Source organism: Nicotiana attenuata, chromosome 1, assembly GCF_001879085.1.
Source record: "Nicotiana attenuata strain UT chromosome 1, NIATTr2, whole genome shotgun sequence".
Taxonomy (NCBI): Eukaryota; Viridiplantae; Streptophyta; class Magnoliopsida; order Solanales; family Solanaceae; genus Nicotiana; species Nicotiana attenuata.
Window position 1 is genome coordinate 72,459,959 of NC_031989.1, and position 72,089 is coordinate 72,532,047.

The 72,089-nt window shown below is 38.7% G+C and overlaps 1 protein-coding gene across 3 annotated transcripts; it reads left to right on the plus strand.

Annotated features, from left to right (window-relative positions):
* Positions 25,211-33,164, plus strand: LOC109228613 (ABC transporter G family member 22-like). 3 transcript variants are annotated; one of them, XM_019393770.1, is made up of 11 exons: positions 25,211-25,313; positions 25,998-26,377; positions 28,819-28,889; positions 29,481-29,713; positions 30,223-30,378; positions 30,595-30,778; positions 30,913-31,221; positions 31,398-31,685; positions 32,030-32,314; positions 32,403-32,510; positions 32,590-33,164. In XM_019393770.1, the coding sequence occupies exons 2-11, from the start codon at positions 26,002-26,004 to the stop codon at positions 32,809-32,811; spliced, it is 2,232 nt and encodes a 743-aa protein (XP_019249315.1). In that variant the 5' UTR covers positions 25,211-25,313; positions 25,998-26,001; the 3' UTR covers positions 32,812-33,164. The 3 variants fall into 3 exon arrangements, with proteins under 3 accessions (XP_019249315.1, XP_019249323.1, XP_019249331.1); XM_019393778.1 differs by lacking the exons at positions 25,211-25,313; positions 25,998-26,377 and adding an exon at positions 28,238-28,459; XM_019393786.1 differs by lacking the exons at positions 25,211-25,313; positions 25,998-26,377 and adding an exon at positions 29,040-29,104.

The following is a 72,089-nucleotide window of genomic DNA, read 5'->3' on the forward strand; positions in this document are numbered from 1 at the left end:
ATAAACGGGCATCATCTCCCCCATTTATATGACTTCCCTCCAGTTACAACAACCACTAAACAGCCCAAACAACATCAGCAATAAAATTAAGCCTCCCAAACGGTTTAACAATTGTTACGAGCGGTAAGTTTGGATAAGATTAACAAACTATAGTTTAAATCCCTTTCTTCTCCTGTGAATATGTTTGCAGCACAACAACATTATACTTATGTTATTATGCCAACAACAACAATACAATATAAATAACCAATCACCACCCATTCAGCCCCTTAAAAATGCAAGAGCAACTCCCACAATCTAATGAAACTATATCCAATTCTAGTCCACCATTTCTAGTTACTACTCCATATGGTTTCATCATACTAACAATTCCAACACTTATACAAGCTCATACACATAAAGAAAGAGGATTTATTACCTTAGATGTATAAGAACAACTCTTATTCCCACATTAATTCAACTAGTACTTGCTTGTGCATAGGGTTTATTTGAGCAAAGTGAAGCTTCAAGATGCTAGAAGTTTTCCTTCTCTTCCTTGATTCAAAAGGAGCACTTTGGAAACGTTTTTCTTGTTCAAGGGAACATCAAAAATAGTGTATGAACCCTTTTGAGGTCAACTAAGTTTCTACACATGTTCAAGAGAAACATTCCAAGCCAAATGAAGCTCTAAAGAGCTGAAACGTTTTTTGTTAAGAAGAAAACCAGCAACCTAATAACATATTGTATAATTACCTTATGTACCATGCGGCCCACAAGTAGATATATATGCTTTGTCTCATACACTTTCTCATCAAGGTGATGAGAAGCAAGTAGGTCATTAAATGTGGTGGTGAAGCAAGCACCTCATTTTCCATTCCTTTGTTGATTAGTAATTGTTGTATATATATATATATATATATGGTAAAGTGTAGTAATATAAAATGTGTGCTTGAAATAATATTTGCACCCTACTTATTGTGCATTGTCGAAACTCATTTCTTCCATTCGCTTAACCTCTATCCTCCCGGGCACATACGTGACATTGTTCTTAACTCTTAATATCCTTAACTTTGGTCCCTCTAATGAAATAAGTTTTCTTCTATTCGTTTAACTTCTAATACGTATTAACCACTCTTATATACCCTTGTAACACCTAAAATCAATAGGACTAAATTCTTATCATCTCAAAGATAATCTCTTTTCGGATTTACGTCGACTAACTTACGGCGTGAACTAACGTATGCGAATATGGGTTGTAACACCCTCCCCCCTAGGAACATTTGTCCTTGAATGTAAAGGTTTTTGGGGAGTCTAACTCATAGAGGATTCCGACGGAAAACTCCGACCGAGTTTCCCCTATAAAATTGACACTAGCCGAACTTTCAAGCAGTTAAACACAACTTATGGCCTCACAAGGCTATACAAAGCATTATGGATATATACATTATCTATATATTACCATTTTGTATTAAGGAAGTGTATTCTCGATCTATTGCTTACCTCATAGAGTAATCTTCTAATGCATCCTGCGTTCCCCCGGCATCCTCGTTATCTTCAATCTAGAATAGGTAAGGGTATTTAGACTTCATCTCCTCTTCTGCTTCCCATGTCATTTCTTCCATATTCTTGTTCCTCCACAATACTTTGACGGAAGCTATATCCTTTGTTCTCAGCTTGCGGACTTGTCTATCTAATATAGCCACGGGAACTTCTTCATATGATAGATTCTCTATAACTTGTACATCTTTGATAGGGACGACCCGAGAAGGGTCTCCAATACATTTCCCCAACATAGATACATGGAATAGCGGATGGACAAATTCCAATTTGGAAGGCAATTCTAACTTATAAGCAACATGTCCAATTTGTCGAAGAATTTTGTACGGCCCGATATACCGTGGACTCAACTTACCCTCCTTCCTAAAACGCATAACACCCTTCATCAGTGGAACCCTCAGGAAAACCAATCACCAACTTCAAACACTAGATCACGACATCAGATGTTGGAATAAGACCTTTTCCTGCATTGCGCCGTCCTCATTCGCTCTTGTATCACTCTCACCTTCTCAATGGCATGGTGAACCAAACCGGCCCATATAATTATGTTTCACCGACTTCAAACCATCCAACTGGTGATCTACATATCCTCTCGTACAGTGCCTTATACGGAGCCATTTTAATGCTAGAATGGTAGCTATTATTTTAGGAAAATTCTATGAGTGGCAGTTGGTCATCCCAATTCCCCTTGAAATCTAGAGCACATGCTCGTAGCATATCTTCAAGTGTCTGAATGGTACGTTCAACCTGTCCGTCAGTCTGCAGATGGAATGCAGTGCTGAGATTCACTTGTGTTCCTAAACCCTTCTGAAAAGACCTCCAAAAGTTAGCCGTAAATTGAGCCCCTCGATCTAATATAACAGATACATGCACACCATGAAGCCTAACAACCTCCTTGATATACAACCTCGCATAATCTTCAGCAGTGTAAGTTGTCTTAACTGGCAGAAAATGGGCAGATTTTGTAAGTCGATCAACTATCACCAGATGGAGTCAAACTTATGATAAGAGCGAGGCAATCCAATAATGAAGTCCATATTGATCACCTCCCATTTCTAGGTCGGAATCTCTATATTCTGAATCAATCCACCGGGTTTCTGATGCTCGATTTTTACTTGTTGACAATTAGGACTTTGGGCTACCAATTCTACAATAGATTTCTTCATGTTATCCCACAAATATTGCTCCTTAACCTCATGATACATCTTTGTCGAGCCGGGATGGATGGAATATCAGGATTGATGAATCTCATTCATAATCTTCTCTCGCAACCCTGCCACATTAGGCACACATTATCGGCCCCGGTATCTCAGTGCCCCATCTCCTCCGATCTTGAAGGCCATAATTTTACACTGCTGAATGCTCTCACTCAATCGTACTAAGGTAGGATCTTCATATTGGCGTGTTTTTACCTCATCTACCAAAGATGATTCTGATGTATTCTGTACAGTAACACCTCCGTCATTAGAGTCTAACAATCTAATTCCAGTATTGGCCAGCTGATGAAGCTCTTTAGTCAACCCCTGTCTACCTGCCTCAATTTGTACTAAGCTTCCCATTGACTTACGACTGAGAGCATCTGCCACAACATTGGCAGTATTGGGATGGTACAATATCTCGACATCGTAGTCTTTCAGTAATTCAAGCCACCTACGTTGCCTCAAATTCAACTCCTTCTGCTTGAAGATGTATTGTAAACTCTTGTGATCTGTGTAAATGTCAACATGGACGCCATATAAGTAGTGTCGCCATATTTTGAAAGAATATATTACTGTAGCCAATTCAAAATCATGAGTTGGGTAATTCTTTTCATGTTTTTTCAATTGTCTCGATGCATAAGAAATCACCTTTCCACGTTGCATCAATACGCACCCCTTATACCTAAGGCATCACAACATACCACATATGTTCCTTCTGGGAGAGTGAGCACTAGCACGGATGTCAATCGATTCTTTAGCTCTTGAAAACTACGTTCACAAGTGTCAGACCACTGAAACTTGGTAGCTTTCTATGTTAACTTAGTTAATGGTACTGATATAGAGAAAAACCCTTCTACAAACCGCCTATAATATCCTGCCAGCCCCAGGAAGCTGCAAACATCTTACGGCGTTGTAGGTCTCGGCCAATTCTTCACTGCATCGATCTTCTGAGTGTCGACACTAATACCCTCGTCAGATATCACATGGCCAAGGAATGCTACTGAGTTTAGCTAGAATTCATATTTGGAGAGCTTAGCATATAACTTACGATCCTTAAGGGTGTGTAATACTATCCTCAAGTGGCCCGCATATTCCGCCTCTGAACGAGAATACACCAGATATCATCAATGAATACGATCACGAACATGTCAAGAAGGGTCTTAATATACTATTCATGAGATCCATAAAAGCTGTTGGGGCATTTGTTAGCCCGAACGACATCACCAAGAACTCAAGTGCCCACATCTTGTCCGGAAGGCCATCTTTGGAATATCCTTCTCCTTAACGCTCACTTGATGATACCCTGAACGTATGTCAATCTTAGAGAAATACTTGGCACCCTAGAGTTGGTCAAAAAGGTCGTCAATCCTTGGAAGTGGATACTTGTTCTTTATCGTAAACTTATTCGACTGTCGATAACCGATACACATCCTTAACGACCCATCTTTCTTCTACACGAACAAGACTGCCACACTCCAAGGTGAAGTTCTAGGCCTAATGAAGCCCTTATCCAGCAATTCCTTCAACTACGTCTTCAACTCTCGCAACTCTGACGGGGCCATCCTGTATGGAGGCATAGAGATCGAGGTGAGTGTCAGATAACACATCAATGTTAAACTCAATTTCCCTTTCAGGACGAAGGCCTGGAGTTCATCTTGGAAAACATCTTGAAATTCATTGACCACGGGGATTGATTGTAGAGTAGGTGGCTTCGCCTCCACATCCCTAATGCGAACGAGATGATAAATGTAACCTTTTGAGATCATCTTCCTTGCCTTAAGATAAGAAATAAACCTACCTTTCAGCATAGCAATGTTCCCCTTCCATTCAATGACAGGTTCACAAGGAAATTGAAACCTAACTATCTTCGTATGACAATCAACATTTGCAAAGCATGAGGCCAACTAGTCCATTCCCATTATCACATCAAAATCAACCATTTCTAACTCAAATAAATTCGCCGAGGTTTGACGACTACAAATCATCATTGTGCAACCTCTATATACCCTTTTAGCAATCAAAAAATCTCCTACCGGAGTAGATACCGCAAGTGATTTACTTATCAATTCAGGTTCAATGCCAAACTTATTAGCCCCAAAGAGTGTAACATATGATAATGTAGATCCTGGATCAATCAGCGCATATAAATCATAAGTAAACACAGACAATATACCTATAACAACATCTGGAGACGACTCGAGATCATGTCGGCCTACTAGAGCATAGGTTCGATTTTGAGTACCACTCAAACTCGGAACAACACCTCTACTTCTACCATGACCTGCCGATTGTTGAAAACCACGTGTTGGAGGTCAAACTAAGGAGGAAGAACCAGAGATAGATCTAGTTGGCTAAGGCATACACCCACCTCCTCTATGAGGACAATCCCGCATCATATGACCAGGCTATCCACAAGAATAGCACGCATCAGAACCTCAATGGCACAGTCCAAAGTGGGCCTTGCCGCACTGATCACAATAGGGTGTTGGGGGTCTCGTCTGATTAGTATCCTTATGATATTATGAGCCTGATGCCCGCGAACTCTGACTTGGACCAGAATAGGTAAATCGATCATACCGAGGCCTCTAAAACTGTGGAGGATCACTAGCTACAGGTGGCACAAAACTCCTCGAAAACTTCGGCCTAATACTACTTCTGAAGTCATCAGAATACCCTATAGCCCTCTTATGCTGGCCCCTATCTTGTTGCCTATCTGCCCTTTGCTGGCGCTTACGATCCTCTAGTGTCTGGGCATAAGCCTGAATACGGGAAATATCCATGCCCTCCACTAAGGAGGCTATCGTGCACTCATTTATCAGATGTGGTCCCAACCCGTTCAAAACCAGGTGCACCCTATTGCTTATCTCAGCCACCATATGGGGAGCATACCTTGCTAAAGAATCAAACTGCATACTATACTCTCGCACACTCATATTACCTTGTCGAAGGTTCAAGAACATATCAGCTCTAGCTCGTCGTATCTCAACTGGCAAGTAGTGATGAAGAAAGGCCTCAAAAAATTCTTTCCACATAGTTGGAGAAGCGTTCCGACCCCTGGATCTCTCCCAACTATCATACAAGAAAACCGCTAAATCCCTTAACCGATAAGAAGCCAACTCTACTGCCTCAGTATCACTAGCATACATAACCTGCAATGTACGATGAACCTAATCAATAAAAGTCTGCGGGTCCTCCTTGGGTATGATCTGGTAAACATTGGAGGGTCAAGATTAATAAAATCATGAACTCTCACACTAACCGATTTATCAGTAGTACCGGTATTCTGCCACTGAGCCTAAGCAGCTACCAATCTAGTCAACAACTGCACCGCACTGCGCATGTCATGGTCTGTATTTCCAGATGGAGGAACTGGAGGTGCTAGGTCCCTCCTAATATCCTCTGGAAGAGATGGAGTAGATGAGGTACGAGACGACATTTCTCTCTAAGCCTCACTTTGGCCTGCTCTGGGTGGAGGCACTTGGTTGGTACCCTGTCCCGCAGCTATGTCAAGCCGTCTACTAACCGCTTGCTTCCTAGTCGAAGACATCAGTGAAAGAAAACAAGGTGAATATTAGAGATGAACAATTACGACTCAACTCTACGCACAATCTAGATTCAATAAGGATGTAAATACCCTAGATGTTATGTAGCCTCCTAATTATAAATGTGGCGCGCTACACACCCATAATCAAGACTCTACCAGACACGGCTCATAGAAAACCCCTAGGACAGACTTGCTCTGATACCAAGTTTGTCACGACCCAAACTGGAGGACCATGACTGGCACCCGGGCCAAACCAATCGAGCACCAACATACATTTTATCTAACTTTCCTTATTATCTATAAGGGCCGAGGAGACCAATATAAATGGTAGGCATGAATCCTAGACAATCAACAATGACAGATAACGACATGAACACATATAATATGGGATGAAAAGGTTGTCGTGAAGCAATATACAAGAAAAACTAGCCGACAGGGCCATCAAAATTTATACATGAGACGACACCAGTCTATGAGCCTCTAAAGGAAAATAAGTGCTACAACATTGTCGGAACAGGGCCCCGACATATCCATAATGTCCCTAACAAAAGTGCGTACCAAGACAACGTCAGGTCCGTAGAAGGGATCTCGCCAGTAACCGCTGAACTGGGCAGCCTTACTGTGGTGGGGGAGCTGCGTCTACCTATCTATCTGGACCTGCAGCACGACATGCAGCATCCACAAATAAAAGGGGCGTCAGTATGAATAAAGTACTAAGTATATAAGGCACAAAAGCATAAATAAGACTACCAATGTAAACAACACTAGAAAATATATAACCCGTAACATCTGAGTACCTTGAGAGTTACTGACATGAAATGCATGGTATATATATATATACACACACACACACACACACACAAAAATACCTATACTATTAAAACATATGCCTCTGTGGGTATCATCATCATCATATCGTACCCCGCAATCATAAGGCTCGGTAGAATCGTACCCGGCCACGTGGAGCTCGGTAAGACCCAACAGATCAGTGGTTGCACAATAGGTACCATACCCAGTCGATTATAGTATAGAGGTAGGGTAAAATAGGACTAACGTATATATAATGCATGCAAGACTCATTAGAATAACATTCTGAACCTTTTGGAGTGAAGTAAGGGCGGTAACCTCCGTACACGTTATTAGGACTAACTCTTTATCAAGAATCTTATAAGAATCAGGAAGTACCAACAACATTAATAACATGAGAAAAAGAGAAGTAAAATGAACATCAATCGTTCCATAAGAAGGGAAACAATGTAAGCACTACTAGTTTCCAAGATCTTTGGATGCTCGTTCATCATATTATGTACAATCGGAGTCGTGCAAAAGAAGCGGAGGGATGGCCTCACATACCTTGTATGTACTGCCCAACCTCAATTTGTGCAAAGGTCACTGCTCTGTTGTCTACAATAAGAGAAACGATACTATTGTCATCGTTTAAGCGTCGTAACTATTATATGTCGACCACGACCTATTTTATAATAAAACGGGCAACATCTTCCCTATTTATATGACTTCCCACCAGTTACAACAACCACCAAACAGCCAAAACAACAACAACAATAATCATATTAAGCCTCCCAAATAGTTTAAAAATTTTTACGAGCGGTAAGTTTGGTTAAGATTTAACAAACTATCGTTTAAATCCTTTTCTTCTCCTGTGAATATGTATGCAGCCACAACAACGTTATACTTATGTTATTACACCAACGACAACAATACAATATCAATAACCAATCACCACCTATTTAGCCCCTTAAAAATGCAAGAGTAACTCCCACAATCTAATTAAACTATATCCAATTCTAGTCCACCATTTCTAGTTACTACTCCATATGGTTTCATGATAATAATAATTCCAACGCTTATACAAGCTCACACACATAAATAAAGATGGATTTCTTACCTTAGATGTACATGAACAACTCTTATTCCCATATTAATTGAACTAGTACATGCTTGTGCATAGGGTTTAATTGAGCAAAGTGAAGTTTCAAGATGCTAGAAGTTTTTCTTCTCTTCCTTGATCCAAAAGGAACACCTTGGAAACGTTTTTCTTGTTCAAGGGAACATCCACAATAGTGTATGAACCCTTCTAAGGCCAACCAAGTTTCTAGACATGTTCAAGAGAAACTTTCCAAGCCAAATGAAGCTCTAAAGTGCTGGAACGTTTTTTTGTTGTGAAGAAAATAAGCAACCTAATAAGTCTCATGTTGTGAAGAAAATAAGCAACCTAATAAGTCTCATGTTGTATAATTACCTTATGTACTATGGGGCCACAAGTAGATATATATGCTTTTTATGACTCAAAACACTTTCTCATCAAGGTGATGAGAAGCAAGTAGGTCATTAAATGTGGTGGTGAAGCAAGTACCTCATTTTTCATTCCTTTGCTGAAAGATAATTGTTATCTATATGATATATGGTAATGTGTAGTAATATAAAATATGTGTGCTTGAAATAATATCTGCACCCTACTTATCGTACATTGTCGAAACTCATTTTCTTCCATTCGCTTAATCTCTATCCTCGTGAACACATACGTGACATTGTTCTTAACTCTTAGTATCCTTAACTTTGGTCCCTCCGACGAAACACGTTTTCTTCGATTCGTTTAACTTCTAACTTCTAATACGTATTAACCACTCTTATATACACTTGTAACACCTAAGACCAATAGGATTAACTTCTTATCATCTCAAAGATAATCTGTTCATGAATTTTTGTCAACTAACTTACCGCGTGAACTAACGTATGCGAAATTGGGTTGTAACAATAGGCTGGGTACCTGGAGCCAAGTCAATACAGAAATCGATATCACGATCTGGAAGCATGCCTGGAAAGTGAGAAGGAAACACATTGGTGAATTCCCGGACTACTGGTACTAAATCAATTGCCAGAGTCTCTGCGGTAGTATCCCGATCATAAGCTAGATAAGACAAACAACCCTTCTCGGTCATATGTCGAGCCTTCTGAAAGGAGATAACCTGACTAGATGTACTGGCAGATGAACCCTTCCACTCCAATCTAGGTAACTCTGGCATTGCTAAGGTAACAGTCTTTGCATAGCAATCAAAGATGGCGTGATATGGGGATAGCCAGTCCATGCCCCGGATGACCTCAAAGTCGGTCATATCCAGCAATAGAAGATTTACTCTAGTCTCGTAACCACACAATGTGACCACATAGGTTTGATAGATCCGATCTAGAACAACAGAATCGCCCATAGGAGTGGACACATAAACAGGAGTACCCAAGGACTCACGAGGAATATCTAGGAAATGAGCAAACAGAGATGATACATATGAATAGGTAGACCCTGGATCAAATAATATCGATGCATCTCTACCGCTGACAGAAATAATACATGTGATCACGGCATTTGAGGCCACTGCATCTGGTCTGGACGGAGAAGTATAAAACCTAGCTGGAGCGCCGACTGGCTGACCTCCTCTGACTGTAAACCAGCTGGCTGACCTCCCCCTGCCTGGCCTCCACCTCTAGGACGACCCCTACCCGCTTGCCCTCCGCCACTGGGAGGCCGGACAGCTGCTGCTGTAGTCGTGGTCTGCGGGCCCTACTACACTGCCTTGCCCTGAAGCCTGGGGCAGAATTTCACACATGAATGAGATCTACACACTCGAAACAACCTCTTGGTGCGGTGATCTTCTGCCCTAAAGTCTGACCCTGATGGCCTGAATAGCTGGTGGGCGGTATGAACACTCTAGCATGGTGCTGAAGTAGGCGCTGGAAGGACCCTGATTGCGTGAGTACCCACTGGAAGAACGCTAAATGGCTGGTGGGCAGTAAGAACTCTCTAGCATGGCGCTGAAATAGGGTGATGCCGGAGCACCCCGCGAAGGTGTGGTGCTGGATATGTGGGCTGCTAGGCTGACCCTTCCCAAACTGACCTCGGCCCCCAGCCAGGGCACCTCTAAACTCCCCAGAATAACGGACCCTTTTTTCCCTCTGTATCTACTCTCTACCTCTCTGACGATAGCCCTCAATCCTCCGAGCAATCTCCATTACTAGCTGATAAGAAGTCCCCATCTCAACCTCAAGGGCCATAGTGCCCTGAATACCTCAGTGCAACCTGAAACAAACCTCTGCACTAGCTCCATCTCAGTAGGAAGTATCATAAGTGCATGGTGAGACAACTCAGAGAATCTCGCCTCATAATCGGTCACAGACAGCTGACTCTACTCAAACTGAAATCGCAACTCTACCCTTTGAGAGGGTGGAATATACCTGTCCAAGAATAGCTGGTCCCAGGTCATGGGAGGAGAACCAAGTTGCCTGCCGAGAAGATAAGACTGCCACCACCTACGGGCCCTTCCCTCTAACTGGAAAGTAGTGAAATCCACCCCATGGGACTCCAATATCCTCATGTTGTGCAGTCTGTCCCTGCACTGATCAATGAAGTCCTGGTGATCCTCATGTCGCTCACCCCCGAAGACATGAGGGTATAGCCTAGTCCATCTATCCAATAGCTTATGCGGCTCACCGGCCGCAGCTGGTCTAGGCTCAGGTGCAGCTACTGCAACTAGCTGGGATCCGCCCACGGGTAGTGAACCCGGGGTCTGATATATGGCAGTTGCATGCCCTGAAGCCTGGGCAGTAGGGTTCTGTGCTCCCCTCCCGCCTGAGATGTGGCTAGGTCCATTATAAATAAACCAGTCTGAGTCATAGTATCCATGAACTGCAGCATACGGCCCATGGCCTCCTGAAAGCCCGGTGCTGACATGAAATCTACCGGGTCTGGATCTACTCTAGGCACCTCGCCCTGCTCCTCAATTATGGGATCCTCTACTGGATCCACTGGTGGTACAACTGGGGAAACTCTGGGACATCCTCTTCCCCTACCTCGAGCTGGTGCCCTCCCCGGGCCTCTGCCTCGGCCTCTAGCAACAGGGGGAGTAGCCCCTCCCGGGTCTGGAACGTCTGTCGTGCGCGTTCTCACCATATGTGAGAGAATAAGAGAAGAAACTTAGTACACCATCAACTGCACGATAGGAGATGAATAACGAGTAGTTTCTAACACCCTATAGCCTCTCAAAGAAAAGTACGGACGTCTCCGCACCAATCCGCAAGACTCTATTAGGTCTGCCCTTAACTTGTGAGACCTATGTGAACCTAGTGATCCGATACCATGTTGTCACGACCCATTTCTATAATAGGCCGTGATGGCGCCTAACACTACCGCTAGGCAAGCCAACTATGAGCTAGCCACATGATTTCCTCTTTTTAAATAGATTCTTCCAAGTGATTAAACTTTTCTCAAATTTAAAAGATTTGAAAAATAATAGATTTGAAATAAAAAATTCGAAAGCAAATGAGTGAAATCATAATCATGAAATAAAAATCCAAATCCACGAGTCTACTAGTGTGTGTGCCAAGACCTGGTGTCACAAGAGTATGGGCTACTAGTAGAATATACAAAAGATCACTACTCTACTGTCAGAAATAAAGTAGAAAGAACAATAACAACAGAGAGACTTCGGCTGCTGCAGAACGGCTCGCAAGGGCAGCTCACCGTGTAGTCTCGTACCAGGAGTCAAGCGTGCGCGCCGGACAGATAACTAGATGTACATGTCTTAGGTCCTGCATATTTAAGTGCAGAAGTGTAGCGCTAGTACATAAACAACATGTACCCAGTAAGTATCCAGTCTAACCTCGAGGATGTAGTGACAAGGGGTCGACTTTGACACTTACTATGGGCTAACAATGATATTTCAAAATTATATACCAGGCATGGATTACAGGAATAATATTGAAAACTCAATAACAGGAAATAATAATTATTCCTTTCACAAATATTAAGTCCCAAGTTTATTTTCATCATTTAACAGTTTGTACCTCAAGGCATTTAAGTAGTATCAATTATGAATAGTTCCAAAGATTTATCATGCGCAAATTATGCCGAGGTCGTTGGCCTGATCCAACATAATATTTAAACGATGCACTGCCGAGGGTCGAACGACATGAACTATAGATGTATTTATTTGCTGCCGAGGCATTCGGCCCGCTCCACAAACAGTAAACATTTTAAAGAAAACACAAATTCTCTTTAACGGTCAAGTGTTCCATTCACAACTTCAAGTAAGTGAATTTAACCTTTTACAATTCTTTTATCAATTTTCAATATGACTTAAGCAATTAAATTAACAAATAGGAGTGTGAACATTTCAAGTATAGCATGGTACGGGTCCTAGACTACCCGGACAATAGCATAATTAGTAGCTACGTACGGACTCTCATCACCTCATACGTACGTAGCCCCACAAATAGGTACACATATTTATTTATTTCACCTATGGGGTAAATTTCCTCTTACAAGGTTAGAAAAGAGATTTACCTCGTCTCTAAGCCACTTCCCGGTCCAAGATCTGCTCAAACCCCAAATTTGGTTCCAAACGAATCGAAACTGGTCAAATAGTATATAAAGTAATCAATACATGCTCAAAAGTTCATATTCTATCTATCAAAGTGATTTCCCAAGCTTATTTGAAGAATCCCTAAAATTTACCCCCGGGCTCACATGTCCGAATTCCGGAAATTTTCGAAGAAAGTTGTTACCCATAACCCCTTGAACTCAAATATATGATTTTCACTAAATTCCATAACCAATTTTGTGGTTAAATCTCATTTTTATCAAAAACCTAGGTTTTCATCTAACCCTTGATTTCACCAATTTTTACAAGTTAATCTACCTATAATCTATGTATTTAACTCATGTTGTGTAGAATTTACTTACCTCAAAGTGATAGGTGAAACCCCTCTTACAAAAGATCAAAAAATCGCCCAAGAGATGAAAGGAAATGAGCTAAATGCTCTAAGTCTCGCAATTAATAAGTTGTGCATAGGTCTCAGATGTTCTATTTGCGACACCTGGTTTACAAATGCGACAAACGTATCGCAAATGCAAACCTGGGCTAAGGCTGCCAAGGTCGCAAATGCGACCAAGGAGTCGCAAATGCGGACTCTGTTGAGATCGCAAATGCGACCGAAGTGTCGCAAATGCAAACACTGCCCTGGTCGGGCTTCTTTGCAATTGCGAAGCCCTTCTCGCAAATGTGAGGTTTGCAAATGCGAACAAATTCTCGCATTTGCAAGACCTGCAACTGCTGCCAAGAAACACCAGAAAAACTGAAGTGTTTTCATCCTTCTAAATGTCTGAAACTCACCCGAGCCCTTGGGCTCCACACCAAATATCCACACAATTCTAACAACATCATACAAACTTACTAGCATGATCAGAACACTGAAATAACATCAAAAACCACGAATCTGACGCAAAAACGCATGTATTAACTCAAAAACTTCTAAAAACACCTCCGCGCGTTCGATTCCTAAAATCATCTCGGAATGACGCCAAATTTTGCATGCAAGTATTAGATGAAATTACGGACCTACTCCAACTTGCAGAACTGGAATCCGAATCCGATATCAAAATGTCCACCCTCGGTCAAACTTTCCAAAAATATCAAATTTCTAACTTTCGCCAAATGACCCCGAAACGACCTACGGACCTCCGAATCCACTTCTGCACGCGCTCCTAAGTCCAGAATCACCATACATAGCTATTCCCAGGCTCATAATCCCAAACAGACGTCTAAAATGTAAAATCCACTTCAACCCAAACCTATGAAATTCACTCAAAATGCCAACTTTCACTATTAGGCGCCGAAACGGTCTCGGATCATCCTAAACCCGATCCGAACATATGCCCAAGTTTGAAATCATCATACGAACCTATTGAACCGTCAAATCTCGATTCTGAGGTTGTTTACTCAAAATGTTAACCGAAGTAAAACTTAGCCTTTCAAGCCAACCTTAAGGAACCAAGTGTTCCGATTTCAACCTGAACCCTTCCAACTCCTGAACTAACCATTCCCGCAAGTCATAAAATAGTGAAAGCACGTACGGGAAGTCTTATTAATGGGAACGGGATTCTAGAAAGCAAAATAATCGGTCGGGTCGTTATAGGTATATCATCAACTGCCCCAGGTATAATTGGTTCTATACCCACCTCGAGTTGTCTTTGTTGCAACTAGTAGTCATACTAACAGTCTGAACATTCAGTGTATTAACTCCCATATAATCGACGTGCTCAAGCCCTTGTGATTGTATATCATAAGTAGAACTGAGGTTAGGCTTTACTGCTACTAGAAAAATAATATTCACTATTTCATTGGCCCCAAGCAGTAAACCTTTATTTGGAATCCTATCAACCCTCCCTTGATAAACAAGAACCCCTCTTAGATCATTACTAGTATCACCAGTACCATCAGGCCTAGATGGACTAGCTAAAGCCACCACGGGCAAGCTAGGGTTTACTGTTACATTGAGGGCATCTATTTTGGTTTAGTAAGCATGCACTACTATAAGCTCCACCTGCCTCTAGTTCTTCTTCATCTACGCCAACCAAGTCCATAATTTGTTGTACATCATCAACACCACCACCCTCAACCCTAACTTGAGTAGCTGAGAAATCAATATTTGGGTTTATTGTAGTAGTAGTAGTACCTAGAGTTTCAATTTGCTTCTCCTATTTGTCTTCACCTTCCACCTTGTTATTTTCAGTATTTTTGTACCATTATCCTCCTCCATGGTCTCGACTTCATTACTCCATAGAGTACTAACATTGTCAGTAGCACTAGTCAAGTTTGATCCCCTTTCAGGAACATCTAAAATTTGAGAGGGAACCTCTTGGCATGACTGGTTTATAGTCACATTAAGAACCTCTTTTGACGTGTCAAAGGTCATATGTACCGATTCTGCAGTCTACTCTTTATTAGCCACCTCTCAAATCCTAATACATTTAGGATTAGGGTTTGTCACAGTTGCTGCAACTTGAATCCCAATTTCCTTCGTGTTAGGGCTTGGTTTCCCAGTTTCTTTAGGATTTGGATTAACTTTTTCGTGTGCAGCTTCCTTATCATGTCCGTCATAAACCACCAATGCAGTAAGATCTGTTGTTGCTACTGTGTTAAAACACAAAATTAGAAAAACTGTTAGAATAATAAAAGAAATTGGAAAAAAAACAGTAAAGATTAAGAAATATTCCGAGTCCACAATTTGCTTGTGCGTCCTTAAGGAATTTTAACCCCCTCATACGTTGCCAAGGTAATGGATTAAATCCTCCCAGGATAAAACGGAATAAACCTTCCTGCAACAGTGGCAATACAAACTGTAGGATACCAACGAACTTAAAGAACGGAGCAAAATCACACTTACGAATTTGAGAGGGAGAGACTGCGAATTAGAATGCAGTATTTTTAGAAAGAAGGAAGTTCTGTAATGTTTTTTGGTGTTTTAAAAACGAAGCCATGCCTCAGAATTTATTGGCAATTATTGGAAGAAGTGTGATATTTGTTCTGGAAAAGGTGCCTTTTCAGAAGTTTACGCGGCCTGCCGCGGTCCTACCGCGGTTACGCCAGGACCGCGGCCAGAGTGGCCCTCTGAATCTGCAGCGGGGTTCTGGCGCAGTCCTACCGCGGTTACGCCAGGACCGCGGCCAGACTATCCTTCTGAATCTTCAGCAGTGATCTCGCATTTAATTAATTATTAAATAATTAATTAAATAAATTTTGTCCAAAAAATAATCTTATCGATCATTTGACAAATCCAAATCCAAATCCAAATCCAAATCCAAATCCAAAGCCAAAGCCAAAGCCGAGCCGAGTGAGCGACGACGACGGCGCGAGGGTTCATTCTCTTCAACTCCTTTTAAGAGCTTTAAGAAGTGATTCTATATATAAGCACACAAATGTAGTTGTACCTCATCAATGAGGGACAAAGTGCAAGTCAAAAGCTCACTTCATTCAAATTTTCATTTCCCTCCATTTTATTTCCCACCATTTCCAATTCACACTACTTTAAAGCCCAATGCTTAAAGTCTTTGAAGCTCAATGCCTTTAAAGTCCAACAATCCCCCACATGAATGGGAATGGATATAACAAGAATGATCATAGATGAAAGCTGTGTGATTTGCAGGTAAGGATTAATTGCATCTGGATAAGTAGGTTTCCCTTTGAACTTTCCGTAGTGAACATATGTCGGATATACTCGGTCAATCGGTAGATTTGATATCTTTGAACCGTCGAACTTTAGTGTATACCTAGACAACCATATGTCACACAACCAACCCTTAACCGTCTTTTGGTTCTCATTTGTGTTCGTTTCAGCCCTGAACACCGCATGGTTTCATAAGTGCGTAGAGAATTGGCCTTACAGAATTCTCATTGAAGCGGCTTCCACTTCACACTTACATAGGTGATTCCTAAACGTGTAATCCTTTAGATTGACACTATTTGATAAATACCACATCAAACTTAGGTAATCATTAAAGAACATGTAAAGTTCTATCCTTGTTACTGAACATTGTCTTCATCACGAGAAGGGACCAAAGATTTTACTTTGACAATGTTGAACCGGTCAATCACAACTTTGTTTGAGCTCCTTGAACCTAGATCTCGGAACATCCAAAATTCTAGGTAGAGTTACCGCCATGTTGACTTGTCCTCGGCCATAGTTCCATTCCCTTAGATGATTTCTCAACTCCCTCTCTAGTTAAGCCTTTTGTAAGCGGATCCGCCACATTATCCTTTGATCTTACATAATCAATAGTGATAATTCCACTAGAAAGTAGTTGTCTAACGGTGTTATGTCTTCGTCGTATATGTACGAGACTTCCGTTATCTAATACGACTCCTGCCCGTCCTATTGCAGCCTCACTATCGCAATGTATGCAAATAGGAGCCAAACGTTTTGGCCAGAACGGAATGTCTTCTAAGAAATTTCGAAGCCATTCAGCTTCTTCACCGGCTTTATCCAAAGCTATAAACTCTGATTCCATTGTAGAGCGAGCGATGCACGTTTGTTTGGAAGACTTCCAAGATACTGCTCCTCCACCAACAGTAAAAACATATCCACTTGTGGACTTTGTTTCTGTTGAGCCGGTTATCCAATTTGCATCACTATATCCTTCGATAACCGCAGGATATTTATTGTAGTGCAAAGCGTAGTCTTGGGTATATTCCAAATATCCCAGAACTCGTTTCATTGCTACCCAGTGATGTTTGTTGGGATTACTTGTGAATCGACTAAGTTTACTTATCGCACAAGCTATATCAGGTCGTGTACAGTTCATGATGTACATTAAGCTTCCCAACACACGAGCATACTCCAATTGAGACGTACTTTCACCTTTATTCTTTATAAGATGATGATTTAAGTCAATTGGAGTTCTTGCACTTCTAAATTCCAAGTGTTTGAATTTTTCAAGTACCATTTTCACGTAATGTGATTGAGACAAAGCTAGACCCTGAGGAGTCCTCTGGATTTTAATTCCTAGAATTACATCGGCAACTCCTAAGTCTTTCATATCAAACTTACTAGCAAGCATACGCTTAGTAGCTTGAATGTCGGCAATGTCTTTGCTCATTATTAGCATATCATCAACATATAAGCAAACAATGACTATATGATTTGGAACGTTCTTAATGTAAACACATTTATCACATTCATTAATCTTAAAGCCATTTGACAACATTGTTTGGTCAAATTTCGCATGCCATTGCTTGGGTGCTTGTTTTAGTCCATAAAGAGACTTAACAAGTCGACACACCTTCTTTTCTTTTCCCGGAACCACAAACCCTTCAGGTTGGTCCATGTAAATTTCTTCCTCTAAATCACCATTTAAGAAGGCTGTTTTTACATCCATTTGATGGATTTGAAGATCATACAAGGCGGCTAACGCTATTAGCATCCGAATGGATGTAATTCTTGTTACCGGCGAGTATGTGTCAAAATAGTCAAGACCTTCTCGCTGTCTAAATCCTTTGACAACAAGTCTTGCCTTGTATTTGTCAATAGTACCATCGTCTTTCATTTTCTTCTTGAAAATCCATTTAGAACCCAATGTTTTGTTACCTGGAGGAAGATCAACCAATTCCCAGGTATGGTTGCTCAATATGGATTCTATTTCACTATTGACAGCTTCTTTCCAATATTGTGCTTCTGAGGAAGACATTGCTTCCTTGAAGGTACGAGGCTCATTTTCTAGCAGGAAAGTCAGAAAATCTGGACCGAATGAAGTAGATGTCCGTTGACGTTTACTTCTTCTCGGATTTTCCTCATTAGGCATACCATCTGTTATTTCCTCCCGAGGTCGTTTTGACTTTTGGTAGGTCACTTCACTTTCCTTTTTATACGGATAAATAGTTTCAAAGAATTCAGCATTATCTGATTCTATTATCGTATTAACGTGAATCTCAGGATTTTCTGACTTATGAACCAGAAAACGATATGCCTTGCTATTGGTTACATATCCAATAAATACACAATCAACCGTTTTTGGACCTATCTTAACCCTTTTAGGTTTAGGAACTTGTACCTTAGCTAAACACCCCCACACTTTGAAGTATTTCAAGCTGGGCTTCCTTCCTTTCCATTTTTCATAGGGAATGGACTGTGTTTTACTATGAGGTACACGGTTGATTATTCGGTTAGCTGTAAGTATAGCTTCCCCCCACAAGTTCTGTGGTAAACCAGAACTTATCAACAACGCATTCATCATCTCTTTCAACGTTCGATTCTTTCTCTCCGCAATTCCATTAGATTGTGGAGAGTAAGGGGCAGTTGTTTGGTGAATAATGCCATTTTCCAAACATATTTCTTCAAAAGGAGATTCATATTCTCCACCCCTATCACTTCTTATCATTTTGATCTTTTTGTTTAGTTGTGTTTCAACTTCACTCTTGTATTGCTTGAAAGCATCAATTGCCTCATCTTTACTATTAAGTAAATAAACATAGCAGTATCTCGTGCTATCGTCAATAAAAGTAATAAAATACTTTTTTCCACCGCGAGATGGTGTTGACTTTATGTCGCAAATATATGTGTGAATTAAGTCTAAAGGACTTGAATTCCTTTCAGCGGACTTATAAGGATGCTTAGCATACTTTGATTCCACACATATTTGACATTTGGAATTAATGCAATCAAATTTTGGCAATACTTCTAAATTTATCATTTTTCGCAATGTTTTGAAGTTGACGTGACCTAAGTGTGAATGCCATAAAGTATTTGACTCAAGTAAGTAAGAAGAAGCATTAACTTTATTGATAGGAACTGCTATTACATTTAGCTTAAAAAGGCCCTCATTCAGGTAACCTTTTCCTACATACACATCATTCTTACTTAGTACGACACTATTAGAAACAAAAATACATTTGAATTCATTTTTGACAAGAAGTGCGGTTGACACAAGATTCTTGCGAATTTCTGGAACATGGAGAACTTGGTTTAGAGTCACAATCTTTCCCGACGTCATCTTCAACGCAATCTTGCCAACTTCTTCAATTTTGGCTGTAGACGAATTTCCCATGAAAATTGTCTCGTCGGGTCCTGCGGGGGCATAAAAAGAAAATAACTCCTTGTTAGCACAAACATGGCGGGTGGCTCCAGAATCTATCCACCATTCTTAGGATTTCCTACCAAGTTGCATTCAGACAGCATGGCACACAAGTCCTCCATTTCTTCAGCATTTTCAACCATGTTAGCTTGATTCTTTTTCTTCTTATCATTCTTTAGTGCACAGTCCACGGCCTTATGCCCAGACTTTCCACAATTGTGGCAATTACCCTTGAACTTTTTCTTGCTTGGATAATTCTTTGGTCCAGAAGCCTTCTTTCTCTTCTTATTTTGTGGCGCCTCCTCAACAATGTTAGCCCTTATTATTGTCGAGTTGCCACGTGACTTCTTTTCAGCATTTTTGTTGTCTTCTTCTATCCTCAAACGAACAATCAAGTATTCAAGCGTCATTTCCTTACGCTTGTGTTTTAGATAGTTCTTAAAGTTCTTTCACAGCGGAGGTAACTTCTCAATGAAAGCAGCGACTTGAAAGGCCTCATTTATGACCATACCTTCAATAAAAAATTCATAGTTAATAATAAGATAAATCTTATTAATAAAATTATTGATTCGGGTCATACCTTCAGCAAGGAGGTCATGCACAATGACTTGTAATTCTTGGACTTGAGTTATGACCGACCTAGTGTCAACCAACTTGAAATCCAAAAACCTTGCAGCTACGAACTTCTTAAGTCCGGCATCCTCAGTCTTGTACTTCTTCTCAAGCGCATTCCATAACGCTTTTGAAGTTTCCATGACACTATTGACATTGTACAAGCTATCTTCCAAACAACTCAAAATGTAGGTTTTGCACAAGAAATCAGAATGTTTCCATGCTTCAGTTACAACAAGTCGTTCATCATCCGGAGTGCTTTCAGCCATGATCGGAGGATCCTCCTTGATGAATGCTGCAAACTCAACGTAGTAAGATAGAAGAGCATCTTCATTTGCCAACGTTTGAAGTCAATACCGGAAAACTTTCCGGGTTTTTCTGCTGGTGCCATAGCATGAGCAGGATTTGAACGGCTTGACGAGGCAGCAACACTCGTAACAGTAGCACCCGTTCCCGCAACATTTCCATTAGTTTGGTTTTCATTCGTCATTTTTCTGTAGAGTTGGAAACAAAATAGAACTTTGTTAAATCAGTGAAGTTTTAATATCTTCAAACTGAATATCAAACCAAACATACAACACGTAACAATGGTGAAGTTTTTATATTCTTCAAAGTCGTACGTTTATTATTCCGGTAAAGTTTTGATATACTTTAAACCGGACAGAACAATTATTGGAGTAGAAAGCACGAAGGCTTTAGTCTCCAAACCAGTATACAAAATATAGATAACAGTTTAATATATATTTCAACACAGAAACGTTAGATATAAAATTCCTTAAGCTTGTTGTTGCTACTGTGTTAAAACACAAAATCAGAAAAATGTTAGAAGAATAAAAGAAATTGGAAAAAAAACAGTAAAGATTAAGAAATATTCCGAGTCCACAATTTGCTTGTGCGTCCTTAAGGAATTTTAACCCCCTCATACGTTACCAAGGTAATGGATTAAATCCTCCCAGGATAAAACGGAATAAACCTTCCTGCAACAGTGGCAATACAAACTGCAGGATACCAATGAACTTAAAGAACGGAGCAAATCACACTTACGAATTTGAGAGAGAGAGACTGCGAATTAGAATGCAGTATTTTCAGAAAGAAGGAAGTTCTGCAATGTTTTTTGGTGTTTTAAAAACGAAGCCATGCCTCAGAATTTGTAGGCAATTATTGAAAGAGGTGTGATGTTTGTTCTGGAAAAGGTGCCTTTTCAGAAGTTTACGCGGCCTGCCGCGGTTACGCCAGGACCGCGGCCAGAGTGGCCCTTTGAATCTGCAGCAGGGTTCTGGCGCGGTCCTACCGCGGTTACGCCAGGACCGCAGCCAGACTATCCTTCTGAATCTTCAACAGTGATCTGGCATTTAATTAATCATTAAATAATTAATTAAATAAATTTTGTCCAAAAAAAAATCTTATCGATCGTTTGCCAAATCCAAAGCCGACGACGGCGCGAGGGTTCATTCTCTTCAACTCCTTTTAAGAGCTTTAAGAAGTGATTCTATATATAAGCACACAAATGTAGTTGTCCCTCACCAATGAGGGACAAAGTGCAAGTCAAAAGCTCACTTCATTCAAATTTTCATTTCCCTCCATTTTATTTCTCACCATTTCCAATTCACACTCTTATACTTTAAAGCCCAATGCTTAAAGTCTTTGAAGCTCAATGCCTTTAAAGTCCAACAAGATCTTCACCATTATTAGCCAAAGGATCAAAGGCATTACTAGTTACAACCACATTGCTATGCGCTTCCTTGTCACATTAGTCATCTCCTTGCCATTTGCATTGTCGACAATATGTCCCCTCTTATCTCTTTAATATCTATAATGCCGTCTTTGCATCCATTCTTGTTTCGCAGGATTAGAAATAGGCTTCCTAACCACCTTACCACTAGATAATACCTTAGTTGAAGCTGCTTACCTTTATCAAGAATTGGTTCATCAAGCTTTTTTTGCACCTCATGATGAATAATCCAACATTCAATCTCATTATGTCCCTGCTTCTTACATGTCTTACAGTACTTAGGCATATAGTCAAACTTAATTTTGATCCTCCGAGGAAAATCAGCTAGTAAATTCACCTCAACCTTCACTTTAATACATTAGGTCTTGTCCCATTATGTGTGGCCATATCAACATGTAAATGTCTACTAACTGCATTAGCTAAATAATATACATACTCCTCACTAAAGAATTCGGTGGTAGTTCCGCAACGGAGATCCAAGCAATGGCAATTGGTGTATCTTCCTCAGGTTTCCAGCATGGACTCAACTTCGTACATCTCATGTGTCACATATCTCCTTGTGCTTTCAAGTGAAAAGCTGACTTAAACAATAGATGAACATAATCATCCATTAATGTAAGCTTGATAAGGACATAATTATCCTCAATCAATACAATCAAGCATGAACCATTTAACTCACACTGAACAGGAATAAATTTATGCAATTCATACACACGTTTGCCATACAAATATTTGCCAAGAAATGCAAGTTGTAATCCTTGTTGTGTTATAGATTAACGTACTTCAGGCTTCTACCATCTCAAAATCGTCTCTCTATGAAGGCATTCAATAGGTTTTATGGTTACTCGGAGTAGTGGCTGCATGGGAGCATTTAATGCTTTTGGTTGTAGGAATTGCACGTAGTTTTAGATTGGATTAAGGTTTGTGGATGTTTGCAGGGGGCTGTATGGATGAAGAAGTCGACTCATGACCAACCTCGATTTGATGTTGCCTAGTGACCACAATGGCCATAGAAGCATGGTTTAGGCGTCAAGTTTAGGGTTTTTTCATGAGAGAGAAGAAAGCGTTGTATAGTTTTTGGTTTCAGGGTTTTTCGATGTTGCTGAAGTTGTATTCTTTCGTTTCTATTATTTTTGAACCTCATAGGGCTCGATCGGATACCATGTGAAAACCCTTGCTCGATATATCAATTTGTGTTATACATGTTGATATATACAAAGCATACCCGAGGGTCCTAGAGCTCTACATACAATAACAAAACTTGCTCAATCTAGGAAGTGAGCTTCCAAAACTTAGTTTAACTCTACAAGCTAATTAATGTTATCCTTCTTCAGTAGAAAGGTAACGGTGAGAAAGTCACATCTTCTTAATTAGTTACCTATTAATTGTACGATGGAAAAAAAAAACATAAAGAACAATTTCTAAGGATAAGATAGCTGAAGAAAGAATAAACTAAACCAATCGATTCCAAGGAAAAAAGAACTAATAAAGGCTGAATGATGGAAAAACTACTTAAGAAAACAAAACAAATTAAAATGAGCAAAATAATTCAAAAAAGTATTTAACATTAAATAATTTGCTACTGCAAGTAATAGCATATAATTGGCATATCATAGTTGGGGGAGATTTTTCATGCAGGAACTTATTTAGGCGATAAATGACAAAAATAGTGACGATAATCATGATGAAATCTTGATGAAACAAGAAAAGAAAATGAGGAACTTGCACTTCAATATATTCTTTTGAGAAGAATCGTCTTTGATAGGCATGGCATAAACAAAAATGACCAAGTGATTTTCATAAAAAATACCCCAATACAATAAGAAATTGTGCACATGAATCGTGGTAATGCTCCAAAACTCTTGTGCCCTAGAAGCCAGGTAACATGAGGATGGGACAATAGCCTTTGGGTTATGTATTGACAAGAACTTCACCCTCCAATCTTGCAATTTCGATTCATTTTCCTCTGTCGCCTTCTACCGTTCGATTAAAAGGCGGCATTGTGCATACCCTAATAAGGTTAAATATCATCAATGCAAAAAGGCTTCATAAATTGACCCAAATTCAAAATTCAAGAAAAAATTTAACACCGTCAATTTTGAAAATAGTAAGTCGGGTGTTTCTACTCATGTCATAGTCTGTAACACATTCGATAAGGATAAGTCAGTGGCGGATCAAAAATTTTAAAATTATGGGTGCACAATTATTTTTAATCTGAAAATTACTATTGAGACTGAGTGCTTAATTAATATAGTTGTATAATTTACTAGTTTATTCTATATAACTATAAAGTTTGGCTCCAAAAGCAATGGGTGCTCAAGCACCCATAATCCATAATGTACATCTGCCACTGGGATAAGTTCTCCCTATAAAAAAAAATGATATCATGTTACAGGTGAAAATGAAGAGATCCTAATAGGATAGAGTATTTGTCACAAATGGGATAAACACGTCTGAAAAAATGCACATAATAGGCCGTAGGTGCAACATTCACATGTATAGTTCGTACTAATAATCGTAAAGCATAAATTAGTATAGTAGAATTTATGCCCATCAATTTAACACTTGAGCTCCATCTATAGAAGAGAAAGCAAAGAAATGAGGAAGAGCGTCAATCAGCGAGGTGGAAATCCAAATTGTGTATTTGTGTTAAAAAAAATTAATAAATATGTACAAATTGAAATTAAAATCTAGCTATATTAGCACTTAAAATTCTCGTTCTAAAATTTCGAATACATAAAAATAAAATTTTAACTGTCTCTGGTTAAAGAGTTAGGACAAATTAAGTACCGAATTGCTAAAGCATGGCTAGCAAATGTATCATGTACGTGCTAATTCAATGAGTTTTATACGAAATGAGATAACGAATAGACTTCCAACTGATGATGATTTCTCAAGAGGAAGGAATACATATTCCAACAAAAATGGGACAGCAAAATGTCCGGACACGTGTACGACAAGGATGATTTGGACTAGACAAACAAAATTGATGTTTGTTGTTCATGTCTATGAATATTTATCATATCTTTTGCATTTATGTCAAGTGTTCCTCACCGCTGCTGGAATTATTATGCAAAATGGGGGATTAGTGATTTATCAAATGGGCAAGGGTATTTACGTAATCTCAACTCTCCCTCTCTTTATTGCTGCTATAAAAGGAAAAAGATTCCACTTTGGCAATGTAAATCATTAAGAGTCAAGAGAAGTGAAGCATTGAGTTCCATAGTTCTCTCCCCTACTCTTTCTGCTTAAGCCTTTTTTTGGTTGTACAAGGTATGAAAGTTTGCAACTATTCATCTTGTAGTGTTCTTTTTCTAGTGATTTAGTTCCCTCCTTCTCTTATGTATTTTATTTGGTAGCAATCATTAAGAATTTCTTTTTCGAAATTCCAAAATAACCGGCCGCCGTTATAACTTCTGCCACAGTCTCTGTCCTTAGTGTGATAACCAATTGTCAATTTCTAAATAATCTCCCACTTCTCCTCTCCCCTCCCCAAGAATAACAAATTAAAGAGACTAGCCAGAAAACCAACGAAATACACGTTTCGCTTCAATTATTAGTGCTTGCTTCAAATTTTGAAAATTTAAAAGTTATGATAGCCTATATATATTTTTCTTTCTAGAATTGTTTCTTTTCCTTCTTTTTTCTTTTCCTGTAGTCTTTTGATCATTAATAGAATATTTTGAACTAACTTGATTTAGTAACACAGAGAGAGAAAAACATAACCGAAAGGTAGTAATCTTAGAGCAAAAAGCTATGCTATAGAGGAAAATATACGTTAGAAAACTTAACTAGATGCATTGTAATTGATAAAATGGGCGCCTTAATTTACATTTATTAATTATTTTTCTATTATATTTTAAATAATTTATTTTTTATACATTCACAGTATATAAGTTAAATCCTTTTATATTATTATTAACGTCTGCATTTGCATATTTGCATGTACATATAAAGGAAAATGATGGATAAACCGAGCACCACAAGTTTACTGCGTACAAAGTCTGATCAACTGATAGAAGCAATTTCGGCAGCAATGGGTGCAACGAAGTCCCCGGTCAGCGAGGCAGTGGGAGGGCCGGAGTCGCTGTCGAGGAAGTCAAGCAGGCGGCTAGCTGCGGCGTCACCGGGGCGGAGCAGCAGTAGCATAGGGAAAAACACTCACATTAGAAAGTCAAGAAGTGCTCAATTGAAGTTTGATTTAGATGAAGTTAGCAGTGGCGCCGCCTTAAGCCGCGCCTCTAGCGCCAGCTTGGGCTTATCTTTCTCCTTCACCGGCTTCACTGTGCCACCGGATGAGATCGCTGATTTGAAGCCCTTTAGTGATGATGATATTCGTAAGTATATCTATCTTTTTCTTCTTTTACTGATTTCTTGCACGAGTCGTGTTAGTCTAGTTTGACTCGAACTTCTGTCTTATCAAACTTAAGAAAATATGCAATTTATTGTTTGTGTTATTTTCAGCAAATGAGAACTGATTTCCAGTTTAAACTAATTAGTTAGGCCACAAAAGGTAATAATATTTCTTAAATTAACATCACCAAAGTTCCTTAACGTGATGCTTAATTTTCCTTCACCTAGCTTAGGTTCTTCTTTTTCTTTCTGCTTTTTTTTTTTCTCTTACTTTTTCGTTCCTAAGATAATAGCAAAAGCAGAAACATATTTCGCTCTATAGCTTGAAATATAATATTAAAAATTAATAAATAATCATTTTCTAGTTCTTTTCCAAAAAGAAGGGAAAGGTTTCATAAGTTTGCCAACGTTTCTCCTTTATCCTCTTTAATAGTGGCCCTTCTTCGTGCACCACAAAAGCTCATAATTCCAAACGACGTCAGTGCCCATAGAGAGAATTAGACTTCTGGTTCGAATAATCCTTGACCCTACATATGTTAGGGTATTTGCGTCAATTCTCATCCTGTCAACGGCCATATTTATTCACTTCTCTTTATTTTCCTTCCTCTCGAGGGCATGTTAGTTAAAGATGATAAAAGCTGTTACTATAAGTAGTACTAGCAATAGGGAAACTATAAAAAAGATTAATACCGTTAAAGGCTTAAATAATCGATAAATGATTGTTTCAAGAAAGGAAATGTTAATAGGATTAACAGGATAAAGAAGTTCAAGCGTTTGTTTGTTTGTTTTATTTAAGCCAAAAAATCTTCGCCTTACCCATAAGAGCCTCGGATTTAAGGCGAAAAGGACTTTATCATTTGCATGGGTCAATGGAAAGTTAGAAACTGCCAGACTGACTTTTTGAAGTCCCTAAAGTGAGAAACTGGTGAAAAGTGGACCCCTTCTTTTTGTTGTGGTAGTTTGGACGCAAAAACAAACCCAAAAAGAAAAAAAAGAAAATAAGGTAAACACAAGTGTTTAAACTTGAAAGAAAACCTTCATTTCTTTTCTTTTTCTTTTGTCACCCCTCTTATTTTGTGCTTTTTTCTGTTTGGGAGAGTTATGTAATGAGTAAGGCAGTAAGCCACTCTAACCTAATATGAACGTCCTAATGAAAAGTTTCTTTTACTTTCTTTTGCAAATTAAAACTTAGGGATTTTAGAGACAAAAATGATCCTGACCTGAGGAATAATATGTAATCTAACACACTTGGTACATAACTATTTCAACAGATATGACAACAATAATTGTTTCTTAATTCTAAGAAAAAACTATTACTGTATGTTATAATAATGTTGCATATGTTTTTGTTTCAAGAATTTGCATCATTTCTTCGTGTTATCTAAATTTGATTAGATGGTGTCACAAAAGTCAAAAATTACAAAAGTTTAAAGTTTAAAAAAAAAAAAAAAAGGAAAACAGTGAGACCTATTAATAATGAAAGAAGTTTGGCCAGATTCCCACTCATATCTATAATGGTAATCCATAAACTTGTCACTCTCCACAACTGTCAATATAGAGCCACATGTATGGCCATTGTTTGTTCAAATTTGAGAACGTACACAAAGTGGACCTGTTATAGGATTTCGTTTTAAGTCTTATCATGGTGCCCACTTTGTCTGTACAATATTTTGATAGAGGTGAGTGGGATATATAACACTCAATGAAGCAAAACCCGAGGCAATTAATATTCTCATAAAAAGGAAAACTAATTCAACAATAAAAAGGAATCACGTATCAAAATGCTTAATATGATGGACTGACAAATACACCCTAAACGTTAGCAATTTTTAAATTCTTTGGAGAACCTATTTGCATTTGAAGAACTTATCTGCAACATTTTTTCCTCTCTTAAGTTTTGGCAAAGAGAAATACCAACTCCATAATACACCACATTTCACTTGCTTTTACTTAAAAAATACTCGTCCCATGCCCTTAGGCAAATAAGCACACTCGTCACTCCACCCTTTGCTTGTATAACTACAAATATTAATAGCACCTATACTGCCATTTGATATGTTCTCTATGTATGCATGCTAGTCTTCAGTTTCATATCAATCTAGTTGATGGACATTTGAAATACACCATTATTATTGTAAACTATATCCTTAGAATTAAGAACAAAAATCAAAAGATAATTAGAATAATTATCCAGGAGAAACAAAGTGTGCTTAAGAAGCAGAGATTACTTTGAATCTAGACTGAAAAAAGAATAAAAAGGTTATCTTGCTATTAGAAGTTAATGTGAGTAGTAGTAAATCTTGGTCTCGAGTTGTGAAAAGATGACCAAAGTGATTAATATGCTTGTCTTTGGTAGGAAGTAAATATATGAGAAATCATCTAGCCTGGACTTCATGATTACAAGTTATATATGTACTTTTTGCAGCTGAAGATATTGAAGCTGGCACAAGAAAGATGAAGATTCAAGCAGAACCTACCTTACCGATATACCTCAAGGTGAACCTACGCTCAAAATGCAGGCAGTCAAAAAAACTCAAAAAACTTTCTGAATTTTGGTTTTATCTAGCAAAGCAAGTGTAACGGTGTGTCAAACCCCCATCTTCCCTGCATGCACACGGATTGATCGGATACTATGTATTTGGACAGGCAAGGATGGAGGTTTATGTTGAGATCAACGCGACCCATTGAACATGGCAAATATTTGATGTCAGGTTCAGTCTTGTACAGAATCTCATTTCATGTGGTATTTTTGTACAAGACTTCCCCTTTTAACAAACAACAACACTATAGAAGCTTAAAAGTGTTCACAAAATACACGTAAACACAGAAACTAGTTTACAGAACCAGCACCTGGGATCGAGTTGACCTCACCTTCAGCACTCAGTTGCTGAGGATTCACAAATATTCGACGGCGTCAGCTTTAGTAGGAAGAGAAATAGAAGAAAATCCTGACCATAAAAGATGTAGACTAGAAGCATACTCTGTACATCTTTTTTGGAAGTTAAATTGAGCTGCATAAACTTATTCTCAAGTTAATAAGATGGATCTCAGATTATTCCTTTTTTATTCCTTTCACAAACTCTGCAGTTTACTGAGGTATGCTACAAGGTGGTTATTAAAGGAGTAACATCAACAAGAGAGAAGGAAATTTTGACCGGAATCAGTGGTTCTGTTGATCCAGGAGAAGTTTTGGCCATGATGGGGCCGTCTGGAAGTGGAAAGACTACGCTCCTCAGCCTGCTTGGAGGAAGAATAAAAGAGCCTACAGGGGGCTCAATCACCTACAATGAACAACCATACTCAAAGCTTCTAAAGAGCAGGTAACACTCCAGAATCACCTAGTGGTATACACTAGAAAATCTTGAGAACACAATAGAAGTGCCATATTTTTTCATGATAATTCCAATCTCATGTTGCTAAATTCAAATAACAAAGGCTCATGTAGTTTAACAGAAGCTAATAATGTTTAATAAAAAACATTATGCGATGCTACTGCTGGAAATTATCATGCACCTCATGTTTAAATTAGTTGCCAGAGTAATTTGAAAAAGATTAGTTGCCAGAGTAGAAGCACAGGAATGAGTACTCCAACAGAGATTTTGATCATCTCATCTGTGATTTATGAAGCAAAAACAAGAGATGTACTAACAAATATGCACAGGAAACACACTTTAAACAAACTGGCATCTAAGTTCGAGCTAAATGAATTTGATTGCATCATAGATTAAAGTCAGATATCAAGGTATCGGTCTATGCAAATAAAAACATAAGCAGAGTTCAAGGGGAAAAACTTACACAGAATCTTACATGGATGTGAAAACCTTGGCAGGATAGGATTCGTGACTCAAGATGACATACTATTTCCTCACTTGACAGTGAGAGAAACACTAACATATGCAGCTCGCCTACGACTGCCAAAGACATTGACAAAGGAGGAGAAAGAAAAAAGAGCCATAGATGTGATATACGAGTTGGGACTAGAGAGGTAATTGTTTCTCTACTTGACAAGTTCTCTAATTTCATGACATGCAGGGAATCATTAAGCCTGAGGTCATTACTAAGGCCACTTTCAGTCATCTAACAAATGAATAGATGGTCATACTTTAATAAAGCGTATTTAACAACAAATAACCTTAGATTGACAAACAACAAGATGCACAATATCTTTAGTGAAAGCTAATGAGGAATGTGATGTTTACAGATGCCAAGATACCATGATTGGTGGCTCCTTTGTTCGTGGAGTTTCAGGGGGAGAAAGAAAGCGCGTTTGTATCGGAAATGAGATCATAATTAATCCATCCCTACTGTTCCTTGATGAACCCACATCGGGTTTGGACTCTACAACAGCTTTAAGGATGGTTGAGATATTACACGATATAGCTGAGGTAACATTTCTCTCTGTTTTATCCAAGACCATCTAACTTCATCATAGAGGGAGTATATGTTTTCCTGTTAAAAGGTATCCAAGCTAATCCTTTTGAGGCACTTTGCACCTAATTTTGTCCCAATCCTGTGACAGACTGGAAAGACTGTGATCACAACAATCCATCAACCATCCAGCAGACTTTTCCACAAGTTTGATAAGTTGATTCTTCTTGGCAAAGGGAGCTTACTTTATTTTGGGAAGGCATCTGAAGCAATGGTCTATTTTTCAGCTATAGGATGTTCGCCTCTGATTTCAATGAATCCAGCAGAGTTCCTGCTAGACCTTGCAAATGGAAACCTTAATGATGTTTCTGTTCCATCAGAGTTGGAGGACAGAGTGCAGATCGGGAATTCAGACAGAGAAACAGGAAACGGAAAGCCAACACCAATAGTTGTGCATGAGGTGAATAAAATCTGCATTTCTTACCCGAAAAACTTAATGCCCAGTCGAAAGATTAAAGACCTCAAGCAATCACTTGGCTTGAATTTAATGTTTTTTATTTCCCTTCTCTTTTTGTTTGTATGAATCCTGCTTTTCATATGTCTATAATTTATTAATTTCTCATTTTCCCTGAACAGTATCTAGTGGAAGCCTACGAGTCACAAGTGGCTGAGAGTGAAAAAAAGAAACTTATGGCCCCCATGATGATTGATGAAGATTTGAAGTCTAAAGTCTTTTCTATAAAGAGAGAGTGGGGTGCAAGCTGGTGTGAACAATACTCCATATTATTTCGGAGAGGACTTAAAGAACGGCGGTATGATTATTTTAGCTGGTTGAGAATCACTCAAGTAATTGCAACTGCACTTATCTTGGGTATGCTCTGGTGGCAGTCTGGTGGTGATAGTCCTAAACAAATGCGAGAACAGGTATGAGGCTCTACTCTTGTATGCACAAGCTGATCAAAGGATTTGATATTAGGTTCCTAAATGAAAGCTAATATCTAAGACTACAGAGATTCTATCATTCATCCCATGTTCATGGTTTCTAACAAAAAATCATATGTCTAAAACTAATAGGAGAGAATAGGATTATCCAAGAACCTCAATTAGAAACTCTATTCGCATCTATGCCAGGACACACATATATGAATAGAGAATCTCATGTTGAATCAAAATAGAGGTCCTAAAGAAGCAAACGGAAGCATTTACGAAACCTTTCTAATAACTAGGAGCATAATTGCACCAATACTGAAATGTGAAATTCATTGCAGTCAGGGTTGCTGTTCTTCATTGCTGTGTTCTGGGGTTTTTTTCCAGTTTTCACAGCAATCTTCACATTTCCACAAGAAAGGGCAATGCTGAACAAGGAACGATCTGCTGACATGTACAGATTAAGCGCATACTTTTTGGCTAGAACCACCAGTGATATTCCACTGGATCTTATACTGCCAGTGCTCTTCCTTTTAGTGGTATATTTCATGGCAGGATTGAAACATGAAGCTGATGCCTTCTTCCTAACTGTGCTTACAACTTTCCTCTGCATTGTAGCAGCTCAGGTATTCCATTTTTTACCTTTTTTTCATGTATAAACTGACTGTTTCCCTACCTTGGTAATTTGGCTAATCCTTACTTCATTGTTGGCAGGGATTAGGACTAGCAATAGGGGCTACACTAATGGATTTAAAGAAGGCAACCACTTTGGCCTCTGTTACTGTAATGACCTTTATGTTAGCTGGTGGATATTTCGTAAAGGTAAGCATGCACTATCCTCTCACATCGAAATGATTTACCTTAGAAGCTGTAGTTCTGATATAGGATTTGAATTCTGCAGAAAGTTCCAGTATTTATATCATGGTTGCGGTACCTATCCTATAACTATCAGACATACAAACTCCTTCTAAAGGTTCAATATAAGGAGAAAAATGACTGGGTGGACGGAATTAAAGTAGGAAGCGGTGTAAAGGAAGTATGTATACTACTAGCTATGGTTTTTGGCTACCGGCTCCTAGCATACATATCTTTGCGGAGAATGAAGCTTCACTCAGGTGCTTAGATGATGCAAATGACGATTCATTTCAAACTAAAGAACTAGTCTATGCAGCTTCCACTGATTATAGAGGTACCTGATTCTGATATAAGTTGCAGCACAAGGAAAGAAGATTTGGCTGCAGTGGCTGATGAAGTTTTAATTTTTCGTTTTTCTGTTTACCTCTACGCATAGTTGTAAATTTTTAAATCTACTAGAAACTACAAACAGAAATGAACTGTATGTAGAATGTTCCCATAGATCCTGAGATGGAGATCATATTCATGATTACTCCTTTAAAATTTTGGTTCCATTGTACCTTTCATGTTTGAAGCAGTTTCCAAAGTAAAAACTGAAACACAAGAGTTCACTTTTAAAAAGCCAAGGATTACATTTGCATGTCTGTGCATGTCAAACCTGAATTAGTTGAACATTCAGAAGGCCCCAGAGCTCCGGAACATGTACTATGGGAAAAAACAATGGTGATGATTAAAAAAAGAAATAATTACAGTGGGTATAAAGCTCTTTGGGGTCTAATTTTTTTTCTATCAGACAGAACAAACAAATAAATAGGAAAGGATGGTTCTTTCATTCCATTGATAGAAGTCTAACTAGAAAAAGACTCCCTCTATTACTTTGAGAAAAAACTATTTGGAGATTTGGTAGGGGTGAGAAATTATAGCCCCTTCCTTCAAACTTAGGACCAGGAGACATGTAATAAGCAAGAGTTTACATTCTACTGTATGTTAGCATTTTGGCTCCAAAAGTTGGGATAAAGTTTATGATTTTGTGGATTTAAACTTATTAAGAACAAAAGGGGATCTGATATTAACTTCTCCGTCATGCCAGGGAAGGGGACCGCTGGAGCAACAGTAAAATTGTTTCCGTGGGACCTATTGATCACAGATTCGACCCTTCCCCGGATCCTGCGTAAACGCGGGGTAATTCGTGTACTGGGGTGCCCTTTTCTTGTCATTCCGGTGATGAAGTTATTGATCTTTAAGGGGGGAGAGTTTTGTTTTTTAGAATTTAGAGTGTAGACACATCTTTGGCGAGAGGCATGATCTTTAAGGGGGGAGAGTTTTGTTTTTTAGAGTGTAGACACATCTTGGCGAAAGCCAAGATCTTTAAGGGGGGAGAGTTTTGATTTTTAGAGTGTAGACACATCTCTGGTGAAAGCCATGAAGAACTGTTGAACAGATAGTTTGATATAATTTATGCTTAAAAAAAATAAAAATAAAAAACAAAAAATTTATGCTCAAAACATAAGCAAAAGAATTAATCATCAGTTAGAAAAGTGAGGGTGCCCACTACCCATATTAGAGGTGACAAATGTGGAAAACCAAAAGCTAGGTATCAAAAATTCTTTTCGTGAAGAAAGAAAAGACATTGTTAAGAGTCTTTGTAAATCCCAATTAGAATAACACAATTGCATGATATGTATGTTAAGGTTAAGATTGTGTATTCCATCTGTCAGTCATACTCACGAACTGCTTTTAGCAACAGTGAGTTGAGGTGCTTCTGTAATGATGTTCTAATAAGTCAATACAGGAAATAGTACAATAGCGTTAAAGTTTAGGTTCAAAGCCAACAAATTTATCTCCTTGTATAATCGCAACAATCACTTAATTTAATAACTATAGCAATTAAACTCACTACAAAATAGACAGATAACAAGGGCCTTCCACTGAAACACTAACAGGTTTCAGTTGAAAAACATCTAATGAAGAGCAATTATATATTGATAGTAGACATCAAACAGAAGCTCCCTAACCAAAATTGAATTATTTCCATAACCAGATACCTTAACTAGATCGTGTTTTGCTGAAAAGAGCTAATATTCTCGTGTGGTAAAAATTGGCACCAACTGATCCTTTGTTAACAAAGAAACAGTGTCTTTTTCTTTTAATAAGCATTAATTACCATGAAGTTTCTTGAAGAAGCCGGCGACTTGCCTGTCAAGATATACTATGTTTCTGAAAGTGTAGATATCATGCCAACCAAGTTGCCCACGGATAACACTGTCCAGTACATCAGAGACTATTTCTCAAACCCCATGATAAAAGGAGGAAACTCAAGTCAGACACATTCCGTATTTCAGTTACTAGATCTGACATGAATACAAACATTGTAGGTGCCTATTATGCCATATATATATATATATATATATATATATATATATATATATATATATATATATAAGAGGCACATTAATAGGGGCTGAAGACAACTTTGCATACATGACCAATTAGTCACCAAACAGGCACACAAAGCAATATCATAAACCACTAATTTGAATTTTAAATCACTGATAGCGGCAGTGGTATCATGACATTTGAATACTGAAAAATAGAATTTACATAAATCAGCAGCAACACGATAAGCCCATATTACACCTGAAATTCAAGGGAAAGAAACCGTCTCCAACGCTGTATAAACCAGCAGAAAGAAAAGGCAATTACATGCGTGAAGAATGATTTAACATACAGTGGTATTGAATGGCAAGCCCTTCGGATTTCTCTGCGCCGTATCGTGAATGGGTCTTTGGCCTTCCCATATAGAAGATGGGATGCAAGTCCCGATGTCAACTCATTTACAGCTTGTTTGGATGTTTGTTCCTTAGCTGTTCAAACAGAACCGGAAAACCGCATCAAACCGAAAAACCAAACCAAACCAATTAAAAAACCCGACTAGATTTGGTTTGACTTAGTTTGATATTGAGTAAAAAAAACCGAACCAAACCGACATATAAATATATAAATTTTATTTATATTTTTAAGACTTTATAGTGAATTTTCTTTATAAAATATTGAAATATTTGGAATCATCTCGTGTATTAACCTTGAAAGCGTAATTAACGAAAAATTATTGTTAGACGACTAAGAAAATAACTATCATGTGTTACTAAAAAATTCTCCCATAAAAATATTTTAATAGATCATATGTTTGTCAATTTTTTTCCATATTTACTAAACATATATTCACTTATCAAAACTTTATCTATAATTTTAATAAAGTAAGATTGAAATAATATTCATGTAACAAAAAGACCTGAAAACCCGAAAAACCCGACAAAACCGAACCAATCCAAACCGATATAGTTGGTTTGGTTTGGTTTTGATAAAATCCGAACCAACCCGGTCCATGTACACCCCTAGTTGTTCCCATTCTATAGTATTGTATTGTCATATTGAAACAATATTTGTTTTGATTGTTTCATTAAAATTGGTTGTATTGTATGTTAAATCATCGTTCCGGAACAATGAAAAGTCTCATTTTTTGAAACAACCGATTTAGTGTGGTGGAATTGTTTCCTATTTTTCTTTCCAATTATACCCTAATTTATTACTCCACAATTCTATTTTATCCTTTAACTTTCTTTGCTATTTTAACTCCAAATCTCCAACCTATAAACTACTTTATTTCTGCCGCCAACATTAAAGGTGTTTTGCCGCCTTCTGTTTTATTTTTTTCTCCTAATTTGCTTTTAACTCAATTCTAATTAGTTGTGCTCCTTTGTTTTGCCTTCTTCTGTCTCACTCATTTGTTCTGCTTTCTTAAGGTGTTTTGCCTTCTTTTGTTTTGTTTTTTTAAAATTATTTTTATGCATATTTTTTGATAAATTAAATATTTAAACAATTGAGTGTATTTTAGTAAATTTATCAGTTACAGTACAGTACGATACAGTCAAACCAAACAGCAAAATATTATTTAAGAAAAACAAACAATACAATCTATTCAAACATTGTATTCATAAAACGATACGATACAATACATTACAATACATTATAAAACGATGGGGAACAATGATCCAAACAGACTATTAGCAAGCATAAACGTATCTAATAAATGAAGAAAGCAATTTTTACCTAAACATAGCACGGTCTAGCCAGTTTTCGGACTGGTCATTCAAAAATAGCCAGCGTTTACCGAGTCAATAAAAAATAGCCACTATTTTGCTGCAACAGAGACCGGTCCAGCATAATATACTGGAGTTCGGTGCACATGTGTATGAACTTCCAGCATATTATGCTGGAACTCCAACATACGGAATGTTCCAGCATAATATACTAGAGATTCGAGCACTTGTGTATGAACTTCTAGCATATTATACTGGACCGGTATACTTTGCTGGAACTCCTGTATATTATGTTGGAGTTCTAGTGTACTTATGCTGGAACTCCATCATGTTATGCTGGAGTTCCAGAATACTTATCCTGGAACTCCAGTATAATATGCTGGAGTTCAAGTATATTTATGCTGGAACTCCAGCATAATATACTGGCGTATTTTCCAGGTTTTGAACAGTATTTTCGCTCAGATTTATCTTTACATGGAAAGTGGCTAAATTTCGATTACTTTTGAAATTGGGCTATTTTTGAACGACCACTTGTAAATCTGGCTATTTTTGAATTTCCCACAATTTTTCCTAATATTGTATTGTTAAATAAGAATGAATGAGAAAGTTATCAAAATGGCCTTCATAGAAATAGTTCTTTTTTTAATAATAAAGTAGCAATATATTAAGAACAATTAACCCAAATGACTGTCATCCAAACACATAAACTATAAAAAGTTGGTGGTTGTATAATATAAATATAATCCATATGTAATATATGTATAACCTTATGTAATTAGTGTATACTATATGTATGTCGGCTAGAAAAAGTAAACAATGAATTTGATCGGCTATTCAAGTAAAGATATAGAATTAATAGGCATTGGTGTTGACCGGATTAATCATCATGGATGAATCCGTATGGAGAAGGTCATGAGGATGCTTTTTATAGCTAACTTTATTTTCTTTTTTGTAGGTAAAGGTACTCTGATGCTTTAATATAGATTAACCAATAACTAAAGAATTGAAGCTAATGTTACTAGTGTCAGGTAGCTTCCCAAAGCAAACTAAGTAATTACAAACACTATCTAAAATATGCTTTGTTAATTTAGAGTTCGTTTAGACACAAGAATGAGAGTTGAATTGTGTCTCATCCAATTTTTTAGATTTCAAATAACTTGGTTCTTTGAACTAACTATCCTGACACAAACAGAAAAAAGTGCGAAATTTAACTAACTTCACTAACTACGACCTACCCCAGTAGGATTTGCTTCAAACTTCTCTAACTTCAATTGAGCAATTTTAAGTTACAACTATATAACCAAGGGGACTAACTCTAGTGCCCAAATTATGGCTACCCCTTCTCAAACTAACTCTAGTGTATGAAGCTAACAAAAACTCAAGTTTCTGTACTAACCTATAATTACACTTCAAAAAGCAAATGGGTTATAACTTAGAACAATTGAATTGACCTAAACAACTAAAGAACTTTAGTAGCTTTGACTTCTGGAACAAGTTCTTTAGTTGAGCAACTTGAATATTCAAGGGCACCTTCTTGCTGTGATTATTATTGCCAAGAATAAGAATTTTGTTCGAATACGCAAGTATTGAACAGCTATAGAAGGTCTCCTTTATAGGTGTAAAGTAGGATGAAAATCTCCTCCAAGTAATGCTCCAAAACCTAGAATATTTTGGTTTAAAAAAAACTTCTCCTATTTTGATTTTGTTTTCTTTATTATTCGAACTCCTCATCCTTTTTTCTTTAATGCGAGTATCTCCATAATTATCGAATCCTTTCCGAATAAGGATGCCTCCAATTAATATTTTCTTTGTCGCGCATGAGTAGGTTTTCTATAGGAATCTATCATCTGCTATGAACCTGGTTCTTGCATTTAGTCATATATCACATTTGCACACCAGTCTAGTAGCATAGCAACCTGTCCATAAACCTAGTTCTTTCAACACAGTAGATCTTAGGTTTGTTAATCATCAAAAAATATTTTGTGCTTAGCTCAACAAATTTTTCCTTTTTGATAATGACAAAGCTATGCAAATCATTGGATTGCTCGAGTAATTCTTCAGTATAAGAGCCAATATCATTCGCAGACTCTTCATCAATTTTTTCCATGTTTTCACAAGTGTAAGGGACTCGCTTTCCATTAATCGCAATCTTAAAGTTGGCTGGGCATATTTAAGTTTTAGAACCTGCAAACGGACAAACTCATTGATAGATTTACCGGTACGTAAGAACCAGGTCTACTGATCAGCATATGTGTACATACTTAACTTTCCCCTTTTTGGCATCATTAAAAAAAAGTGTTAGTAGAGTCAAAAGTGAGAATTTATCAACATCAAACTCATGGCTACTAGGCTACACTAAGATGAACCCCATGTCAAAAACTCAAATATTTAATCCAATAAATTATCCAAATATAATTCACCAGTTTTAGCCTAAAATGAGGAAATTCGATTGATTTATTATTGTACCACAATAAGCCTAGAGGACCAAACCAAAAAGAGAGTTGAACAAACCCCTCAAATTGCCAACTAAAAGAACAAAAAAAAAACAAAAACTGGTCATAGAAGGGACAAGACTAGGACAATACTAAGACAGCGAAGTGGATAAGGGACTAGGTTCTTTACCGAAAGAGGATTGCCCATGCTGAAGCCCCAAAAGCTTATCAAAACGAGCAACACCAGTATCCCGCTCTCTCTTCATCTCCTCCTTCAACCTTCTTTTCTCCTCTTTCACGGAGGTATTCTTTTCCTTCGATTTCTCTTTTTTTTTTTTATTGGCAGCATCCAACTCTTCTAACAAGTTGGTGACCATATTTTTTGCTCTTTGTCCCCGGAGGTCTAGCTATACAATCACATTCTTTTATGTCTTCCTCATCAAACATGTCCTTCTTGTTTCCCTTTTTAGGTCCTTTTAGTGTAACCTCAAAATGTTTGAATACTGATCTAGTCAGCAGAAAATCATAAGGCAGTGCATGAGTGCCCTTTTCTTGATCGGTTGCCCTTGCTATTTATTTGATCATCAAGGAGGGCAAGTTGATTTTCCTATTTTAATCCAAGACCTTTATAACTTCCAGGTCCAAGTATGTGGCCTCATGCCTCCTCTCTAATTGAGGTGGTAAACATTTGTTCACAAACTCAGACAGGAGCTTGTGAACCAGTTTCATTTCTCTTTTTCAAACATTCCTTGAGGTAATCTTCTCCCTTTCCTAAGTGTACTTGGAATTCAATACATGGAATCCTCCTTCTCACCCAAATTGGGCCACTCACGCCGCACATAGGTGTCAAATCCCTCCACAAGCACATTTAGTACCTCCCCTAGCAACTTGGCATCAAGAACCAGGTTCACTCCCCTAACTTCAGAACTCAATGTGCCATCATCAAGCACGGGAATTCTTTTGTAAAAATGACACATTGTTTCACTATACATAACTAAATTCTCAATCCTTTCCACTAGCTCCTTCATGCCAAACATGTTCACGGTGGTTGGGTCGATTACTTGGCCATTAACATCATCATCCCAGCAAACCATTCTTCTCTGCCTGCAATATTAACTTTTCTCTGTGTTTTCTTCCTGCATTTGGAACTCGTTCCCTTCCCTTCAGACTCAGAAACTACAACCTTTTTTTTTTTGGAAGACCTCTTCTCCTTAGATATGACTAAAAAGGATTCAGTCTTCTTTCCTTCCTATGAAGTGGGACTTCCTCTACCTCTTTTCTTCTTCCTCATCATCTGCCTCACTTACAAGGGCGGCTTCCTTACATCAGACTCATCTATCAACCTGACCCCTGTCTCTCCTTTTTCTTTTTCTTCTTGCTTTCCTCTAAGGCTTTTTCAAGAGGAACCTTGCTCCTCTCTGGTGTTTGGAGTTCTACAGGCGAGAGTCACTGGCTCTTACCAAAACACTGTCTTCTCGGCCACTTGCTTCACCCACCAAAGGTTTTTACTTCCTCACTCATTTTCTTCTCTCTTAACCTAGCAATCAAACCTGCTAGTGCCTCATCATCAATACTTGCACTACTTTCTTTACTCATTGCTTCTTCTCCTTTCTTTTCCCCTTCTTCCTCAGTATGATTCAAATTTTTCTGGATTAGTGATTAGAGAACCAGGTTCTTGAACCTGATCTGCATCTTTCTTAACACTTTCTTCAGCAACCCCTTCTCCAACCACTTCTCTCTCTCTCTCTCTCCAGCAAAAGAAGAATTTGGTTGTTGTTCATGGGCTTCTGTGCTTCTACTCCAGTACAAACACTCTCACCAACCAATTCTTCTTAGGTCTAGTCATTGTCTCTACACCTATATATATACATATTCTCTCTCACTCTCTTTTTCTTCCACTTTCTCACCTACCACCTCTTCTTAACCCCAAGTCTTAGTCTCCACAACATCACTCATCGTTGATTATTTATCACTATTTTCCTTTTTTGGCATTTTCTTCCTCCTGAATTTGGGGCTCCTCCATTGCCAGACTTTCACCATCAGAATTTTCACTGTGTTCTTTATCAGAATAGTCGTCTAACCCTATAAAAACTTTTGGAGTACTTTGGGAGGGAGTTTGGTCATGGAAAGACTCGATAGGACAGGGCGGAGAAGGAGGGGTGTTGGCAATAGACGTGGTCTTTGATTCCAAGGGACCATATATGAATTGGCTTGGTGAGTTCGACTTTTTTTACGGGTCTAGGAACTTTGGAAGAATTGAAAACTAGGGTTTCGAATTTTCAAACTTGTGTTCTTTGAGAGGGGTTAGTAATTTGATTGAATGAGAGAAGAAAGAAGTGAAACGATTTGACAGTTACTCAATCAATCACACTAATTATGCCTAATTCGGTTGTGAGAGGGAAATGGAGTAAGACCCAAGTTTTGAAATTGTTTAAAGGCAGTTAATGACTCTAATCTGGCAGTAGAAACATGTTTAGAGAAGTTTACGAAACTGGTTCTATTTTCACGCGTATTAGAAATAGTCATGATTACTTTTTGTAACCTGATCCCTTTTAGTTTCAAGAATCGAAGGGAGTCATTATATATAGGATATAATCAATTTATTAGGAACATGGTTTCTGTGACGTGGAAGTTTAATAGTTCATCATGACTATCTATTGGAAAGGAGGTACATACGTGGGTTTCACACGACTAGGTTCTTTGATTGATTTCCTCAATATGGCCAAAAGAAACTCTTTTTGATTTAGGATTTCATCATCAGATAAAACGTACAAGCCCTTGAGATAGTGTCATGCGTGCATACTTTTTACATTATAAGACTAAGTTAGGCATTATTCACATTTGAACTCATTAAATACTTTATTAAAACATAGCCAATCATTGAGGGAATAAAGGATATCCTAGTTCATTTTGATCAAACCAAACTCCAAGCGGTTTCTTTCAAAGTGATCTATGCTCAAAGTCTTGATAAATATATCTACAATTTGCTCCTTTGTCTTGAAAAATTCATAGAGATGTAACCCTTTTCGACATTGTCTCTCAATAAGTGATTTCTCACATCAATATGTTTTATTCTCTTATGATAAACTGAATTCTTTTCCATGTTCATTGTACTTGTATTATTATAGAATATAGAAACATGTTCAATCATTACTCCATAATCCTCCAGCTATTGTTTGATCCATAATAACTAAGCATAGCATGAGGCAACTATTAGTGGAAAATAGACTCACCATATGGACCTATTCTATGATGACAGATGTTGTTGGAGTTAATATGATGAAGACGAGTGATGTGTACAGAAGATATGTGCAACACCCTTGGGGTCACACACAAATTTACCGTTCCTATTAGCTCGGGGTCACACACAAGAGCATAGCCACGAGTTTGATAAATAGGGGTCATTAATTGCTATGAATGCGGAAAGAATCAGTCAATCCCTAATTACACGAGATTTGCCATTATTACTACAACCATTATAAATCAATCACGTAACTGACAATTAATACAATAAATGATAGTTTAGGGCAGGAGCCATACAAGGCAACCAGTTACAAATGAAAATACTATTTAAACCCCCTTTCATATCTTGTATCCCCATTGAAATTTACTCGATTATTCTTTCTCAATTATATTGCTCTTTAAGCTCTCTATTGTTGGAAAAGCATCTTTGTGTTTGACGACGTTCATCGATAAGATTTCTATTACTTTCCATCTTTCAATTCTTTCTTTATTTATCTGTTCCTTTTTCTTATCATTCATATTTGGAAAAGTAAATTAAATAGGTAGTTAGTAACCTGAAATATTTATTTAATTACTTTGACAATAATAAATGTTTTTAGGTTAAACAGATTGATTTCGCTGTTGAGAATCTAACAATCGTTTAGTTTTCAAATTATGATTTCTCTTTTCCTATCAACAAATTATGTTTGAAACTGATAAAGTATTTAGTAGGGGAATGGACAAGGGGGAACACCTCCAAAGAATCCACCCACGTATTCTCCACAACATTCAAGTGAAATTTAACATGTCAGATCTATTAATTGTAGTACCGAGTAGCGAAATAACGAACAAGTAGGTTTTGCCGGATGTATTGGGGCAATCTATCACTCAACAGCGAAAGGCATTAAGAACTTTGGCAGGCAATGCAATAACAACAATTCCAGCACTGCCACCAGTTAACACGACCACGGAAAACTCCAATTCAGGGATTGAAAATTCTTAGAGTAGTGAAATTTCAAATAGCTCTGAGGCTGGAGGTTCAGGTACACCAGGTAATACTGATTTAACAAATCTACTTCTAAACTTGAAAAAGCAACTCAAGGAAAAAGATGAACGGATAGAGCAAATACCAGGTATATCACCGGTAATCAAAGGCGTAGATATGGACAATTTTTTACAACAATCGTGGAAACTTAGTGTAGCTCCATTACCAATACCGAAGAAATTAAAGATGTCAGGTATTCCTAAGTATAATAAAACTTTAGATCCACGAGATCATGTGAAAACATTCTGTACAGGAGTCAAAGGTTATGATTTGACTAAGCAATAAATAGAGGCAGTGCTTGTGAAAAATTTTGTCGAACCCTCACAGAAGGGGCTCTAACATGGTATTCTCTTTTACCTGAAAATTCAATTGATTTGTTTGATGAGCTTGCAAATACATTTATTAAAGCATAACCGAGAGCCCAAAAATTGGAGAAACGTCTGAAGGATATCTTTAAAATAAAACAAGGAAGCATAAAATTACTCAGAGAATTTTTGGATCGTTTCCAGCGGGAAAGAATGTTATTAACTCTCGTACCTGATAACTGGGCAAAAATAGTTTTGCAAGATACTTGAATGAAAGAAGTTCAGAAGCTATGAGAAGACTAAAGGAAAGTTTACGAGATTTACACCGACCGCCTGGAACGATGTTTACAATAAGTGCAGCACAAACCTCAAATATAGGATGTTACAGTGGCCCAACCAAAAGTGGAAGATATGTACCAAATTCTATCGAATGCAATGCCTAGAAGGTCAGAATATGAGCGTAGAAGTTCAAAAAATAGGTACGAGCCTTTTATGGGACCTACAAGGAAGGATCATGCACAGATATCAAAACAGGTATGGTCCGATAAAAGGTTAAGACAAAGAGATGTAAATTCTTCCTCACGGGCTAGAAAGGAACAAGAAGTAACAACCGTAACGACCCGACCGATCGTTTTGAGAGTTATAGCCTTGTTTCCTGCATTTCTGCTTCTTTTTGTGTCCTTCAGCTATATTATGATATACTGGGTCAGTTGGTTCGGGTCTGGAGTGGATTCGGAGAGGATTTGAGACACTTAGTCTCTTTTGTGAAGGCTTAAGTTTGGAAAGTTGACCAGATAATGACTATTGTGTAAACGATCTCGGATATGAATTCTGATGGTTCCGTTGGCTCAGTTAGGTGATTTTGGAATTAGGAGCGTGTCCGGAATGTGATTTGTAGGTCCGTGGTAGAGTTAAGCTTGAATTGGCGAAAGTTGGAAATTTGGCGATTTTGGTCGACAGTTGAAGATTTGATATCGGGGTTGGAATGGAATTCTGGAAGTTGGAGTAGGTCCGTAATGTCATTTGTGACGTGTGTGCAAAATTTCAGGTCATTTGGAGGTGATTTGATATGTTTCGGCGTCGTTTGTGGAAATTGGAAATTTAGAAGTTCTTAAGCTTGAATCCGAGAGTGATTTGGTGTTTGATGTTGTTTTGAGTGTTCCGAAGGTTCAACTAAGTTCGTATGATTATATATGACTTGTTGGTATGTTTGGTAGAGGTCCCGAGGGCCTCGGGTTGATTTTGGGTGGTTGACGGAACAAGGCTGGAATTGAGGAATGTTGAAGACTGAACTAAAATGTCATTACCACACCTGCGGAGTGGGGACCGCAGGTGCGAGCCCGCAGAAGCGGAGAAGGGCCCGCAGGTGCGACCAAGGCGGAGGTTGGCTGAGAGCCGCAGGTGAGAGTAGTGGAGCGTACCTACGAGACCGCAGGTGCGAGGATTGGGCCGCAGAAGCGGATTCTGAGGACTTAAGTGAGAGTCGCACCTGCGATGGATTTTTCGCAGGTGCCGCGTCGCGGAAGCGACATCAGGACCGCAGATGCGAAAGTTCTGGGCAGAATGTATAAAAAGTGGACTTCACGAATTTTGGTTCATTTTCCACCATTTTTTGTCGGCTTTGGAGCTTTTGAGAGCGATTTTGAGGAGGAATTCAAGGGTTTATCAGTAAGTTAAGTGGTTTGAGCCCTAATACTCATGTATGTGATGATTTCCCGTTGTTTAATCATGTAATTAGTGAAGATTAGGGGTGAAAATGAGGTGTTAGGGCTTGGTATTTTTGGAGAGTTTGATTGAGGTTTTGAGGGGTCAAATGGAGTCAGATTTTGATAAAACTTATATGTATGGACTCATGAGTGAAAGGGCTTTCTAGTTTTGCGATTTTTGTTGGATTCCGAGACGTGGGCCCGGGGGCCGGGTTTGGGTGAATTTTGGGATTTTGATCTAAGTTGATAGTTTTTCGTGTGGAATTGGTACCTTGGCCTACATTGATTGCATTGTATTGCTTTTGGCTAGATTCGGGACGTTTGGAGGCCGGTTCGAGAGGCAAGGGAGTCGCAGAGTAGGAGTTTGGCTTGGTTTGAGGTAAGTAACGTTTCCAAACTTGGTTCTGAGGGTTCAAAAACCCCGAACTATGTGTTATGTGATTAGTACTAAGGTGACGCAAATGCCAAGTGACGGGCGTGTGAGCGTGCACCGTGAGAATTGTGGCCTGGTTCATTCCATGGCACTGCTTAGTGACTCTTTCTTGCTGATATCCGTGTTTCTATTATGTGATTAAGTAAATGTGCTGTAAATCATGCTAGATATCCTGTTAGGGCTTCATGCCGATACTGTTGAGACCCGAGTGGTCGTTTCTTGCTATCATTTCGTTAGATTCATTGATATCCTGTACTCAATCTTATTCATGCATATCATATCATGTCTCGGTCTCAGTTGTTATTATTTGGCACATCATATCATTGTTTCGGGCTAGTTTCATGGCATTGTGAGCCCGTGCGTGTGAGACTGGAGAGTGATGACTAAGTGAGGCCGAGAGCCTAATTGTGAGTGACAGTTATGGGATCGGGTTGCATGCCGCAGCGGTTATATTGATGATTATGATAGCGGCTGTAGGAGCCCCTTCGGAGTCTGTAACGCACCCCAGTGAGCGCAAATAATATTTTGAGGGATGGATTTCCCTGAACATGGATTTGTCCAAAGTATTGATATCTGGAGATGGATTTCTCCACAGGGTTGGATTACCCTTTTCCTCGGTATCGAGTGACTTATAGTCAGTGATAAGTATGTTCCGTGATGGATTTCCCTGGTTCGGATGGCCATATACGGTACCGAGTGGTTGAGAGTGTATATATATATATACACACCTGGAGATGGATTTCTCTTCAGGGTTGGTTTACCCTTGTTCCTCGGTACTGTTGACTTGCAGTCAGTGTTGTATATGTTTTGGGATGGATTTCCCTGGGCCGGACGGCCATATGCAGTACCGAGTGGTTGAGCACTTGAGAGTGGGAGCACATGGTGCATTTCATATATTCTATGCATTAGCATGTAGAGTTAGTTGAGCTTTATACCTCACATGGTTCAGATCTATATTTATTTTACTACTTGTGCTGCATCCTTGAGCTGATATCGTGCCTACTTTTCCTGCACAATTTATTTCTATTACCTGTTGAGGTTACCTTCGTCACTACCTATCAGTCCATAGTTTGGACTTGTTACTTACTGAGTTGGTGTACTCACGTTACCCCCTGCACCTTGTGTGCAGATCCATGTATCTTAGGCCACGGTAGCGGCTGTTGACTATTCCAGTCGCGGACTCTCATCGGAGATAGCGAGGTAGCTGCCTGGCGATCGCAGTCCTGCCTTTCTCCTTCTTTATCATCCTTTTAGTGTATTTTGACTACTCTCAGACTATGTTAGTCTTGCTATATTTTAGACAGTTGTAGTATTTTCTCATGACTTAGTGACACCCAAGGTCGGGCTTTTATTTCCGTATTTTGGTTTTTGAATTAATCCTTTTTACGAAATTTCAGTATGAAAAAGGCTATTATCTATCTTTTAATGAAATATCAAATTGTTTGGGAGTGTGTTGGCTTTCCTAGTTCCATGATAGGCGCCATCACGACCAGGTTAGTATTGGGTCATGACAACAATATACAATGACCATAGTTCCAGACCGAAATTAGCAGATTATAATTTCAATATATGTACTTCGGAATTGGTAGTAGTACTAAAAAACATGGAACATAAGGTCTGGTGGCAGAAGGAGATGCGATGGACCCAAGCAAAAGGTGTCAGGAATTTTGGTGTGAATTTCATAATTATCGTGGCCATAGAACAATGGATTGCAGCTTTTGCAAAATGAAGTCAATTATCTTTTGAAAAAAGGTTACCTTGCTGACTTATTTAGTAAGAAAGGTAAATAGGATTACACGAAGAATAGAGAGGAACTGCCCAAACCTCTATCGTCGAAAAGGATAGTAAATGTCATATCCGGGGGCAAAGAAGTTAATGGGGTAACGTATACTATGACACAAAATAAAGCTAAAGTATCCATAGCACATGAGAAACATATTTGGCAAGTCCTAATAGGAGAAAGCATAACATTTGATGAAAAGGATGCGGATGACATGTTTATACCACACAATGACGGGTTGGTAATTTATTTAGTCGTCCATGATACAATTGTGAAACGAGTTTTGATTCATCCATGTAGCTTAGTAAACATCATACTGCTACGAGTGGTCAAGGAAATTCAAGTAGTAGATCAAATCATACTGAAGGCTCGATTACTGTCCGCATTCAACAATCCAAGAACAATTACCAAAGGAGAGATCACATTATCAACTTTCACAGAAGGAGTGGAAAAAGAAACCAACTTTCAAGTGGTGGAAGCCGACATGGATTATAATATAATTTTAGGAAGATGATGGATTTGTGAGATGGATACGGTACCTTCAACGTTGCATCGAGTTATCAAATTTCATTCACAGTCCGGAATACGTCAAAATAAGGGGCAATCAGTGTGCAACTCGAGAAAACGATTTAGTGGCTATTGCAAGCACCACGAACAAGGTCGAAGATGAAAAATAACAACTACAGAGTAAAGCTTAGGAGAGGGGTGAACCCTCAGCAGTCATAGTATCAGGCATGGGAGTTGAAGCTGATATAGACGAGAGGCCGGGTGTGATCAAGGAACCAAAAGAAAATGACACAATTAAAATAAAATGGAGGAGCTCAAAGTTGTTATCCTATTCATTCACTAACCTGAGAGAAAAGTCTACATTGGAAAATCTCAGCTCGGAACTAAACATAAGTTAACTAAATTTTTACAAGCAAACACTGATTATGATGTTCTAAACGTCAATACCACATAAGAGGGGGGGGGGGTGATTTGTGTGGTACCCAATTTTTGCTCTAGAAGAACCTGGTTCTTCTAGATGTACTAACTACTGCTGTTTGCGGAATAATAAATACATAAAATAAAAAACACAGAGATTTTTACTTGGAAAACACCTGGCTCAAAAGGTGAAAAAACCACGACCTACTACTTAGTAGGATTTTCCCAAACTTCCACTAAAATCACTGAGCCAAACAGCATTTACAAAACTCTTTGTAAACCTAAGGATTAACTCTAATCTCGTTGTAGCACACAGCCTCAACTGTTGCGACAACTTCAAGTTAGCATATAACTTGAACACTCTAAGTACCTAATACAATTGCTTCTATTAAAGCTGAAAGGTACAAGTTTAAATCACCTACTACAATTGAACTAGAATAAAAGAAAGACTCAATGGAATTGGTTCTTCTATCTCGTCCAAGTAGCTTCAGGAATGCACACTCAAATCTCACATAAATTTCTTGCAAAATTGCCTCGCTCTTTTGCTCTCAATTTAGTGTTACTTCTACGTTTGTGCAATACCTGTAAAAGAGAACAATCACTGTTATTTAATGAGTTAGTAATTATAGTTTGATTAAGACTCAATTGCTGATCTTCCATCGAGGTTGAGTCCTTAAAAAACACAAACTACAACACTATCTTTTATCCGGATTGTGTTCTCTTCACATAAGGAGACTTTCTCTCCTTATCCCATATGCAACCTTTTCGATCAGATCACGAGATATTTGCTGCTTGATCAATGTGACTTATCTCCTTCACGTGCATCTCACATGTGTAGGTTGATCATCATTGTGCTTCACATGATGGACCTGGTCCATGACTGAGTTCATTTGTCATTCTTCAAAACTTCACCTGTTCGTGGGCCAACAAATTCCCCCTTTTTGATGATGACAAACTCTGTGCTTTTTACTGATCAAAAGACCTGTAACAACTTAGCTTAACCATCAACACTAGACTTAGAGAATTTTCTTTTCATCAAGGACCAGGTTAATTAGGTTATAAATATCACTTATTCAGAATAACATATAAAGCACAATATCATCCCCTTTTTGGCATCATCGAAAAGTTGCATACACAATGTGAATCCCAGATTTTAGTAATTACTCATGGCCACTGGGGCAACTGCAAGTGAAAACATGGTGCAATTATCAATAATCAACAAACATATATAAACTATTAAGATCAGAATCAACATAACAAGAGAAAACAGTTGTTGTCATTGATCAAGATATGTTGTCATTAGCAGTCCACAAAAAGAAAGAAAAACTTTCAAAACATGAGCAAAAAACAGAAAAATCCCTAATCCGGGTCACTGGGGTTCACTGGGGTTACTAGACTTGTTCAGAAGACAGTAGCTAGGAGAACTAAGGCTTGGAGGAACTAGAGGGTTGAGTCTGGAGAAGGTTTAGCATATTCTGAAAGATTCCATCACTCTTCTCCTTTTCTTTTGCTAGCTCAGTTCTAAGGCCATCCCTCTCAATCTCCAATTCAGCCACACGAGCCTTGAGCCTAACAATCTCAGCATCCTTAGTTCCACATTCCCGAACCAAAGTCCTAACCTTGCTGTTGATGGGTGTCTTCAGGGATGAACCAGGTTCAACTGGGATGGCATTGACTGGATAGTCACAAGCCAGAAGAGTCTTAATACCAAAATGTTCCTTGCTTGATGCCATCTCCCATTTCTTCAAAGGCACATTTAGCCTATCCAGAACTGTGGTCAATATGAAGCCATATGGAGTAGCATGAGCCTTGGAGCCATTGATGACCCTGTCTAGCAACTTGACAATGAGAGCAGGCCAGTTGATTTGCTTTCCTCTCTCAAGGCACTCCATGAGAACCAGGTCCATGTAGTTTGCAGTATGTCTTCTCTCTTGTTTGGGCAGTAGGCACTTGTTGACAAACTCAAACACCACCTTGTGCTCAGGCCTCATCTCACTTTTCTGCACAACTCTGGCTTCATTCACATCCTCTGAATCACAGAACCTTTTGGTGATCTCAAGTGCAGTAGGTAAGGAGTCCAAGCATGGCTACCTTTGCCTCGTGTAATCATGAAACCCTTCAGAGGGTATCTCCAGAATTTCCCCCAACTTCTCAGTATCAAACTGCACTGAGACTCCCTTCACCAAGCTACTGACTACCCCATCTTTTACAGCAGCATTAGCCATGAACTCAATTAGTTCATTCCTGGCTAGTTTCCCATCCATCTGAAGGACCATGTCCTTCCAACCTTGAGCAGCTAAAGAGTCAATTAACCTCATCATACCTGGCTCAACCAGGTCCTTCAACAATCTTCCTTTCAGAATTTTTCTCCTGCCAAAGATGGCAAACTTGTCCTGTTCCTTTTCAGATTCCTCTTCTTCTTCTTCTCCACTCCACTCTTTATCATCTGAAACTTTTGCTTGTTTTGCTTTCACTGCAGATCTTGTCCTCTTGGCTAGTGAGGGTTCAGCAGACACAGGTACAGAAGAAGACTTCTTGGAAGAAGTCTTGGACTTTTTAGGTTTTGGTGTAGGAACCTCCACTGTTGTACCCCTTTCTTGATGGACCAGTTCCATCTCCTCTTCCTCTACTACCTCAGAGGATTCTGCAATCTTTTCTTTTCCCTTCTCCATTTTCTTTTTCTTGCTTTCTTCTAGAGCTTTTTGTAAGTCTGCTTCACTTTGTTTTACCCTGCTTCTTGTGGCTCTTCCTTTAGGCACTAAAGGGCATTAAGTATTGGGGATGAAGTATTTCTTTTCTTGGATGGTTTGGGAACATTTGGGGCTTTTGGATGTGGCTTTGAGTTTCTTTGGGTCATAACTTGCTCCAACTTTTTTCAGAAGTCAGCCAAGTGTCCTCACTAGATGAAATAGGTTCATCTCTATGTTTGCTTAGATAAACCAACCCTTCAGCTGCTTTCCCAGAACCACTTCCCCCTGACTTTACGCCACTCTCTTCTGCAAACCCACATATAACAAGAACTGCTCCTTTCCCTTTTCCACTCTCTTCACCACATGCACCCTCTCTCTCATTTTCTTTTTCAGATTTCTTTTTACCTCCACTCCTACTCATCTCAGGCAACTCAACATTTCTAATGGGGCCAACCAGCACAAACCTAGTTTCTTTGTTTTCAACCACAGAAGCACTTACCTCAGCAGGGGTTTCTTGAGTTTTCTCAGAGTCAGAAGACCCATGTCCTTCCCCCTCAGTCGCAGATTGGAAAGATTCAGACTCAGAGCTGGAATCAGAATTTTGAGCTGGGTTTTCTTTCACTTGGCTAGCTTTCAACTTTTCATTCAACACTTTCCTCAGAGCTCCAGATGCTATAGATTTTCGGGCAAGCATTTTCTGCCTTCGAAGCCTAGGTTTTGGGGATACGCTGGGTGGAGTAGATGAGGATGAATTTGAGGGAGATGGTGGTGGAGGAGTGCCAGGATGATCTTGTGGGTTAGACATGGTTCTTCGTTTATTGAGGAAATTTGGGAATTTTTTGAAGAAGAAGGCAACTAGAATTGGAGAAATATTTTTGACGGTTTTTAGAGTAATGAAGAAGATTAGAGATGTGGTGTGTATTTAAAGAGAATTGGACATTAATGCAGTAACGACAGCTTTTCAGGGGTCAAATAGAAGTCTAATCAAACTGTAATTCTAGACTTTTAGTGATTATTTGGCTTCCCTAGATATTAGGCAAAAATCACGGTTTTAGAGTTCTAAACGGACGAAACTGGTTCAATGCCTCAACTGATAGAATTTTCTAGGAATTTGGAAAGTATAGGACTTCTGCTCATGATTGAATTGTTAATCTTTCTCATTATGCAAAGTATTGAAAACATACCTGAGCTTTCATATGAACTCATACTGATGAACCAGGTCCTTCATATAGAATCCTCTTGAACATGCCTCAAATATCATAATAGAAAAAACTTTGTAAGAGATCAGTGAATCATATATACACATGTCACAGGAGTATACTAATTAAAGTATGAAGCTGAGCAAAAATTAATCTTTATATTTACAAAAGTTCAGAATTTCTAGCCAAAAAGAATATAATTTTTTTTTAATAATTTTTTTTTCATTGTGCATTCTGAACTGGACCTATTAGTTGATCTTAATCATCCCTAATTCCAACCTGTTCCTCTCAAAGTTTTCTCTACTTAGTGCTTTAGTGAAGATGTCAGCAATTTGTTTATCAGTAGCACAGAATTCTATGGAGACCAATCCTTTCTCATAGTTATCTCTTAAGAAGTGGTGCCTAACATCTATGTGCTTAGTCCTCTTATGATGAACATGGTTCTTTGTCATACGTATAGCACTAGTGTTGTCACAGAATATAGGAATGCAACCAACTTCAATACCAAAATCTACCAGCTGCTGTTTGATCCATAGCAATTGAGCACAACAAGAAGCAGCAGCAACATATTCAGCTTCAGCAGTTGATAAGGCCACTGAATTTTGCTTTTTTGTAGCCCATGACACAAGACTTGAACCAAGGAAGTGTGCCATACCTGAGGTGCTTTTCCTATCCACTAGAAAACCTGCATAATCAGCATCAACATATCATACTAGATTGAAATTGCTACCTTTGGGATACCAAAGACACAAGTCAGCGGTGCCTTTCAAATATCTTAGTATCCTCTTGACAGCAGACAAGTGAGACTCTTTAGGATTAGCCTGAAAGGGAGCATAAAGCCCTACACTGAAAACAATGTCAAGTCTGCTAGCAGTAACATACAAGAGTGAACCAATCATACCCCTATACAACTTTTGATCAACTGATGAACCAGGTTCATCAACATCTAATTTAGTGGCAGTTGCAATGGGTGTGTCTATTTCTTTAGATTCTTCCATTTTAAACTTTTTGATTAGCTCCTTTGCATACTTCTGCTGATGGATCATGGTTCCATTTGGACTTTGTTTGATCTGTAAGCCTAAGAAGAAGTTAAGTTCACCCATCATGCTCATTTCAAACTCACTCCCCATTAGGTTTGCAAAGTCCTTACTTAGCTTATCAGTAGTGGCCCCAAAGATAATGTCATCAACATAAATTTGTACCACAAGGAGATCCTTACCTTTTTCTCTTAAGAATAAGGTACTTTCAATTTTACCTCTTTTGTATCCATGTTCAAGCAGTAATTTGGATAGTCGTTCATACCATGCTCTTGGGGCCTGCTTGAGTCCATAGAGAGCCGTGTCTAGCTTGAACACATGCTCAGGACATTCCTTGCTTTCAAACCCTGGAGGTTGTTTCACAAACACTTCTTCTTTCAGGTAGCCATTTAGGAAGGCACTTTTGACATCCATCTGATGAAGAGTGAATTCCATATGTGCTGCAAAGGCTATGAGAAGTCTGATTGCCTCTAGTCTTGCAACTGGAGCAAAAGTCTCATCATAATCTATGCCCTCCTTTTGGCTGTAACCTTGGACCACCAGTCTTGCCTTGTTTCTTGTTACAGTTCCATCTTCATCAAGTTTGTTCCTAAAGACCCATTTTGTACCAATAACTGATCTATCTTTGGGACTTGGAACTAGATTCCAAACTTGACTTCTCTCAAATTGATTGAGTTCATCTTGCATTGCATTGACCCAATCTGCATCCTGCAAAGCCTCAACAACATTTTTAGGTTCAATAAGAGATAAAATTGCATCAAAAGCACACAGATTCTTTAATTGTGATCTAGTTTTGACTCCAGATATTAGATTAGCGATAATGTTCTCAATGGGATGAGAACTTTGATACTTGTGAGGTTTCACAACCAACTGGTTTCTGCTAGATGTTTCTCCCATGTTCTGTTGCTGAGGAACAGGGTCATGAACAGGTTCCTTTAAGGGATTTATTTCAATTCCTCTATGATTAGTTCCCCCTGTCAGGTTGCCCTGGATGGAAGAACCTGTTCCATCACCTGTTCCTTATGTTGGTGCCACTTTGACTTGTGCTGAGGCTTCAGTCAAGTCCTTTATCAATCCAATGGCTTCATCTTCATGTTCCTGTCTCTAAGAAAGAATGTCAGTTTCTTCAAATACTACATGTACACTTTCTTCTACACACAAAGTTCTTTTATTGAACACTTTATATGCTTTGCTATGTGAAGAATATCCCAAGAATACTCCCTCATCACTTCTGGGATCAAACTTGCCTAGGGAGTCCTTTCCATTATTGTGCACAAAGCACTTACATCCAAATGCCCTAAGATGAGATATATTTGGTTTTCTCCCTTTTAGTAACTCATAGGGAGTCTTCTCTACAAGAGGTCTGGTCATGCATCTATTTATAATGTAACATGCAATGTTTACAGCCTTTGCCCAGAAGCTATGGGGCAGCTTACTAGAAAGAAGCATAGTCCTAGCCATGTCTTCAAGAGTCCTATTCTTTATTTCAACTACTCCATTTTGCTGAGGAGTCCTAGGGGCAGAGAAATTATGATCTATACCATTTTCATCACAGAATTCAGCAAACTTAAAATTTTCAAATTCAGTTCCATGATCAGACTTAATGGAAACAAGTTGATTTCCTAATTGTTTTTGAGTTTTTCTAACAAATGCAGTAAANCCCTGCACAGGCCTCACAAACTTTGCTTCTTTGAACTTGATGTTGGGTAATCCTATCACCAAGTCCTTAGAGACTAATTTGTTTAGCTGATTCAGACTGGCATGACCAAGTCTTTTGTGCCACAGGAGGGGATCATTTTCCAGCACACTTAGACATGTTAGTTCATTTTCTGAGAGAGTAGACAAATCTACAATGTAAATATTGTTAAATCTCCTTCCCTGCAAAACAATCTTGTCAGTGGTAAGGTTAATCACAAAGCATTTAGTAGAGGTGAATGCTACAAGGTTACCTCTGTCACACAGTTGTGACACACTAATCAGGCTATATTTCAAGCCATCTATCAAGTAGACATTCTCAATGGAGTGAGAGTCTGTCCTACCTACCTTTTCAACCCCAATAATCTCACCTTTCTTCCCATTTCCAAAGGAGACATTACCTCCCTTTAAGTCCTCAAGTGAAAGGAACTGGTTCTTGCTTCCAGTCATATGTTTTGAGCAGCCACTATCCATGTACCATATTTGGCTACTTCCCTTCACTTGGACCTGCAAAAAGAAATCAGGGGTTAGTCTTAGTAACCCAAACTAGTTTGGGTCCCTTTCTATAGGCAAAGGGATACATCAGATTCCTTCTAGCCCACCCAGGCAGCCTATTTTTTTCTTGAACAAAAACTTTGTTCTTTTGACTGCCTTTTCTTTTGCATTACATTCATTTTTGTAATGACCAGTCTTGCCACATTGTGTGCAGATTTTGTTCTTAGGAAGAGTGAGGTACTTGCTTTTAGGATCGTGCTCGAGTTCCATAGCCAAGTCCTCTTTTGTTGCTACTATGATGTTCTTGTAGCCAGGAGAGTGCATCAGAAGCCTTGTTCCATTTGCAAGTTCTGTCTAGTTCATGTTTTACCTTCCCTATATCTTCTTTCAATACTCTTATCTGCTCATCCTTCCTATACAGCTCATCCTCTAATATTCCTAAGTTTTCTTCTAGGGTGAGGTATGTGTGATCAGCTTTCTTCTTTCCTGTTCCTAGTTTCAGCTTTGAGTTCTCAGATCTAAGTTCTAGGATACTAGTGTCAAGTTCAAGAACCTGGTTCTTCAACTCAGTATTTTTATTTTCACTCTCATTAGCCCTAGACTCTAGATTTTTGCACTTAGCTTTTAGAATCACACATTCCCTAGACAGCTCTTTCTTCTCATTGTTAATTATCTCAGACTCATCAATGAAGTCTAGCAATAGTTCAGACAACCTTTCTTTAGACAGGAATTTAATCTTGCCTTTGAGATGAAGAATACTTACCTCTTGTTCATCATCTGATTCTCTAATGGCCATAAGCGCTTGTTCATTTCCAGCTTCATCTTCTGAGTCCTCATATGATGTTTCTCCCCAGGCAGCAACCATAGCCTTTGTTGAACCTTTGTTCCTTTTTGGTTGAACCTGTTCCTTATTCCGTTTCCTTCGTTCAGCCCTTTCCTTTTTCCACTCAATTTCCCATTGAGGACAATTCTTGATCATGTGATCAGTCTTACCACACTTGTAGCAACCCTCATTGGTCTGTTTCTCAAGAGCCCTTGGTTTGTTGAAGGTTGTACCTCTTGAAGATCCCTTTCCTCTCATCAGGTACTTTTTGAAATCTCTTGTGATCATAGCCATTTCATCATCCTCCAGATCTGAACCTTCAGCAATTCGAGAGCCAGACTCCTTTCCTTCTTGGGTGCATCCATTTTCATGGTTTGTCTTCTCAGTTCATAGGCAGTAAGGTTTCCAATTAGTTCATCCAGCTTGAGAGTAGCAATATTTTTTTTGATTCCTGGATAGCAGTAATTTTGCTTTCCCAAGAGACTGGCAGAACCCCTGTTAAAATCTTCTCAACTTTGTCTTCTTCAAGGATAATCCTTCCAAGAGACTTAAGTTCATTTGTTAGTGTGGTGAACCTTGTATACATTTCTTGGATGGTTTCTCCTTCCTTCATGGTGAAATTCTCATATTGAAAATACAGCAGTGTTCCTCTGGACCTCTTCACTTGAGGTGTTCCTTCATGAGCCACTTGCAAAGTGTCCCAAATTTCCTTAGCAGTGGTACAACTTTGAATTCTACTGTACTCATCTGGACCTAGTCCGCATACAAGCCATTTCTTGGCCTTGGCATTCTTCTCCCACTTCTTTAGGTCTTCAGTAGTGCAGTCAGCTCTTGTCTTTGTCACATCCACTCCTTCAACATTCTTCTTTGTAGTTGCTAGAGGACCATCAGTGACTATGTCCCAGAGTTCATAGTTTTCTCCTATGATGTGATCCCTCATCCTGTTCTTCCACCAAGAATAGTACTGTCCATTAAAAAGTGGAGGCCTAGCAGTGGATTGCCCTTCCCAGTTCCCAGGTGGTGCACTCATGTTGATATTTTCCTAAGGTGTTAGCCTCTTCAAGGATAACCTGCTCTGATACCAATTGATGTTCTAAACGTCAATACCACACAAGAGGGGGGGGTGATTTGTGTGGTACCCAATTTTCGCTCTAGAAGAACCTGGTTCTTCTAGATGTACTAACTACTGCTGTTTGTGGAATAATAAATACATAAAATAAAGAACACAGAGATTTTTACGTGGAAAACACCTGGCTCAAAAGGTGAAAAAACCACGACCTACTACTCAGTAGGATTTTCCCAAACTTCCACTAAATCACTGAGCCAAAGCAGCATTTACAAAACTCTTTGTAAACCTAAGGATTAACTCTAATCCCGTTGTAGCACACAGCCTCAACTGTTGCGACAACTTCAAGTTAGCATATAACTTGAACACTCTAAGTACCTAATACAATTGCTTCTATTAAAGCTGAAAGGTACAAGTTTAAATCACCTACTATAATTGAACTAGAATAAAAGAAAGACTCAATGGAATTGGTTCTTCTATCTCGTCCAAGTAGCTTCAGGAATGCACACTCAAATCTCACATAAATTGCTTGCAAAATTGCCTCACTCTTTTGCTCTCAATTTAGTGTTACTTCTGCATTTGTGCAATACCTGTAAAAGAGAACAATCACTGTTATTTAATGAGTTAGTAATTAGAGTTTGATTAAGACTCAATTGCTGATCTTCCATCGAGGTTGTGTCCTTAAACAACACAAACTCCAACACTATCTTTTATCCAGATTGTGTTCTCTTCACATAAGGAGACTTTCTCTCCTTATCCCATATGCAACCTTTTCGATCAGATCAGGAGATATTTGTTTCTTGATCAATGAGACTTATCTCCTTCACGTGCATCTCACATGTGTAGGTTGATCATCATTGTGCTTCACATGATGGACCTGGTCCATGACTGAGTTCATTTGTCATTCTTCAAAACTTCACCTGTTCTTGGGCCAACAGATTGCTTTGCTTGGATGCTTTCAGATTTGACATTCCACCGGAAGTAATGACTCAAAAACTTAATAAGAACCCATTACATCCTCATGTAAAGCAAAAGAAGAGAAAACAAGGCGCTTTGAAGAATTACGTAATAAAAAAAGAGGTAAGAAAGCTATTAAAAATCGGGTCTATTCGTGAAGTTAAATATCCTAATTGGCTAGCCAATACAATTGTCGTACCTAAAAAGAATAGTTAATGGCGAGTATATGTAGATTATACGTATTTTAATAAAGAATGTCCTAAAGATTCTTTTTCTTTGTCACATATTGATAAATTAATTGATTCTACTGTTGGTCATGAGCTTTTGAGTTTTTTGATGCTTATTCAGGATATAATCAAATTAAATGGATCCCAAAGACGAGAAAATAACTTCCTTCACTACAGACAAGGGGACTTACTATTACAAGGTCATGCCCTTTGGACTAAAAACATAGGAGCCACGTATCAAAGATTGGTGACCAAAATGTTCTAAGAGCATTTAGGGGAAACTATAGACGTGTACATTGATGACATGCTGGTAAAATCAACACAAGCAGAAGATCACCTTGAGCATTTGAAATAAGTGTTTGCGATTCATCAAAGATACAACAGGAAGTCAAAAACAGAGAAATGTGCATTTTGCGTCACATTTGGAAAAATTTTAGGTTTTCTTATTTCTAATAGGGGGATCGAGGTAACTCCAGCTCAAATCAAATTTATTGAAGAAATCCTGGATGTACTTACAAGCAAGAAAGAAATACAAAGGCTAACATGAAGAATAATAGCTTTAGAAAGATTTATATCTCGGTCTTCTAAGAGATTGTAATGACTCGGTCGGTCGTTTTGAGCTTTAGCATCCCGTTCAGTGGTTTGAGGTCTTGAGTGGTTTCATATTGTGTATTATGACTTGTGTGCATGGTCATTTCGTTTTTTGAGTGTTTCGGGATTCATTTGGAAGAACGATTCACATTTTAGAAACGTAAGTTGGAAATATTGATCGCGTTTGAATTTATGGTTATCGACCACGGAATGGTATTTTGATGGCTCCAATAGGTTATTATAGAAATTTTGGACTTGGGCGTATTACCGGAATCATATTCGGAGTTCCCTGTTGATACCCAATTTTTCTCTCATATATATATATATATATACCTTCAAAATAGTGCATATGCATCATTATTTGATTTATAAGCATACACAAATATTTTTTATAATTTTTAAGGACTTTAAACCAATTTATTCCTGCATTTTATTATAGAAATATCCAATAATTATCCTCCAAATTATTATATGATGATTTCATCATGTTAACTTATCATTTATACCAACATAAGGTTTTAAATATTTTTAGTGCATTTTTTTATAATTACATTTGCATTTTTAGGGCTAATTGCACACTTTTGCAAAAATAGCCCATATTAACGTATAATTACATTATTTATGCAGAAAATAACTTTTTATATTTTTATAATGTTAAGTAATTATTTTTAATCATTTTAGTGCATAAATGATATTTTTGGTATTTATTAATTACTTTTATAAATTATTTAATCATTAAATATTAGGTATTTAAAAACTAGCCTAAATTCTACCTATTTTCGGACCAACCCCAGCCCAATCACCTAATACACTAGCCTAAAATACCCCAACCCAAACCAAATAACCCCATCCCAATCAACTAAGCCTACCCGACCCAAAAACCCCTTTAAATCATGATCGTTGATCTCTGAGATCAACGACCCACATTATTTCCCCCTTTTAATTACACCCTCTAGCCATTTTCACCCGTCCGCCGCCCTTGAATCCTCTCATCTCATCTCTCAAACCTTAGCCGTCTCCCCCCAAATCCCTCTACTAATCCCACCTAACATGGGATTCCACGACCGATTCTTGCCATACATGACCTCCCGTTGGTATTGGGTCCTTCCCTATGCCGCTTGCCTAAACATGGCAAGCGGATCTCACAAGAATCGAACCAAAATTGGTTCAAATTCTTGACTTTTTCACTGTTCCGTCTATGTTCATTCTTATGCTATTATGGGAATGGATCTTTGTGTATCTCTGTTGATTCTTACTTACCCTAAAACTTAAGGTTTCAGATCTCTTTTATATTGAACCAAAACTGGTTCGATTATTTGATTTTAAGCGATATTTCTGTCTATGTTCATCTTATTCTATGCAACGCCTGATTTTTTTATTTTTTGAATTTGCCGATTTGTGTACTTTCCGTAAAATTAGGGTTTTGAAATTTCTCTTTTTCCTTACTGATTCTTGATTGCATGTGATGATTCTTTCCATTATCATGTTTGATTGATAATTTTCCTTGTTTGGGTGTTCGATTTCTACTGCTATATGAACCCTTCCCCGTTCCCCTTTGAAACAAGCTTGAAAATCATTAAAAACTCAGTAGATCTAAAATTTACTCTGTTATTTTTCATTCTGTACTATGGTCTTGGCCGGCTGAAAGCCAAGGCCATTAAGTTTCTGGATTTTGCTCCTCATTGACGATTCAGAATACTATGGGTTTTGTGCTTTTTCTTGCATTTTTCGCTTAACTGGTGAGTCACTTAAACTTCTGCACTTGCATTCTTACATATCCCTGATTTGCATATGTTATTTTTGATGAATCCATGATCCAATGTGCATACGAGTAACGTTCAGGCATTATCTTTGTTATGTTGTGTATGTCTTGGTCTCTGGACCTTGCTGTCGTGCCCCCTTTTTCCTCACGGCATCCGGGTTTTGACATTCATTTCCTTTTGGGAATTGGGTATTTGAATTTGAAGAGTCGCCACCTAACGGATTTAAGGTGCGTTAGGGCACCTAGAGCAAATAACTCATGAAACCGGTTTGCATTACCAGAGACTTGGGTAAGGGCTCGAAATAACCTTTGGGAAGGTGTTAGGCACCCCTCGCAGTCCACAACGGTGGGTCCCGGCCGAACTCAAACTATGCGAATTAGTCTTATAAACAGATAAAGAAAATTAGACAAATTGGTATTACATTTAAAACAAGGGGTAAAAGGGGTCCTAGGTTTTTTAGCCTACAGGATCACATCTGTACAATACCCGGTAAAGCCTTCCTCAACTAGAGGGGTTACACGTGGCATTAGCGCATAGGTTATCATATCCTTTTACTACCCTATTACCCTCCCCTTAGTGGTTATAAAAGCGATTTTGAATAAACAAACTCTAGCGTGCATTACCCGTCCGTTCCTTATGGCCTTGGAGGTATTTAGGACCTCTATTTAGGCAGTTCTAGACTTTCCTAAGGTACTTAAAGGAGAAAAATCTAGGCGACAATCAAAACAATTAGGACTGTCAAGTAAAGAACAATTAAGGGGGCTCACGTTTACCTCCACAAATAAGCAAACAACAGCACATCTCAAACAACATGATTTCAGACATTTCCAAAGGTCCTAGAGCAGGATATCTAGATGAGCAAATAGAATGTATGCAGCATCGTGTTAAAGCAAGGTGATAGAGACCTAATCAGTTTGCCTACTGATTTGAAGGCTTGCGGAATCTGGACAATTCACAAATAACAAAAACGTAGTTTTATAGTTTGCATTATTTTAGTCGCCCTACAGGCTTGCCTAGGCGTGTAACAGTGATGTCCTATGAACATGGTACCAGTCATTGATCAGAAGTGCAATAAACCAGCAAAAATAGTTTTAACGGGCAGTTTGAGTTCATTGTGTCCTATGGGCATGCTTTCTAGGTGCAAACGTTATAGAACAGCTTTTATACACTTTTTCTCAATAGGCATGATACTTAAGTATGGAGGTTGCTTTTTAATAATTACTCTAATGGACGTAGTTGCTACTGAAGAAACTGATTCTGTACGATCTAGATGCAGTCATAGTATTTAGGCGAGGGTGATAGAAAGTCCTAAAGCATGATTTCTAATGCACATAAGAGAATAAACACGATTATTAGGCAGAGTTAGCAACCTAGTGACAGGATTTCTAAACAGGCGTGACATATGCAAAACTTTAGAAAGCAGAAGTTTTAGAACAAATGATATGATGCAGCTATAAACATGCACAAAAATAATCCCCTAAGCATGATTTCTTATGCATGTAGACAATCATAATGATCCTAAGAGCATTGTTTCTACCCGATTTTATATATATATATATATATATATATATATCCCTCCCATTTTACTAATAATCCCCAATATCTGTTTACAAAGATTATTACAGACCATAAAACAAATGAATTGCATAAATAAACTAAATTATGCTATAGGGAGCCTGAATAGGCCCAACATGAACCTGGAAAAACCAGGCCTTCAACAGTCCAAAGTACCATATCTCATAGTGCAAGAGAGGGTATCCTGATGTGTTAAAGTTCCCAAGGGCCTAAGGGACCCCGGGCAATGCTCACTCCAAGGTCCTCTTTAAAGATCAACAACTTGTGCAGTATGGAATAGCCAGCCCCAGTGAGTCAAAGTTCAGAGGAGTCTCATGGACTCCAAAGCATGCTCACACTGGAGGGGCAGGAACCTAGGTATTCTAAGAATTGGAGTGAGAGTGCTTTACAAGAGATAGTTTTGAGAAAATATTTTTAGACTCCCAGGAAATAAGGAGGAAACAGGGTCATTAAATTCGTGGGACTTAAGCAAAGGGTCCAACTAACAAACAACATTCAGAAACAGGATCACTTAGTTTAGTTGTTACTAGGTGAGTAAACACAAAGACATGGCATGCTGGGATTAATCAAACAATCACATACAAAAGGGGTAGCAGGGATTGGGAGCAATGTTAGTCAGGAGTCTTTGAGAGGTGAGCCTTTAGAACAGGACAGAAGGAACTTGCCAGTGGGGAAGTAGACAGACATAGATCTAATTTAGATATGAGCAGGCATGCAGACCTGCTGAAAGCAGAAGCACGTAGGTCTAATTAAAATAGAAGTAAACATGCTGAAAGCAAGACACACATAGGTTTAATCAAACAGAAGTAGACATGCTATTGCAGTAAACACATGAATTGGACAGAAGTATACATGTTAGTAAACACATAGATTGAATAAAAGTAGACATGCTAGTAAACACATAGATTAAACATAAGTAGACATGCTGACTACAGGGGAACACCTAAGTTTAATTGAATAGCAAAAAACATATAGTCTAATTGCATAGCCATAAACATAGTAAACATAGAGCATATAGATCTAAAATATAGTCATACTGATAATAGGAAACACGTAGTTTAATTAAATAGTAGTAACGTAGGCATACCAGTTGGAAATTTGCAGTAGGAGAGTGAAGTAAATAGGATCCAAAATCTAGTCTTGGCTTCCAGCCAACTAGATAGTGCAATAGACAAATAGCAGTAGGTTGCTATAAAGAGAGAGAGAAAGAACTTTTTAAGTGTTTTTCCTTACGTCTGTGTGTGAGTGTATTTGAAATAGAGTCCTGTACTTATAGGAGTCGAGTAGTGTAAAGCAAATAAGGCAAGGCAGCTTAATATTGTAAATAAGGTAAGGAAAGCAATCAAATAATCAATTAAGCTTGACAGGGCAGACAATCAGGGAACTATTCCCATAAATAACCCGGATTGAGTTTCAAATAAGGCAAGAAGTGAGTCTAACAGCCCATTAAGGTTAGAACCCATGAATCAAGCAATCAATCACACAAATAAGGTAACCTGAGCAATTAGAGACCATTCTGGGGTCAAACAGCCCCCTAAATAGGCAAGAGATATTAATTAGGAATCTCAGGATTAAGGAAAGCAAGCAGAAATTCAGTAAATCATTTCAGCAAAAATGAAACCCTAAATAATTGAGTCAGTCAGTCAATTATTCAAAACAATAACGGACAAAATGTTGAAGTGAACAACGAACAGTCAAACAATCAAGCCTGGAACATAGTCATTCCGAAAGATTAACCAAAACATAAGAAATTTCGGAAAAGCCTTTTGCAAGAACAGACGAAGTAGAAACCCTAATTTTGAAAATGCTTAGAGTCGATTAACAGTAGGGGAATCAGAAGACACTTAAAGAAAACGGTCATGGAAACTTGAAACCACTCCAAACACAGAGATTTGACCAACCAATAATCAAGGAAACCAAAACCCTAAAATAACAACGTACCAAAATCGATTGACAGTAAGAAACAAGAGATCTTTGAAGAAAAGTCATTGACGAACTTAGAATCATTCCAGATCTACAAAGATCTGGATGGATTCATGTCCAAAGATTAGGGTTTTGAGGAAAAAGGGGAGGGGTAAAGAGAATCTGGTTTTGAACCAGAGATTTGAAACATAAACATCGAGATAGTCGCACTCACAATCGGAGGTGACCGTAGGTGGACTCTTAAAGAGTCTCGAACATGATCTGGGCTAGATCTTTTGGGATTCCTTTCATGCAATAGCAAAATCGAACAACCAGATGAAGTAGGAGACCAATGCAGGTCTGAAACAATCGTGGAACCCATAGAACAGGTATGAATCGAAGGGATTAGGGCTAGGTTTGGGTGGCGGCGATTAGGGTTAGGGTTAGGGTTAGGGTTGGGTCTCAGAGAGAACAGAGGAGAGGATTTAAGGGCGGCTGAATGGGAGAAGTGATTAGGGTTTAGGGGTCTTTTGGACTAAAATAGGAAAGAGGGAACGGTGGCCGTTGATCTCTGTGATCAACGACCAAGATCAAAGGGGTTTTGGGCCGGGTAGAGTCTTTAGGTTTGGGTTGGGGTGGATTTGGGCCTGGTTCTAATTGGATTGGGATTGGGGAATTGAAACTAGGTTGGTTTAATAGGCTGGGTCCGAAAAAATAAAAAGGGCTATTTGTTAAATACCCATTGAATTGATAAAAACAATTTTAAAAAATAATTAACAGATTATAAAAGTGATTTTCATGCCTAGAAATGTTTTAACACAATTACTTAGTATTTAAAAAATACAAAAGCTATTTTCTGGTAAAATAATGTAATAATGCATGCATGGGCTATAATTGCAAAGTTATTGCAATTATAACCCCAAAAATGCAAATATGGCTACTTGTGAAATGATTAAAACTTAGTACAAATGCAAATGATAAAATTAAGCCACAAAATTATTATAAAACTATTTGTGATGAAATTTGTAATTATTTATACCAATAAAAATACTGGGATAAATTAATTAAAACCCTTAAAAATGCAGAAATTATGGAAAAATGTTAATTGATGCTAATGTATAGTTTTGGAGGTATATATGCATTTTGAAAAATATTATAGGGAAAAATTGGGTATCAACAGCTGCCCCTCTTTACCCGGGAAGGATGAAAGAGTTTTCGGGTAAAGAAATGATGACCAATTTTGACCGAATGGGATGTTTTGAAAAATAGAGGCCGAACCCTGGTCTTTGAGCTGCCTACATATCCCTGGTTTTTATAGGAATCAGGCCATGTGTAGTTCTGGACCCAACGGTGAATGAAATCGATGGAATTGTTATAGGAATATTCGTATGTTTCGGAAAGGGTTCTTTCAGGGAGGATAGTATCGGATGGATTTATGTGGAGTTATGAATGTGAATCTGAATTGTAATGGATGTATCGTAGGGCAGGTATCTGAACGATCATGGAGTGAAGGCGAGCAATTGATGGGAATCGATTACGTTTGAAATAACAGCAAGGTATATATGGTATGAGCAGAAACCGGAGCGAAAGTTGCTCTCGTTCGAAGAACGGTTACCTCCTGGATTACCTGCGAAACTTAAAACACAATGCATGCGAGTATATAGATGATGCAAATTCCCTTTAGACCATGAAAGATTGTCTTTGGATGGTTGAGGATGACGTCCTTAGACCATGATGTCCTGGGCCATGAATTGTTCGGTGGGGGATTCGCAGGTCATGAAATGATGTTCTCGGGCCATGAAAATGGTGCCTTCGAACCATGACGCCTTTGAATGATGATATGCAAATTTGAGAGATCCTCAGGCCATGACATGGGAATTTGAGAGAAATTCCCTTTAAATAGTTAACTAGGCATATTTAGTTAACTGTTTTGGGTTTAGTCTCCGAGCCGGGTTTCGACTCATTTGACCCTCAAGTTTTTGAATTTAAAGTCGGCCCTTAGGCTCTTACGTGTTTTGGTCGGTACGACCTTTTGTATGGGCTGGCGACAGTGGCTCTTACGCATTGGGTCGGTACGACCTTTTATATGGGCTGGCAACAGTGGTTCTTACGCTTTAGGTCGGTACGACCTTTTATGTGAGCTGGCGACAGTGGCGCTTACGCTATGGGTCGATGCGACCTTTCATATAGGCTTTATTTTTCCCTCGATAAGGATTTTCTATGGAATTGTGGTTGCCTTACTCTTCGACGGTTTAGAACCTCAATTGTAAGTCGTTATATGGCGATGATCGAGCACCTCAGGAGGTTTGGCTCGGTGGCTGAATATCTCGAAGCCTGTACTTAGGAGCTGACATGGTCGAAGCTCTTTTCCCTATATCGAGGCTAGCCTGTTTAACCGGTTCTTTTCGAAGTATATTCAAAGTAATTGAAGGCCTGTGGTTTTATAGCAACGGTCGGGCATCCCCGAGTCGCGTTAGTTTGGACGGTACAGCCTTGTGACCATAGTCATTGTGTTTGGCCGGAGCCTTTCAATCCCCGAGTAAAGTAGTTTCGGCGTCTATATCGAGGGTATGCCTTTTTAGGGGTCTTACAAGTTCGATATTGTCATGCCCCAAAATCCGAGGAGCGCGACCGGCGCTCAACCGGGTAAACCCGACTGAGCAAGCATGTTAGGTTTCATACTACCCAATTTCGTCTTTGAATAAAGAGGAAATGTACATCATTAATCAAATTCTATAAACATGTCTTTAACGATTTCCATTTCATTTCCATTAGCAACTTCGTTCATAATTTTGAAGATATACAAGTTTTATACATCTTTGCCAAACATCATTATTTCTATTTTAATTCCAATACCCGACACTACCCACAACCTGTCTACGGAGCCTCTAAATACAACTGAAGAGTAATGGAAATGCCGGCAACGAGGCTCTGGCTATACCTCAAAATACAAAGTACATGATAAACAACGATACAGGACCCCAAAATGAAGTGAGGCTCACCAAGTCCGCTGAAAGGAAGATGCATCACTAGCTGCGGCCAACACTGCCTGCTATGGAAACACCTACATCCATTTAAAGATGTAGCGCCCCCAGCAAAAGGGACGTTAGTGCCGTCGAATAGCACTAGTATGTATAACTAAACACCATCTCATTAGAAAGAACTAACATACAAGAACAAAGAAATCATAAAGATTCCACAAAAGCTTTAAACAATCACCACATCATCAAATAAAAGGAATCACATAGCTTTCACATAATTTCCATACCTCTAGGTTGGGATATTTCAAAACTTTTCATCATCATTCACAATAATTCACGGTGGAATATGTATATATATACATATTCCACCGTGAATCTTAGCACGGAGTTCGATCTCGGCCCGATCGGCTAGGCTGTCTTATTTGAGACGTGTACCTCAATCACAATTTCATTGTCACTTTCTAATCTCAACATCAGCATAATACCACCATGTGTGCAGCATGGCGTCCGATCACGGCCCGATCGGCTAGGCCGTCATACCAAGACGTTTTCTCTTTTCCATCAATCATCTCATTTCAATATTTATTTCACATATCAATTCATCGGCACTTGGGGCCACAATCATTACATCATACTTGGCACTTGGCCGTGTTTCGTAATTCGAGTTATTTTCACATATTTCATATCAATATCAATCTCAACAACAAGCCATTCAATTCAAGAGGTCAAGTACACATGAGAGGAAACATGAATCATGGTCATGTAGAATATTTCAGAAATAATACACCTCAAGTTCATTAGCAATGGAACTTCAAACACAATGGGTTCTTCCAAAAAGGAAGGGACACACCAAACTATAATAGAAACACACATCAAGTCATAAACAAGCAATTACACCAATTATTCTTGAATTACTCCTTTTCAATCACGACAATATACAATTTAAACATTGGTGTATGTAACAACTCGGATCACATTGGAGGTACTTATAAGGCAAATCATTATCTCGAACAACCACTTATGGGCATAAATTGAGTACAAAGCCTTTAGGCCACTTTATTGTTGAAGTCAGTTAAGGAAAGTAAAGTCAAGGCTCATTTCATAATCTGTTTCATATTTTCTCATGTCATACACAATTATAACTCAAGTTCTCGGCACGTTGGACACACCCTATTTCCCAAAGTCATTTGATTTATTTCAATCATCTTTATACATAGAGGATTTCACATAGTTTGGCATAACAATCTCAATTTAAACTTGACTTAAAATCTAAGCATTTTAGCACATAGTTCACATTCTTCACATATCCTCCATTTACCAAGAATAGCATATTGAACACATTGAGATACACCTTTCACATATATCTTGAAACACCAATCCCTTTGAAATAACAAGTACTACATCAATCAAATTTCGGACTTACAATATTTGCATGAACACCATGGGAGCTCAATTTCTAAGAAGAGCGGGTTTTAGCCATACATACCTCAAGAGTTTTTCCTTAAGTTTCTACAATATTCCGGAAATTCTAGCAATCCCAATCTACTTTGATACATAACAAAATTTAACACAAATTAGGAATATATTCATGGTTTCGGCTCATTTGAGCATTTTATCTAACACTAGTTGTGCATCTTGATTTCAAGGCTCTTTTACAAGATTTCCTTCATTACCCAACCTAATCTTTACTTATTCGTGTTCAACTATCTTCCCAAAAACCTAATTTGTACATGCATGTATACAAAATACTATTACACCCAAGAATCATACCTCAATAACCCATCTTATACCCCAAACTCGAAATTAATGTCTAATGTATAGAACCTTACCTCTTAGGTGAAGAACTTGTGATTGGGCTCTTAGATTCTTGAAGATTGATGCAAGATTGGATGATTTGAATGTTGGGTTCCTCCTTCTCTCTCTAAAACTCTCTAACCTCTCTCTAGAATGCTCATGAAATCACCCCAAAATGAACCCCAAAGCCTACGTGTTAAAATGGGGTCGGGTTATAAAAAAAGGAAAAATAAGCCTCCAAAATCGGGTCTGCGGTCGCATAATGGACCGCATAACAAGAATGCGGGTCGNATGGACCGCAAAACAGGAATGTGGGTCCCAAAATGCATCGTGGAACTGGTGCCCAAAACTGGGCTACACTGGTCCAGTTTGCGACAAGATTTGCGGTCGCAGATCAATTATGCGGACCGCATAATGGTTTTGCGATCGCAGAACTAACACAAGATCGCATTTTTCAAGCCTTTGGTAATTTGATCATAACTTTGTGTAGGAATGTCCAAATGACGAACGGTTTGATGCGTTGGAAACTAGACTCGAAGACCTTTCATATAGTAGGTTGTTTATCTGATAAAACTATATATATATNCTCTCTCTCTCTCTCTCTCTCTCTATATATATATATATATATATATATATATATATATATATATATATATATATATATATATATATATATGGAATTTTAGCCTATTATGAAATTTTCTAATTTGACTTAGACATAGGCCTCTCCTTGGACCCCAAACTACTTACCACAAGACTTATATACTTATTTACCAAATCCAATTGATTCCCATTATGTTAATAGCACGTAATTTATTATAATTAGCCTACCCGGCACCACAAAATCCTAAATTACTTAGCGAAATATTCTGGGGACTTACTGATATATAGCCTTAACTTTGAGATCGGGTTTACGCCTTTAGTAAGGTCTTACAAGTTTTACATGCCTTTGAGGTCTTACAGTTATTGTCACTTCGTACAAGTGTGGTTCATGCCTTGCTTGAGGTCTTACATATTTTACATGCCTTTGAGGTCTTACAGTTATTGTCACTTGGTACAAGTGTGGTTCTTGCCTTGCTTGAGGTCTTATAGATTTTACATGCCTTTGAGGTCTTACAGTTATTATCACTTGGTACAAGTGCGGTTCATGCCTTGCTTGAGTTCTTACATATTTTACATGCCTTTGAGGTCTTCAGTTATTTTTCTTGCCTTATATAGGTCTTGCAGGACTGAGGCTGTCCGCATGTGGTCTTGCGGCCTCGGGTTTTGGTAAGTCGATGGGGGTGGCAGTTGGCGGCAGTCCCCGAGTCATCGAGGGTTTTTTAGATGGGGAGCCATTACTTGTAATCTTACTGCTGCCTCATCGAGGGCTTATGATTTCGAGGTTTCCAACCCGTAGGTCACGTGGGCTTGAGTTTTCGACGCCAGTCCCCGAGTATTCGGGACGTTCTTGGCTCTGGAGTTGTTTTGTGATCCTAACATTGCCTCATTGAGGGCTTATGAGTTTGGAGCTCCGACCCGGGGGTCGTATTGTTCCGAGTTGTTGACGCCAGTCCCAGAGTGTTCGGGACGTTTTTGACAGATGAGCCGTTTTTGCAAAAATACCGAGCTTCTTTGAAACGCAAAAATGCTTTTCGAAAGTATTCTTTGGTTGCTCGGTACAAGTATACATGTCTTTGCTATTGAGGGCTCAGTTATTCTATGCGGGCACAGTTTGTTCAGCTGTTCAGCCTGGTACATTGTTTTTCCTATCGAGACCCTGTTCAGCATATCTTAGCTTCTCCGAGGAGGTGATCTTCCGGGGTGATGCCCCCCAGTATTCGAGGTTGATTGCAAGAGAAGACTTGAATACTTGTTGAGTTTTCCTTAGGTAGCACATAGATGTTGCCTCATTAAAAACCTTGCTGGTAAAACCCTTCTTGGGATGAAAACCCGATCGAAGGAAAAGAGTGCAACGCATGCTTTTGAAACCTAAGACCATCGAGTTGGGAAGCGCTTCAACTATTTCGATCAGATACCTGCACTTAGGTTAGTGTAAGATATAATTGAAAAAGGGAGGTGATCATACCTTAGTGCTGACGGTGCTTCGTCCCCCGATATGTTTCGATCGTTTGTCACGAGGACGCGGTATGGTCCTTTTCTTCGTTCGGTTCGGACTTAGCTGAGGGTGTAGCTTGTTTTTGCTATTTCACTGTTTGCTTATCCTTTGGTTCTTTCGAGGGTGGAGGTACTGGTGTCGGCGCTATGTCATGTACTGCGAACATTTCTCTTGTCGCATGATGTTCCCCGTAGACGGTTTTTATCCCATCCTTTGTTGGGAACTTCATCATTTGATAAAGGGTTGATGGTACTGCTCTCATGCAGTGTACCATGGCTTTCCGAGCAAGGCATTGTATCTCATGTCTCCTTCGATAACATGTAATTTGGCATTTTGGGTTGTGCCGGCCACGTTCACTAGGAGGGTGATTTCCCCTTTTGTTGTTTTGCTCGCCATGTTGAATCCGTTGAGGACTCGAGAGGCGGGCACGATTTGGTCAAGAAGCCCGAGCTGCTCTCCACCCTCGACCTGATAATGTTGGCCGAGCTACCTGGATCTACTAGTACACGCTTAATTTGAAATGTATTTACAAGGAAAGAGATTACCAATGCGTCGTTGTAAGGTTGAGACAAGGTCTCGATGTCCTCGTCGCTGAATGTGAGAGCATCCTCGGGTATGTAACCCCGAGTTTGCTTTTCTCTAGAAATGGATATTTTTGTTCTTCTGATCATGGGTTCCTGCGGTTCATCGATGCCTCCCAAGATCA

Excerpts from the sequence above, each read along its gene's own strand:
- LOC109228613 (XM_019393770.1), top strand. The coding sequence starts at position 26,002 with ATGATGGATAAACCGAGCACCACAAGTTTACTGCGTACAAAGTCTGAT. Across the intron at positions 28,890-29,480 it reads CCTTACCGATATACCTCAAG|TTTACTGAGGTATGCTACAA; the intron begins GTGAACCTACGC and ends CAAACTCTGCAG. Across the intron at positions 30,379-30,594 it reads TACGAGTTGGGACTAGAGAG|ATGCCAAGATACCATGATTG; the intron begins GTAATTGTTTCT and ends TGATGTTTACAG.